Source organism: Pipra filicauda, unplaced genomic scaffold (genome assembly GCF_003945595.2).
Source record: "Pipra filicauda isolate LSUMZ 115617 unplaced genomic scaffold, ASM394559v2 scaffold448_size536912_pilon, whole genome shotgun sequence".
NCBI classification, from domain to species: Eukaryota; Metazoa; Chordata; class Aves; order Passeriformes; family Pipridae; genus Pipra; species Pipra filicauda.
In genome coordinates, this window is record NW_024104585.1 from 1 (window position 1) to 72,089 (window position 72,089).

A 72,089-nucleotide genomic window follows, 5' to 3' on the forward strand; every position below is an offset into this window, starting at 1 on the left:
CCTCTGTATTGACTATAATGAAGACAAGGAAGACAGTGGTGTTATTGACTTGTTGTTTTATTGTAGGTTTGAAATCAGTTGTTTTCCTTTCCTACAGCTCTACTGTGAGCTAGCAGCATATGATGGTTTGTGATTTGACAACTATCTTGCATTTGTCATTTCAGAATACCTGACGGTGTTTTCCCAGATGATTGCATTCCATGATCCAGAGCTGAGTAACCACCTTAATGAAATTGGTTTTATTCCAGATGTAAGTGCTAAGGGTCCTTATAAGTATTATTCAGAGGAATTAAAAAATGGGAAATGAGGGCAACTGGGATGAAATGCCTTTGCACATTGTTCAGTAGCACTTCAACAAAAGTGAAACTTCCACATTAATGGACCTTTCTGAATAGGCTGATAAAATGATAAAGTTTGACTCTTATTTTACATGTTTCAGTCTTTCCTGTTCTGTTGGGATGATAAATACAAAAAAAAATACTATTAACCAGTTACTATAACTTACAAATTCATCTTAAAAGGTGTGTATATTTTTGCAATGTAGATTAATATACAAAAATTAATGTGTCCCTAAATTACTAGCAGCAAAATTACTGCAAACTAATTAAGTGCTGTTGATTAACACAATAGACATATCATTTTACAAGTAATTGAAAAAATATGTGCAAGTGTGGTTAATCTTGTAGATATGTCAGACCTTGGAAAATGCTTAGCAGTCGTTTGCTGGAGTCTATCAGAAACATGGGACAAGTGTATAACTTAGACACAAGTTTTATGCTTTCCTTGGAAAGAAGTCTGTAAGATGGAGGAAAATGAAAATTGAGAACACAGACAAAACGTAGAAGAGAGGGTAGACTATGCTGGAAAAAGTAAAACAGGACCTTCTTTAGAGGCTCACTTCTAGCTATGAGTGTAAATAGTAAAGCTTTCCTCCTCCTTTTTAGAGAGGTGCATGTAGTCCAAAAAGCCAAGATAAAAGTAAAAATGTTTGTCTGCCTACTATAGCATTATTGAAGTTTATGACTGATGTTTCTGAAATGTACATTTAGACAAGGCCATAGAGATAACGTTGTTATTTGTTGTGGTCTATATCATTCTATATTTGGCATTTAGAAATTTTGTAATTACAAGTTAGTCATAAGAACATGATGACAGAGGAGGGAAGAGGGAAACTGAAGTCAGGAGATGTTCATGTAGAAAAAAATTTCTTAAATAAGAAATTTATATGCATTGTTTCTATATGCAATATAAAGATTACTTTATCGGAAAAGTCTTATGCTTATTAGGAAATATTTTAAGTTGGACTACCAAGGCCAAGCCTCTGAAAGTCCTTTGTTGTGCACAGTTCCTGAATGAATTTATGGGTCTTTGGGACTGGCAGATATTCATTATCGCTGTTAACAAAGATTGTAATGGAAAAGCAAGTATATATTTTCATTTGTGGAGGTGTTTTAATGTAATAATGTTGTTTGATTGATACAAACGTAAAAGATATTGCAGTGTTAAAATGAGCAGAAGAGAAAGCCAGTGTATTGCATTATAAAGTGAGAAGTTTGACAAGGCCGTGTATTGCAGATGACCCATGTCTGAAGAGGGCAGGTGGGAGGAAGATGAAAAGAAGGTAATGAGAAGTGAGAACATTGATCTGTAGAAAGCCTAGATATTTGAGTAGACGAAGGGCAGCAACATTTAAGTTCCTGAGGGAGAATCAATTTTGCAGCATCACTGTGTAAATGTACTCGATGCTTATTTGTTAAAGGCCACAGATGACCAAAGCAATTCCTCTGTGTATTTTGTCCAGGAAACTAGTTCCCACTGAAGTGGTAAAGATGTAATTTTCTTGACCACCTTACGGATCCTCATTTAGACTACTAATCTTTATGTGAGAGCTCAAGTTATATTTCAGTGCTCTTCACTGAAAACTTCCAAAGTATGAGTCAGATGGAATAGTTTAAAATCACATTTTGTCATATTTTAGTTTGTGTTTTGTTAATCATTGGACAGCATATAGTCACACATGAGCCTTGTCTCTAAGAATTACAGTCTAGAAATTGTTAGGTAATGTAGTAAATAATTGCAAAACAGAGGTATATTTTTGGAAAAAACCTCTTGCATTGACAAATGCTTGTTCTAAAATTAACACTAACCTCTGAAGAGAAGTTGTCCTTCTAAATTGTCTGTCTCATTTTTGGGGTTTTTTGAACAGCTAAAAGTTGTTCTGACTTTCAGATGAGTGAGCTAGTGATTTTTTTTTGTACCCGTAACAAGGCGGCACAGGATCCATCAAGGTGAAGTATGTGCGCTGTAGTAATGAGATCTGAACTAGAGTTTTGTGCTTGAGTACTAATCCTATCAAAGTAAATCCTGATTAATCTTTCATCATTGAAACGCAGGCTCCGCTGCAGGGAAGATTGCGTTTCCTGGCACCCTTCTCATTTGCTTCAGGTCACGTAGCTCTCGGAATATTGAATACTGCTGAAGCTTGAATTGTTCTGAATATTATTAGCTGATGTGGTGCCTGGATTAGGTACATTGCTGTGGCTGTGTGATTTACATGTAAATACAGGGGTGATATATATAGTGAACCTTACACTTCTTCTTTGCTTACTCTCCCAAAGTTTATAATCTTCCCCACCCTATATAATGCTTTATAATATTTTCCTTAATTTGTTGAATAATTCTGACCCTAAACAGCAGACCATTTTGAACTGAAGAAAAAAAAGGAAGTGTACTATGTTACTAAAAGTGTAACTATAGCCATAAATTATTCTAAAGCACTTTCAGCTGCAAATTTTGGAAGCTAGAAACAGTTGTCATATAGTCCTTAACAGATGTCAAAGTCTGGCTGCAGTTACTTTTATCATTGTGCTGGAGCTGCTAGCACAGGTGGATAGATACCTTTGCTTGATTTGGGTGATATGCAGGAGCTGTCAGTAATAGAGGCCTCATCTAAATGAAAATAAAAATCCTGCCCTTGAAGTACTTTATCTCTGTTCTGCTGCACAATTACTTGGTAATGAATCTGAAGGAGAAGTTTCTTGCTGGTACTTTTTATCTTGTGAAGAAAGCAATAATTCCTTGAATTTTGTTTGTGTAGGTGCATATGGATGGGTAGAATTTAATGTTAAAAATTTGACTAGACTTGTATTATCTTTTGCACCTTTCTGTAGCCTGTAAATATATGATTAATTTTCTAGGCACCATATAGGATTGAACCTAAGTATGTGTATGTGTGTATTTAAAAGATGGAACGTGAAGGTGAAAGATCCTGAGTTTATAGAATAAGCTATTTCATTTGGAAGGGGCCTACAACAGTCATCTAGTCCAACTGCCTGACCATTTCAGGGCTGACTTAAAGCGTGCTGTTAAGGGCATTGTCCAAATGCCTCCTAAACACTGACAGCCTTGGGGCATCAAGCACCTTCCAGGAAGCTTTTTCTGGTGTTTGATCACCCTCTCAATCTTCTGTAGGTACAAGTGTGTAAAGCTCTCATCTTCTGGAGGATCAGTCAAATAATGAAACAATCCCGACAGTTATAACAGACAATAAAAAAATCCTTGTGGAAAAGGCTTTCATTAAGATTTGAGCCAATATCTCCGAGAGTTTTGAATGTTTAATGGAAGATGCACTTTTCTCAAAATATGGCCACCTAGCTATGGACAGGTAAACATCTTCACCCTGCTGAAAAGCAACACAAACTGCATCTCCAAGCTCAGGTACTGAGCAGAATTTGTCATAGCAGAGCACCATTGGAAAGGAGGCTTTAGATAGGGATGATGGAAAGATGGAGAATGAAACCTAGTCTGAGGTCAACAGATTTCAATTGTAACAAAAAAAAAAAAAAAAACCTGTGGATTTATTGTTTGAATGGGAATTGATTTTAAGGGGTTGCTGTGTGCTTCATATATAAGAAATGTCCAAATCCTTACTTCAAAGCACAAAAGATCTTGTATTTTACTAGCAAAGCAAAATGATAATTATGGAACTGCTCATCTAAAAGTAACTCTAAAGAAAACGAAGCATTGAGTTTACAGTCTCTTAATGTGACTTATTCTCAGGCCGTCCCAGTGGTTCAGATGCTACTTTGATTATACATTAGGTATACTTCCCGGCTACGGAGAGTTAAGTGTCGTTAGAAACCACAACCCCGCAATGTTTCAAGGTTCAGCAGTAAAGGGTTGAAAACCTCTCTTCCCGGAGCGGGTTATTCCGGGGGCAGGGCACGGCGCTGCTGCGGCGGGCGGTCGCTAGAGGGCAGCGTTTACCAAGGCTGCGGTCGGTGCGGTGCCCCGGAGCAGCCGGGGGGTGACGGCGGGGCTGGGGGGCTGCGGCTCGGTGCGGCATCCTCAGTCCGCCTGCTGCTCTTCGACTGGCCGAGTGGATAATGCCACCAGTGTTGTGGCTTTCCTGTGGTTGCTTGTTAAGAGTAATCATAACATTTTCAGGGTTACCAAGGCCTCCTTGTCTTAAAACATTTATTAAAAACAGAGGGGAAACTCCCTTCAATACAAGCTCGCCTGATAACCTCCTACTGAAGGTGTTAGAGCTACTTTTCATGTCACTGTTAATAGTTTTGGTGAGGGTGGTTTAGAGTAAAGCAGTGCTTTTTCTTATGGTTACCTTTTAATAATCTTTAAAGTTTCTCATTTTGTGTATATTCTTGTGTATTTTTTTGTAAGTGCATATACAATAGAGATGTTTGTGAAATTAGGAGAAAGTTCGGATCTGCTTTGGTAAAACATTTTAGTCAAATATATGAAAAGGAGGAAATAACTTCTTTTAAATACCAAGGAATTAATGTAGTTCAAAATGACATCCACATAATATGTACCTCCAAGCAAAGAGGAGCCTCAGGCTACTAAGCTTGTTTTCCTACTGCATTGGAAGTAAGATATTGCATACAAACAAGCAGGTAAACAGGTATTAGCTGATAACAACCACAGTAGGGGATATTTCAGGGAACAGGGCATGTTATTATTCACTAGAATGCCATCTATTTAAGGCATGACATAGATATACTTGGGGAAATAGTATGAATGTATTGCAAGATTAAAATGGTGATAGAAATTGATTCTGGTTTAGATTTTGAACCCTTAAAATCAATTGGCAGGTTGGAGGCCAAGCTTCATAAAAGTCTCCTGAATATTAAAAGTGGTGAACAGTCTGGTCATTGCAGCTTTTTTAGTTTATGAACAGTATGGTTCCAATATTATCAGATGCTGAGATGAAGCCATAAGAATGAAATTTAGAGAGAGAGATACTAAGAAGATTTTCAGCAAATGTGTGCATCATTTAGTCAGAGCCATAACACAGTTAAGAGTTTATGGAATAAGTAGTAATTTATTAACATAATATCAATTATGCTTTCTGCTCCTCATTTGTTTACTTCCAGGAGAAGCTTAATAGGAGGACTAATTTGCACTTTTTATGAGCTAAAAAGTAATATGTTAAGTTTTATGCCTAACTGTAAATCTTCAGAAGTATAAAACAGCACATGAGCTATGCAGCTGAATAAAATTTGACAATGATCATCTCACTCTTGCGTTCCTAATTTATGGGGACTTTTCTGTGCAGTTTGTTTCAAGAAAATGGATTCTGTTGCCTGCAACATGCTGAATACTTCATTGAAAAATAAGTAACTCTCAGTGTATTATAAATGCTTAGCTCTTCACACTCTATATGATGTCATGAGGATGAAAGTTTGCAGAAATTAAAGGTTCTCTGTAGCTGTTGCAGCAGCACAAGTTCTTAGACAGTCTTGTAGTGATGTAAGTGCTGAACCAGGACATCATCAGATGGCACCTGCCTTTAAAGGTCACAGTAGAACTACATAAATGCTTAACTGATACTATGTTTGAGAATAAAATTGTTAGTTCCTTCACTGAGAAGTATACATTTTAGTAAATACCAACAGAGGAGAAAAAGGCAGATGTAGTTATTTTTTACCTTGGAAATTGCAATTTGCACTTTTAGTTCTTTATATAAAGCCATTTTTTTCCATAGTCAAAAGGATATATTGAATCAAGTTGGTTTATCCTTTTTCAGGCATCCTTGGCTAATTTTTGCTTAGCTTAGTGAGAATTGTGACAGTTTAATGGAGCAGGTTTTTTAGTTATTTAAGACTTTTGGTGTTATTTTTTGCAAACGAGCCTAGTGAGGGTGGTGGTTGGTTTTGTTACTGGTTTTGATACAGTATTACAAACTAGTAATTTGAAAGACATTAGAACTGGGGATGGGGGATGGAAAAAGCTCAGGGGGGCTAAGAGTTGTATGGTAGTGGATCTACCACTGCATTTATTTTCCATTTTAAATACATTCATATGAAATAGCCAATTATTAATGTAGTTGATGGACAACATTAGTTCTCAAAGCATTTTTTTGTTTTCTTCCCTTCATCACCACCTTTTGCAGCTTTATGCAATTCCTTGGTTTCTTACAATGTTTACACGTGAGTATGCTTTTCCTTATTCTCTGATTAAATGTTCTTTTATTTCTTAAGTATGTTTTTTCTCACTTTTTCAGCTAAAGCTTTCCGATTTGGTATAATATGTAATTTAATAGGATGCTTGTAATTTGCAAGGATGTGTTCTGGTTTGAAACTCAACACTGCCTGTCACTTACTGTCTGTCCTGGTTTGGCAATAGATAGCATTTCTATTTTTTTTTTAATTATTATGTTGAATTTGAACTGGATTATTTTACACATGAAGTATTTAGGATGTATGCAAAGGAAGCTGTTATCTACTGGAAAGAGACATAATAATAGTTAAAAAACCAAACCAAACCTCACCACCATCCCCTGCCCTCACCCAAATAATGGAAGAAACTGTAACTTTGTTTTTGAAGATCATCAGAAAAAGCTTTTCTTTTATTGCACTTATACACACTTACTCTAGTAGCACTATGTTATTTGTGCATATATGTTAGGAACAAAGAGAACTTTATAATTTGGTGAGCTTTTAATTAAAGAGGACAAAGCTAATAAAACAAGTCTAGAAAGCAATTTAAAAACTTCTTTCCTCAAAGATCTCTGTGATTTTTTTCATGTCATGTCGACATTGGCAGACTTGGAATTCAAACTTTTTAAAAAGTGGCAGAATTAAAAGAGTTGATGGATTATTTCTCTGATGAAATATCAAAGAATTTAATGTGAGATTCTTGATTGCAATTTCTAAAGATCTTGACTGTTAAGAACTGGTTCCTGCAGCTGCCTGTTTTTCTATAACTTTCATGAGAATCACCAAATTTGGAAAACCAAGATGATTTCCTTGGCAATCAATTGCAATAAAATCTTAGAACTATTTAGTTGGAGGATATCTTATTTTAAGAGAGCCACCTTCAGCTTTATATGCTATTTTTACTAGGCCTTTCTTCTTGTCTTTCCTTTATTCTGCCAGTATTTGCTTTATTCTGCTCATTCTTTTGTCTAATTGTAACTAATTGATCTTATTGATTAACTCATTAATGTCTTCATACTGTGAAAAACTGATATGGGTGTCCTAGTGCATAATTACACTGTACCAAAATAAAAAAAATTGCCTAATTTTGCATAAGTTTGAGATGTGAAAACCCACACACTTCCAAGTATTCATTCATGAAAGAGGACAGTGATGATTTCCAGAATAATCAAACTGTGTATGAAGACAAATACGATCCTAAAGAGTTTGAGTCCTCTTTGCTCCCAAATAAAAAAAGAACTAAAAAAGGGGAGATGAAAAAAGTGCATAGGCAACTCATTAACTCTCTGAACTTGTGTATATGCTTATGGGGTTTTTTTTATTGTGCTTATTTATCATACAGATGTCTTTCCTTTGCACAAAATTTTTCACTTGTGGGATACATTACTGCTTGGAAATTCCTCCTTCCCATTCTGTATTGGAGTTGCCATACTTCAACAGCTGAGGGATCGTCTTCTGGCTAATGGATTCAATGAGTGCATTCTTCTTTTTTCAGATTTGCCAGGTACAGAAAAAAGTATTTCTTCCTGCTTTCTCTGTCTTCCCCATTGTGTTGCTGAATAAAGTATGTGCCTGCATGTAAATATGTGTTTTGAAATCATGGTAGATTTAGGCAAACTCACTGCCAGAGTGTGTGTGGGTCTTAACTACAGTTTGTTGTAGTTGGTTGAAGTCTTTTTACTGTCATCAGAAAGAATTCAGTAAGCCTGTTGTTATTTCAGGTGAGGGTTGGAATATTTTGTTGTGAAATTTAGAACAATTTAAAGTAATTCATAAGTGACTATTTTTAGACATACCACATATAGAAACAATCCAGTTGATAAGAATTTCTTTTAGAAATAAGTTTAGTACTGTTCTGAACAGTGCTTTTCCACTTTGATGCTGGTGCTAGCCTGTTTTCCTCTCAAACATAATTAAACTTTTACTGTGGAAGCAATCAATGTAAAAGGATTATGGAAAGCAGTATTAGAAGCCATTGAAATTGCTCTGTGTTAAATCAGTTTCCATTTGAAATTTAAAGCTTTCAGAAGAACTTTGAAAATTGTACTGGAGGCTCATGACCATTGTGCAGAAGCTCTGTCTCCTTGTTCAGTGGGAGGTGGTTAACCTGTCCATACAAACAAGTGTTACATCTTATAAAAAACATTACCATTAACCGTGAAGCTTAGATCTTCTTTCAGAGCAAGTATCTAGTGAGACAGTAGAATGCATTTGAACTGAGTAAGCCATGTCAACTGGAAGATGTGTTTTTAATTTGTAATAACATGAATAGGAAGGCTACCACGCTCCGAACATACTTATGTTCTTGTCTCCAACCCAGGATTTTACTAACATAATAGACATGTTGGTTAAGAGGTGGCACTGTTTTAATTGTGTGACTTTTCTTTAGATAACTTTAACTTCTGGGTAGTTCCTGGGCTATTTATAGATTTATTGGGCTCTGTTTGAACACCATGTGTGCAATTCAGTAATTCATAATTTGTTTAAACAGAAGTTGTTCTTCTTCAGAAGAGCTGAAGGAGAGAATGAAGTTTGGAGGAACATTGAAGCTAAAAAGTCTTAAGTGTTGTAGTCTTCACTACTGAATAGTTTACAGAGGTCTAGAATATGGCAGCAAGCAGGCTGAGCTTGAGTGCATGATTGCATAAATCGGTCTCTCAGAAGTTCAATGAGTTGTCATAAATGAAGCTCTGTGATTTCTTTTAATACTGTTGTTACAAATTCTGTTTCTCACTGTATACCCTTCCACATGGGCTCAGATTTCAAAATTTCACTTGTCTCCTACTTATTAGTTTAGTACTATGCATTTGCTACTGTATTTTTCAATTTATTTAATTAGGCCATTCCTTATGATGTGGGTTTTTCATATTCAGTCTATATGCTTAGTCACTTCAAATGCTCGTATTAAATTTAACTGGATATCTTCACATGGCTGAAATGTGAGTGCTAAACTAAAAGATAGTCTCTCTTTGCCTCCTCATCTCCCTCATTTATTAGCTATATGTCTTAGTTAAATATAGATTCATTAATATTTAACTTATTTTCTCACCTAAGGTCATTTTTCCATACTCTTTTTCCTTGGAGGGTGCTAAATTATAGATTCCAATTTATCATGAACCAGCTGAATTACTGGCAGTTGAAGTACTTTATGCTGAGATCATGTGTAAGAACACATAAGCATATCTGTTTATATAATAAAATTAATTCACTAAAATTTATAGTGTTGTAATGTATATGTGTTCTGCTGGTTATAGTTGATGACAACTTTGCTGAAACTCTGATAGGAAATACCAGTTTCCAAAAAGATGTGCATTTTTTTAACACTGGTGATGTCTGTAACATTTTGGATGTCAGCAGTGGCACACTGAATATTGTAAGGTTACTCTAAAGCATATCATAAAATAATACTAGTAAGACGACTAATGGAAAAAAGTGTGAGGGTGGAAGATAATCCTAATGTGACTTAAATGTTATTGGTCTAGCTTAATCAGTAACTTTTTGAACATATAATTATCGTAACCTTGTCCCTTCTCTTTCTGACCTGAGTCTTTTTCTCATTAAGAAGTATTGACTGATTATGCTTCTTGTCAGCTGTGGCTTTCAAACAAAACTTCTATTATTTTTGTTACAATAAATTGGGTGCCGAAGATGAGAACTTCCTGAAAGTAATTTACAAGCAACCTTCACCTGAAACTGGGTCATCCCCAGGAAGAGATTATTTTGTTCAAAACATCTGCAATAATTTTAATCTAAAATCAGTTGTTGCTCAACAGTCTGAAACTCCTGTAATTTTCAAGCTTTTGTGCACTGGAATTTCAGGCTGCTGATGAAAGCAACTTGTTTTCCAAACTGATAAAAGTATTCTACTGCAATCTTGAAACTTTGTGGAACACTTTTTAAAGTTTTTTTTGTTTTTACGAAACAAACAAAATCCTCGGTACTTTATTTCCAGTTCACTGTATATAACACAGTTTCAATTTCTGGTTAAAAAAGTTAATGATGTGAGGAAAAAGAAGCAACCTCATGCCATTATTGATTACTTGATGCTGAAAACCCTTTCCAATGCTTGTCTCAAAGCTTTGGCCATATTTTGTCTACGAAGTCAATACAATTGGACATTACTCGCTATTTTTGGAAGCTCTATTTGAAATTTTAATTTATTTTCATATAGTTTAAACAATGTCCTAGCATATTAGGAAATTTATGTGAAGAATTTGGCAAAATATTTGGTTAATTAAGAATACTAGAAAGTTCCTTTGCTGCAGCCACAAATGTCCTAGTTTGTTCCCTGTGGAGGCTGTATGAAAGGGACGTATATCAACTGCTAAAACTTAAATAGAATTAGATTGTTTAGGAAATAACTACCCAAGGTGTTTGTTTTTCTTTAAATTCTCTTTCATTTGTTCTTTCATATTTTTTCCTTGTGTTTAAGGAGCTCTGTTAACTATGAACTTTATTGAAACAATATAACTACCGGAGAAGATTTAGGAGGTACTATTTGAGACACACAAACAAAACCAACCCTGAAGTCACTGCTAATTTTTATGTGTAGTTTAGAGATATAGTAAATTTTGTCCTATTCAGGTGATGCAGAGAGAGCAAAGACAGTATGCATTACCTTTTTTTTTTCCTAAAAGTCTGACATGTAGCAGAATGTGGTAGGAACATACAGTGCCACCCCTCCACCTCTTCTGCCCTGCCTGTTTCTCCTGAAAAGCCTGTAACCATCCAACAGGGCACTCCAGTTAACAGGTCTCATCCCACCAGGTTTCACTTGCACCAATGATGTCAAATCTCTGGGACTGGGCCAAAGCTTAGAGCTCTTATTATTTTTCCACATGCCAAGTTGATTAGTGGAGAAACATTTCAGGTGTGGTATATTGTAGCCAACACCTCCTGAGACAGATTGAGAGATCCCATGTGTGCTGTTTTTCTCAAGTTTTGGCACACCATCCCATCGCTCATCACTGGCAAGCCTGGTTTTGTCCCTTTCCACCATCCAAGTTAGTTTAAAGCTCCTGCACTAAAACTCTTTTTCCCTTCTGAGATAGATGCATCCTGTCAGGTGTCAGTAGACTAGGTATTGAGTAGATCATCCCATGGTCAAAAAACCGATTACACCAACCTCGGAGCCACTCGTTGACCTGGTCTATTTGCCTATTCCTATCAATATTATTCATTGTTACTGGAAGAAGCAAGGAAATCACTACCGGTGCTCCTGATCCCTCTACCAATTGTCCCAGTACCCTGAAGTCTGTTTTGATTGGCCTCGGACTTCTCTTTGTTTTTTCATTGCTGCCAGTTTGAACAATTAATAGCAAATAGTAGTCGGAGAGTCTTTTTAACTGGAAAGTTTTCCAGTAATAAAAAAAATTATTAGTAAAAATTATTAGTAAAACTAGTAGTCGTAAAAAAAAAATTCTGAACATGTTCCTCATCTTTGCTGTGTTAAATTGGCTTTTTGTAGATGCAGGCGTATTTCATAATGCAGTTCCTCAAGATTATTGACTTTGGTACAGGAGCAAAGAGATTCATTAGGGCACACCTGCTCACCAAGGCTGTTTAATAGTGTCAGACTCTGTAAGATTGATGTTGTTTTACCTGAAGCTGTGAGTTCTTTAATTATTCACCTTTTCCACTTGTAGTGACACAAACAAGACGCAGTTCTAGATTATAGATTCTACCCTCTTGAGACTAAAGACAAATGCTGGAGTGAGTGACAGAGTAAGGAAAAAAGTAACCAAATCCTTTATTTTATTCTGTAGTTGTCACTGGCAGAAGAAAATCAAATATATATCCTTTAGCAAAGGACTGTCTATCACAAGAGGTGGTGTTTCATAAAAAGGGTGAAAAGCGAGTTCATCAGTAGAACTTTCCTAGCACATGTCTTAAAACACACAGTCTGACACGCGGCTTATGCCTTCTGTTTCTTGACAGAAGCTTGATAGTGTTGCCCGTAACCAAAAGAAACACAAACCAACAGAGTGCCGGTTTATGCGGTGCTTTATTCGGGGCCCCGGGAACCTGAGGACTAGCGTCCAAAGTCAGGATTCCGAAGACCCTCATTTTCAGTTCAGCTTTTATACACAAACAAGTTTATGTGCAGTTTCCACGGCAAACCAGTTACAGTTTCCACAGCAAACCAGGTGCAGTTACAAACAAGCTCATACTTCATACTGATAACAATTAATAATCATCTGCTCCAATCATAAATCTGCTTAAGTTGTCTTATCCCTAGAAACTGTTTAACAGACCTTAACCACATCCTAGGTAACAAATCGTTGCATACATGCCTGACTAGATCCTTTGATTATGGTTTCCACTTCACACACAAACAAAGTTGCTACTTTGGAGTGTTGCTTTCTAGGCCTACTCTTCTACTAAGCCTTAGCCATTCTACTACTAATTTAAATTGCTGTGCAACATGTCCCCCCTTTTGAGCATTCTTCAGGCTTTGCTTGCAAGGATGCTCAAATACAGCAATCTTCAGGCTGTAGTTTCTTGGTAGGTAGGAGGTGATTCATTTTGCGGTGAGATTATTTCTTTTCTTGTTATAGCTTTCATGATGCGTCTCGTATGTTGACCTTCTTTTACAATCATTCCTAAAAGACACTTGTAAACAGTTATGGCTATGACAATAATTATTACAATTAATATTCCGTACTGGATAACAGAAGATATCCATCCTGACACATGAAGACCTAGGGAGCTGAATAATTGTCTTATCCAATTATGTTCTGCTTCTTTTTGCAGTTCATGAACATTCTCGTCAATTTGTTCTAATTGACTAATATCTTTTTCTACTTCTTGAGTGACATTTGGGATGTGTACACAACAATGCTCGTCCTTTGCATGCAGGTAGCCGCAAACTCCATGTTCCTTAAGTAATATTAGGTCTAATGCCATGCGGTTTTGTATGGTCATTCTAGAGGTGGCTTGTAATTGTAAATTTAGATCTTTAAATCCCTTCTTAGTGACTGCTGCTAATCTTTCAGTTTGTCCCATTAATTTAAACAACATTTCTCTGTTCCGGTATGTTGAGATTGGTGCAAATAGAGACTCTAATGCCCATCCAAATTTAACTCCTGCTGATGGTTCATGCCAATCTCCCAACCCCAGGTCATCAATATCTTTACTAACTTCTCTTTTCCTTCGTGGTTGTATTTCTACTGATGTTAACTTATCTTGCTTCCAGAATGGACAGAGAGTAGGTATCCCTAGTGTGACAGGTACAACCGGACCATCTATGGGTATGTGGGTGGTCCACTGGCCATGTCCCATTACCCATACCAAATTTCCTGGGCTCCTAACTGTAGTGGTACGGCAATCAATGTTTTTCACAGATCCTTTAATCGTATGATTATATCCCCGACATTCACATCCCAACTGCAAGAGCGTTTTGACTGGCATTAAACCTATCTCATCGTCCAGGGTATCACATGTGTATATTCGAGTACAATTCCAATCCTCTTTTGTACGTGTTTCTGTCCTCCAATTATGATTCCCTCTATTTCCTATAGAATAAGTTTGATTCTTTTTCCCTTTCCAGTGAATGCACCACTGTACTTTTCCAATGTAACTATATGTCTCTAGTAAGCTGGGTCCCCAAATTGTTTGCCATTCCTCCATGGTTGTAGAACTTGTAGTATTTTGACACACTTCTTCTTGCTTTTCTCGTTTTATTCGAACTTGTACTTTAAAACATGGGTATGTTACTGAACCTGAGATCAAACAATTTCCTTCTAACTTTCCAATTTTCTCACTTTCTACCCAGCGAAAATATCCAGGCATCTGTTCACATTGTTTTTTAGTCACTTTGTCTCTCAATAAACATGCATCTGTCATTTCATTCCATGTTCTAGTTACAAATCTGCAATTCCATGTAGTATTCTTAAACATTCTAGGGATTTCCGGTACTGGAATTATTCCCCATGGGATTGGGTCTCCTGCAGCATGAGGCATAGGGAGACATGCAGTGATTTTTGTGACATTCTGTACTTTCCCAAAATCACGAATTAGCCTACAACTAGGTTTTCTTGTTCTACTTCTCTATCTGGAATCTGCAGGTTACTTACTTGTCGGGTTATTCTTTCAGTCCTTACGTGGACGACAGTAATTCCAGTCTCCCACCAGTCATCTCTACTTATCCAGCAAGTATACTGGCCCTCATCTTCTCTTCTTTGAATTTCTTTGATTTTCAAAACTATTGTATCTGCTCTCTTCTCAATCTGATGTCTTTTTCCAACTTTCAAGTTCTGTCCCTTAAACCACCACCCATATTCAAAATACTGTCCTTCTGGAATTTTGCAGCTTAGAATCAGATCTCTTCCTTCCTGGGCCGAATAAACACTATGTTCTGGTCTAACTCTTATTCCTTGATGTGGTACGGCTACTGCTGTCCTTATCCCGTGATCTTTTTCTTCTCCACATGAGACTACACAAAGAAATGTACCTTCTGTCTTTCCTACTCTGGGATTAGAAATATTCAGCCACCCTTTGCCTCCCTTACTATTTGACCACCAGCTAACTCCTTGACTTTGTGATTCCCAAGATTGATTTGCCACATTTAATTTCCACCACTTTACTTTAACTGATTTTCGACAATCATCAAATTGGAAGGTACAATTGATTTTTAAAGGAGGACCATCCCACATGTCTGATTGTTTCCTAGTGGGTAAAACTCGCACTTTGGTCACCGTCTTCTGAGTCGTGTTTATTGTCTGTATTTCTATATGTCCATAATCAAAACTTTCCCAAATCCAAACTACACACATATATGTCTCTTCCATAGCTTTGTACACTTTGGGTACCTGCAGAACGGTGTAACCTTTTTGTTGTGTAGCATCCCAAACTGTTGTCACTCCTTCTGTCATAATTTGGTCTTGATCTCTCCATCTCCACTTGACATGGACATCTCTTAATTCAGCTCCCTGGTCATCTGAAAATAGACAAGTTAAGTTTACATCAGTGTGTTCTGGTACAAATAAATAAGGATCTGGGGTCTCAATTCTCACGGTGGTTTCTGCTAAACTTATCAACCCCAGGAACACTATGATCCTCAATGGTTGGCTCGAAATACCATTCTTGTGGGTGAGAGAGGTTCTACCGACCACGAAACTGGAACCTTCTTGACCCGAGTATAATGGATCCAGCTGTCGATTCCTTCGACCTTTACTGCCGTGTAGGTCGTCATTATCACCTGGCGAGGACCGTCCCATGTTTCTTTCAGCGGCTCCACCGACCAGTTTCTCACGTAGACATGATCTCCCGGAGAAATGTCGTGCACTGGATTCTCCAGGGGCAAAGGTCGATTCCACTGCAACGCTCCTCTGAGGGCTGTGAGAGTCTTATTTAAAGATAACACATAATTAAACACTGCTTGATCACCTACTATATGAGGATCCCCTTGGTAAGTAGCTGCATGATAAGGTTTGCCATATAATATTTCATATGGACTTACTCCTATTCTCTCCCTTGGTTTGATCCTAATTCTCAACAAGGCAATGGATACTGCTTGGGGCCACGGAATCTTTGCCTCCTGACAAATTTTCTTCAATTGACCTTTCAATGTCTGATTCATCCTTTCAACTTGTCCACTAGACTGTGGTCTCCATGGTGTATGGAGATTCCATGTTATCCCTAATACAACTGACACATCTTGTACTATTCCTGCTATAAAGTGCGGTCCTCGATCAGAGGACAACCCTAGGGGAACTCCAAATCTTGGGATAATTTCCCTCAAGAGAGTTTTTACCACTTCCTTTGCTTGATTAGTCCTACAGGGAAAAGCCTCAGGCCATCCTGAAAAGGTGCAGACATATACTAACAAATACTTATAGGATTGGGCTTTAGGCAACTCAGAAAAATCTACTTGCCAGTAATCTCCCGGTAACTGACCTATCTGTAATTTTCCCATCTGCACCTGCTTCCTGACTACTGGGTTATTCTTTATGCACATAGGACACATTGCATTTACCCTTTTTGCCAATGTTAACATCTGGTTTGAGAGAACCTCATTTTTCAAAAATTTTACCAATGCTTCTGCACCCCAGTGGCACTTATTGTGTTCTGTTTCAAGCACTGCTTTCATTATTCTGACAGGTAGAATCACTTGTCCTATGGGGGAAATGTACCACCCTTTAACATTTTTCTTTGCATTTGTCATTTGAGCTAATTTCTCATCTTCCTGTGAATAATGTGGTTTTTCTTCCATATATGGTATTGCTGGATTATTTCGAACAGGCAAAAGAACCATCTGAGTCCATACTTCTCTTGCGGCCTGCTTAGCCGCTTGATCAGCCTGTCGATTACCTCGAAATTCTCGTCCGGGATCTCTCTGATGTCCTTTTACATGCATTATTGCCACTGCTGAGGGCTTGTGTATTGCCTCTAGCAATTGTAAAATTTCTTCCCGATGTTTAATCGTTGTCCCTTGAGAAGTAAGAAGTCCTCTCTCTTTCCAGAGTGCTCCGTGAACATGAACTACCCCAAAAGCATATTTGGAGTCAGTCCATATGTTAACTCTCTTTCCTTGGCTTAATATTAAAGCTCTCACCAATGCCCATATTTCGGCCTTTTGTGCAGACGTACCTGGGGGTAGTGCATTTGCTTCTATCACTTCTTGTTCAGTGACCACTGCATACCCAGCATACCTGGTGCCGTTCTCCACAAAGCTAGATCCATCAGTGAACAATTCCCAGTCAGGATCTGCCAATGGCTCGTCCTTCAAGTCTCTTCTGCTCGCGTAGACTTGTTCAATGGTCTCTACACAGTCATGCTCCAGAATACCTTCTTCCTGTGTAGACCTAAGGAATTCTGCTGGGTTGAGATGGTTAGTGATTTTCAGTTCAACATCATCTTGTTCTCTCAACAAAGCTTGATACTGTAACATACGGCTAGATGAAAGCCAATGCCCCCCTTTTTGTTCCAAAACTGCTATGACCATGTGGGGTACGTACACTACCATGTGTTTTCCCAGAGTCAATTTTCGTGCTTCTTGTATTAAAATAACCGTTGCTGCCACAGCTCTGAGACACCCTGGCCATCCCCCACTTACTGCGTCTAGCCGTTTGGAGAAATATCCAACAGGTCTTTTCCAGGATCCTAGACGCTGAGTGAGGACTCCTAAAGCCATTCGTTGTCTCTCGCAGACATAGAGCTGAAACTCCTTGGTTGGGTCCGGCAGTCCCAGGGCAGGTGCTTCCTGGAGGGCTCTCTTCAATTCCTGGAACGCTTTCTCTTGCTTCGTCCCCCAGGTCAGCTTGGGCTCCTTTACTGCTTCATATAAGGGTCTGGCAATTAGTCCAAAGTTGGGAATCCACAGTCTGCACCATCCGACCATTCCTAAAAAAGATCTCAGTTCCTGATTATTTCGGGGCACAGGAATAGCACATATTGCTTGAACCCTATTTGTTCCTAAGCGTCGGGTTCCTTGGGAGATTTCACATCCTAGATAAATAACTTTCTGTTTTACTAGTTGTGCTTTTTCTCTTGAGACTCGGTAGCCTGCTTGTCCCAGCATGTTTAACAGTTCAATGGTTAATTGACGACAGAGTCCCTCGTTCTCAGTTCCCAAAAAGATGTCGTCTACATACTGAAGTATTATATATGAAAAAGGAGATTCTTTTACCTGTGTAGTCTTCCATTCCTCAAGTTCCTTTGCTAGCTGATTACCAAATATCGTAGGTGAGCATTTGAATCCTTGTGGTAACCGAGTCCAAGTAAGTTGTCGCTTCCGTCCAGTCTCTGGGTTCTCCCATTCAAAGGCAAAGATTTTCCAGCTTTCCCGTGCCAGTGGTATGCAGAAGAAGGCATCCTTTAGATCAATCACTGTAAACCACTGAAATTTCTCAGAAACAGATGTTAACAAGGTGTAAGGGTTAGCTACAACCGGGTGGATATCTTTTGTGATACGGTTTACTGCTCTCAAGTCTTGCACTAACCTATACTTACCATTTGGTTTTTTAATCGGAAATATGGGGGTATTGAATTCTGACTCACATTCTTTTAGTATCCCTAAAATTAAAAACTGTGTGATCATTGGAGCTATTCCTTTTCTAGCTTCTAAACTAATTGGGTATTGTTTTACTCTAACGGGTTGTGCTCCTTCTTTTAATTCTATTCTAACTGGGGTAGCAGCTTTGGATTTTCCAGGGACCCCTGTTTCCCATACCCAAGGCACTACTGCTTGTTCTATTTCCTGAGGTACCTCTTCTTTTTCTACTTCATTCACAACAAAAATTTTTGCTAAGTTCTCCTCCGGAATTTCCAATTTAACTCTCTCTTCTTCAAATATAATTTTAGCTTGCAAGGCTGAAAGCAAATCTCTTCCTAGTAAACATTCAGGACTGTTAGGCATATACAAAAACTGATGGTCTAGTTCTTTTCCTCTAAATTTGATATCTAAGGGTCGCAGAAACGCTTTTTCTTCTACCTGTCCAGAAACTCCTACCACCCACGCAGTTGAATCGCTTAGAGGCCCCATCAATTTATTCATTGCTGAAAAACTAGCTCCAGTGTCGATCCTAAATTCCGTCGGCTTCCCCTCTATTTCCAAAACAACCTTTAAGTCTGAATCTAGCCGACTCTGTCTTCCATAATTCCCTAACATAAATGCTTGGGCGACACCTTGTGGCGTGCCCATACCAACAGGGTTTTGCGGATTTGCAAGGCTCTGAGGATTCCATGGGTTCAATCCATTTCCAGCATTCAAAGGGCATTCATTTTTCCAATGTCCTTGTCCTTTACAAAGAGCACACTGATTTGGTCCTATTCTACCACGTCCTCCCCCATATTGATTTCCAAATCCCAACTGATTATTAAATCCTCTACCCATTCCTCCCCTTCCCCTATTACCACGACCTCTTCCTCTATGGCTACTGGCCCCATTGTTCTCTCTTGGAGCTTGCAGGAGTGCTAACAAGCTTGTCTGCTGCTTCTTAGTAGCTTCCCTTTCTCTATTATTGTACACCTTCCATGCCACTTCTAATAATTTTTCCAAATTCCTCGTCTCCGCACCCTCCAACTTCTGAAATTTCTTCCTAATGTCTTCTTGTGCTTGTCCCATAAAAATCAATGCTAATTGCAATTTCCCTGATTCAGCTTCAACATCCAAATCTGTATATTTCCGAGCTGTCTCTTTTAACCTCTCCAAAAAGGCTGAAGGGGATTCCCCCTTATCTTGCCTTACTGAATATAATTTTGACCAGTTCAGTGTTTTCGGTATCCCCTTTTGTACTCCCTCCACCAATAATTCTTGATAAATTTTTAACCTTCTATAATCTTTGTCCACCTCCGGATCCCATTCGGGATCCTCCCGCGGTACAAAATCATTCACATTTCCCTGCACTCCCTTGGGCAAAGTTTTTATTCTTTCTTTCGCTTTTTCTACCATCACCTTTAATACCATTTCTTTTTCTGTCGAGTCTAGAATTGTATCTAACAATACTTGTAAGTCATTCCAGTCTGGATTTTGAGTTTTTATAACCATTTTTATAATACGAGCCACCCGCTCCAGGTTTTCTCTGTATGTTCCAGCAGACTGTTTCCAAATTAATAAATCACTAGGTGAAAAAGGAACTTTTACCATGACTTTCTTTCCGTCTGCTCCAATTGCCTCCCGCAAAGGGGCCATCAATCTAGGGGGTGAGAGCGACCTGTCTGCCTCCCTTCCCCCTCCCCGTCTCCTTTCTCTAGTCCTTCCCCTTTCTTTTCGCCCCTTTCGAGTCCGTTCTGCTAGCGGAGTTCTATCAACATAATATCCTCGTTCTTTCATTTCTTCCTCATCCGAGGACGATTCTAACGGGGGCATGGAGGGTGACCGTGCCTTCTCACGTGAAGGGAGACTATCTCTCGAGGGCGCACTTGGAGTTCTACCGGGGGAGACTAACAAAGACACATCCTCCTCTGGTTCTGAAAACCGTATTTTCCGCTCATATTTATCATCCAATCCTTTCAATATCATTATACTCCGCTCTTGACATTCTTTACATTTATCATCCTCCAGTTTCAGTTCTTTCAACACTAAAATACCACATTCCTTTTGCCACTCAGTGTTATGTTCTAAATAATAAAACAAGTCCAGATACGGTATTTCATCCCACTTCTCATTCTCTCGTAAATATCGCATCAAGGGGGTTATAATTTCCAAAGTCAATGAACCATTTCTAGGCCACTGCATTCCTTCTGTCTCATATTGAGGCCATACATTATTACAGTAATCAATCAATTGTTTCTTGTTTAACTCTTGTCCAAAATTTCCCTCCTTCCAATGTTTTAACAAGCAACCAAGCGGAGAATCGCTAGGGATATCTTTTTCTACACAAGATAGTGCTCTAAAAGTTTTAAACGGCATCATACTGACTCACACATACACCACAATGTGAATTCCTCAAATTCACAATACCACAACCATACAAAACAATACGTTTAACGACCAGCACGACAACACAACAACATAAACCAAGTACATATTCCAAAACCAAAACCAAAACCAAAACCAACTCGCCAATTCTCCCTCTGAGTGGCGAGTGCTGGTACAGCGCGGCTTTCGCTACGTCTTACGACCAGTGCCTAGGCTTCCCAACCGAGGTACCTTTAGCCCAACCTAGCGGGTAACTCACGGTCCCGTCTTATAGGCAGGCTCCCAACCAACAAACCTAAAAGAATAAAGCACCTCCGGGCTTACCTGGATGGGTTGTCCGGCAGGTGCGGGGTCGGGCACGGGTCGATGTCTCCCCAGAAATCACCTGGTTGCCGGCGTGGAGTAGATCAGCGCGTGAGCCGCCCCAGCTACCCCCGGAGTCCCCAGTCTGGGTCGCCAGAAAACTGTTGCCCGTAACCAAAAGAAACACAAACCAACAGAGTGCCGGTTTATGCGGTGCTTTATTCGGGGCCCCGGGAACCTGAGGACTAGCGTCCAAAGTCAGGATTCCAAAGACCCTCATTTTCAGTTCAGCTTTTATACACAAACAAGTTTACGTGCAGTTTCCACGGCAAAACAGTTACAGTTTCCACAGCAAACCAGGTGCAGTTGCAAACAAGCTCATACTTCATACTGATAACAATTAATAATCATCTACTCCAATCATAAATCTGCTTAAGTTGTCTTATCCCTAGAAACTGTTTAACAGACCTTAACCACATCCTAGGTAACAAATCGTTGCATACATGCCTGACTAGATCCTTTGATTATGGTTTCCACTTCACACACAAACAAAGTTGCTACTTTGGAGTGTTGCTTTCTAGGCCTACTCTTCTACTAAGCCTTAGCCATTCTACTACTAATTTAAATTGCTGTGCAACATTTGGAGAGGAGAGAAATCCATGGGGAGCCATGGTGGGTAGTTGAGTTGGCAGCTGTAGCAGAGAGATGAATACCTTCCTATTTTTTGTACCTTCAGAATAAAGTACTGAAGGATACTGAATAATAGAAATGGGCTATTTCTATTATAAGGGAAGGAGACAAAGTGTAAATTAGTAACTACTTGTCTTTGGGTTTCTACCCAAAGATCTTCTCCTTTCAAAATAACCTGGAATTTCTGTTTAATTTCTTAATGTGAAGATCACTGTTAAAATACTATTTTCAGGCTTTGAGTTTCAAACTGAGATAGGTAGTTAGAGAGACAGTTACAGATAGCTATGTAGATCTGTATGATCTTCACCTACTATTCTGCAGTTACAGTTTAAGAACCTAATATTTATTAGATTCTTTGTCATGTCACACATAATTAAGAACAAAATATGGTGATTATAGCTGAATGAAAAATTGGTTTCCTGTTGAGGAAGGGTTTTGGGGCAGGGGGTAAAAAAGCAAGAGAAATTTAGAAAGATGTCTCCATCCACTATCAAGTTACGTCCAAGCCTCAGAAAGTAAGTTCTCAGTTCTCTTTGCTCAGAGGCAAAAATTTTTGTGGATTGAGTTTTGATTTTCATGTTAGTTTAAACTTTTAAAAAAAATATTTGTCAATTCAAGCTGTATATTTTCATCCAGAAAATATTAGATTTATCAATTTATTTTTATTAGACAAAAATGAAGTGATATAATCTTTTGGCATCAATTAGTATTATATCAATGAATCAACATTTTCAGCCAAAAAGGCATAGCCAGAAAATTCCTACCTCATCTTGTAGATACCCCAAATCACATATTTCCCAGACTGAAAGTATTAGTTTTCTGAAGCAGACAGTTGAACTATGCTTTTCTGTGACTCCTATTTATCCCGGCATTTATTTACACATTTTTAATGTCAAAAAGAGCAAACTTCAGTATGATTAAAAAACCCAGCTTGGGCTTTGCTGTAAAAGATACCTAAATAGCATGACAAATTGCGAGATCCCCTTTTAGCCCATGGGTAAAAATTGATGTAGAGATCAGCAGATGGACTGATACGTATGAAGAATACAACTGTACCTGGCAAGTATTATAACCTTCAAGAACACTTGGCACATCTTATGATATCCATTGCTGTAAAATGATGCAGATTAAAAGGTTAACAAACTTATACATGCCTCTCATTCTCATTTCTAGCATGGATCTTTCCAAACATGTCACATGTACTCACCCTTATTGAAGATTAACTACTCTAAACTTTGAAATGTTAAAAAAAGATGTGTTTGATTTCTGGAAAACAAAGCCGGGCTACATTACTTTCATCAAAGCAAAAATAGCTCAGTGCTTCATAGCTCAAGTAAACTGTGTGATTTTTTAAAAACCTTTCTCGGAAACTCACCTTTGTTCTGTGACCTGGTATTAAAAGTGTTACATCAGTAAAACTTCAATAGGAAAGGTTTTTGGGATGAAAAAACTAAATTAAATTCTGCAGAAGTTGCTTCATTTTCATTACGTATTTGAGTCTGCAGCAGCCTAAGTACTAGCCCCGTCTGTTGTTGCTCTTTATTTCAGTGCTTTACTTTGCATTGCATACATACTTCCAGCAGAGAATAAAGACGTTGCCTTCTAAAAGTTGTTTACCAGTTTCAATAATTGCATAGTTCTACAAACATACCTCTAAATTCAGTTGTTATGCCCATAAAGCCATCATATGCTGCAGAGTCCAGTAACTTTCATAATAACTTCACGAAATTCACTTCCACAGATGTATTCTTAACAGTTACCTGGCTAGAAATGACTGAAGCATTTTTGGAGGTAACTGAATACTTGTTTCTCCTGATGGCTGTCCTAACTATTTCCCTGTAATGTATTCCTATTGTCTGTGTGCTCCTTAACAAGAGATGCTGTATTTCTCAAACAATAAAGGCAATCCTTCAAGTGCTGCTGATTCTGTTATTGCCTTTACAGGTGGGTAAGTAGTTGCTGGGGTTTGATTTGTTCCGCTAAATTGCTTTTATGTCTTCTAACTGCAGTACACTTAAAAGTGTTTTTGCTTTCCTTCTGCTGTTTAGTGGAAAGTGTATTTTTTATTTGACTCGTTTGCTAACCCTGTACTTTGCCTTACTTTCCTCACCTTTACTTTTCTTTCAAACTTTTTCTATTCTCTCTGTCTCTTGGAGAAGTCCAGCCTGTGACTGAGAAAGTGGAACTGAAACTGAGGAGAAGGGCAGAACCCCTGCCAAGCACTGAACATGCTCCTGTGTTGCTGAGCCAGTGGGCAACTAACCCATGCAGACAGGCATTGGTTGATCTGCTCTCTCACACTGTTCCCTGGGGAATGAGGGTCTGAAGCCTTCCACTTCTGGCACCGGGGGCAGCTAGTGCTGAGATAATGTAAGGGGGATACCCTGGCTAACCTTGGGCACCGGTCACCAGTGAATTACTATTGCTTTTGCTAGAGGAGAGGAATAGAGAGGGATTTCTGGATAACAGGTTTGTACTTCTCAAGGCAGACTTCATACAGAGCCTGGTTTGGTAGTCTGATGAGATCTAAAATTTAGTTCTAAAGCTGCAGTTTTTCTCACTAAAGAAATCAAACTTTCCTTAAGGAAACATAAAGGAAAAGATGAAAGATATTTTCTTTTCTGGGGGATATTTCCAAAGGGGGAAAAATGAAGTAACTTCTGAAGCTGGCTTTAAAATCTGGTTTTCAAACTCTGATTGGTCTATTCATAAATTGTCCCACAAGCCAAATAAAAAGTCATATAACTTTGCCTAAATATAATTTACTTTTTATTTTACTTATTTTTTAGCCTGTCTTCATATTCTACCTCATTCCTAAGGAAATGACTAACCTTCCTCCTATTTATCCTTTCCACCTCCAGGCTAAATGTAATTTGGTTTGCTTTAGTACTACACATGCTTTAAAACACGGAGAAAACATGCATTTTCACGGAAAAACTATGTAGCAAGGTGTCACCAGGAAGACTTGAAAAGAGAATGAATTAAGGCACATATAGTAAAGGACATCTCAAAAAAAAACCCCAAAACAACCGACCAACAAAAAGCCCAAATCAAGATGTGATGCAAATGTATATTGGAACAAAGGAAGTTAGCTTGGTTTTATGTAGCACCTTTCAGGCTAAGAGTACCCTCCAACACCTAACAGCAGCATGCACTGGATGCTCCCAGTTGTCCTTAATCAATATTTTAAAGGCATGTGTCTTAGCTTCAGGAGAAGATTTGGCAATCCTGGATAGTCAGAGGCACTTCCCTCTGACCTTGAGAAAGAAAATTTCAAACTAAAATGGGCCTGAACTTCAGAGATGTTTGGCTTGTTCTTCAGCAACATTACTTGGTCCCTCTTAAGGAAAACCTTTTCTATAAGACTCATCACAATCAGACAGGGAAAGGGTGCTGCTCTTGCTTTTGCAGTTCCTTAAAAAGTTATGACAGAACATGTAAGGATGTTGTTGCTACAATGTGTTCAAATGCCACAATTGGTAATCTTGGTCTTAAAGCAGTAGGTGGTGTGCTCTCACATAACAAGTGAATGCAAACACATTATACAATAATGTTCAAAAAAGTAATTAGTGCTATATAATAGCACTATATTGTGCTTTCCAGCCTTCTCCACCTAGATTTGACCAAAAGCCTTTTGCCATAACAACCTAGCTGTATATTTGAGACAATCTAATAAGTAATAAAAGAAAATATCTACCTTAATGAATTTCTTAGAGCTTTAGTATTTTATTATGAGAACTTCTTGTTCAGTTTTCCAAGCAGTTTCTGAGAGAAAGGCTTATTTTCAGACAGTTGATGTCTGGGTTTACCCCAGTTCCTGTTGTCTACAGCTTTTAGAGTGGTCAAAATCCTAGAAGAAAAGGAGGGATAGAATCAACCATAACCTGAAATGATAAGAGAAGAAAGAAGAGAGTGAGGTTCAGCATTTACACAACTCTTACTTCATTGTGTGACCCGTGGTAAACAGGTACACAGGGAAGTGGTAATGGAAAGGCTAAATCCCCTATTACCCTTACCTCTGTCTCTCCCCTGAGGCAAAATCTCCTCCTACAACACATTTCGTTTCTCTAATGGCCATTTTTTAATGTGTATAAAGCATTCTCTATTTATATCACTGCAGTTAGTATTTGTGGTAAAAGAAAGCTTAATTGGGACCTCCAATGTAATTAATGCATAGATATAATTCCAGTGAGAAAGGACTATAAGGCAGGACTGACAGGGAGTCCTGTGTGGCTGTGAATGATGAAAGAAGAATGCTACTTGTAATATGCTGACACTGTACAGAATTAGGCTTTGTGTTCCCTAGTCATAAAAAGTCTTTTGGGATGAAAGGCAGACATTTTGGGTTAGTTAGCTCCCATTTAATTATGTGACTTCCAATCTAAAAGGGTTTATTGAAAGTATTCAAAAAGGGAGAAGAATGGAAAAGACTCACACATATTTTCAGTTTATTCCAAAGTTTTTCATTATGTAAGTATTCAGGCATCTCACCAAAATAAATTCTCAGTAAAAACTAGAAAGGCTTTCATATTTCAAGTAGTATTAGACAATGTTACAGAGTCCACAACATCCCTTGGAAGTCTCCCTCACTTGATTTTTTCTTGTAGTAACTGGATAAAATCCAAAGAAACTATTGCATATTATTCAGGATTTAGTCTATATATTTCTCCTTATTTTTAAACATAAACTTTTACTTTTTACATGTAATCTCTCTTTTTTTTATTTTTTTCTGATTGTTATTCTCTGTGGAACTACTTTGCCAGTGGCTTTAATGAATCCAATTTAATTGATTTCAGGCCATTTCTTCAATCTATGGTGACGAAACTATATTTTATTTTCTTTCTTCCATGAATTTACTATCCCTTCCTGCTTTGTGTCATCAAAAATATGATTTGCGTTCTCTGTATTTCATCCTTCATTTCATTCTCAGGTTCATTCGAACACATACGGCATGCCCTGAAGTGAAGAAAAATGGACCATGAGATGCAGACATTCTGGGAAAGAATTTGTCAGCGAGATATAAAATGAGAAAGCTAGAAAATTGGTCTGATTTCTGAACCATTATCCTGAGGCTCTGGATGGATTTCATTAATGAAATCCATAACAGGAGAGTCATGTTCACAACTTCTTGCTTATAATCCATGTAGTTTTTATTGGAAGAATTTACGTCCTTGGGAAGACTTCACATCGCAATCTGGATCCAAGCTTCATATTGGGTTGATATCAAATGTACACATATATTAATTTGGTCTAATAAAGTAGGACAGATGAATACAGTGTTAACAATACAGTAAAAAAAATTAAACAGAGAGAGTTTCAGCTACCTGGGCATAAGTGAAGAACAATGTGAGACAGTAACGTATCAATACTCGTACCAATTTCAAAATATATAAGAAATAAAAATGAAATCCATAAAACTTAAAATAACTAGTTAAATATGTTGATCCCTTTTCTCCGTATGGCTGTGATTTACAGATAAACCATTACATGCAGATAAAAGTTACTATTTTTTAAATGCCATTAAATTGTCCAGTGATTGCTATGGTAACAGAGAATCTATCTATCATAAATGCTGAACAGTTAAAAATATATTATAAAGGAAATTTATTCTTTTTTTCTGAGCTCATAAGTAACATGGTAGAAAAAAAAAGTACCTCACGGCATTCTTTTTTTTCATTAAATTCTTCTTTATTGAGTCATAGCCTCTTAGGGATTAGTACTGAGGTATTTGGTAGCTGTTGGCTGAGATTAAATTTCACTTAACACAGTGCAGTCTGGATCTAGCACAGTCACCATTCATTTTTTAACCACGAGTTTGCTAAACACAAGTTTAGATGTGTGTCATTAGATACAAACACTTACACAGCAAGGGAACATAGTTAATCCAAGGTCAAGAAAACATATATTTACCTGTCTTGTAACAGACTTACAGTAAGTAAAATATTAAATTGTATGGATTATGCTGTAACTATTGGGCAGGGAAAAGAAGACAATAGGATGTTGTTTTTTCTCTATGGCTGCTGAAAAGTAGATTGTCCTTTAAGACCATACTGCTATTTTGTTCCATCCCAAAATTTTTCAGCTATTTTTTTTCTAGATATAACCAGAAGATTGAAACTACATCTATAAAATACTTTTTTCATTGAGTTCCTCTAAAGCCTGGTAATATTGTGATTGACTGTCACTAATAAGAGGTGAAAAACATCTAGTTATAGGATGTCTACATAATCTTTAGGTCAGCCTGTTCATCCCTTTGAGCTGAGTTAATGGCACAACCCAAGATTCACCAGATCCAGCTGCAGAGCCTCATGTTAAGAATATATTGGACTCGTGTAAGGACAGGACTATTTTACAGTCTGAGATTGCTTTGGTTTTGACACATTTAAATTACTTACGCACGACTTCTGAGAGTTTAAACAGAAAGGCTGCTAAGTTCTGATATAAAATTGCTTGATTCATCATTTGCCATAAAGATGAATGAAGACTCACTCTGAATGTTTTAAGGTGCAGGGAAAGAAAGCACTGGAGTCTGCCACAAAATCTATCATGATGGTCACTGTTGCAAGAAGAATTTTTCTTGTACTGACAAAAGCTCTGAATGACAATGAACATAATAAACAGGGCCAATCCAGCAACGTTGTCGGGCCTGAAGTCTCAGTGGCCCCTCAGATATGGACTAATGATAGTCTGATGTTTATGGCTCATGCTTCAGTGCTGTGAATATAATCCAGCTTCTTCCTGTGAAAGAACTCTGCAGCAATGACAGTTCAAGCCTCCAAGTGCTCCTTCCTGGTTTTTGGAGTTGTTTGAGGATCACTAGAGAACATAAGTTGAGCTTGGTGAAACAAAGGTCTCCAGTGGCTCATCAGCTCATCTCTAACAAACACCAGCAGTGGTGGCCTGGGAAAGATCATAAGAGCAGAGTAAGCACATAGTGCTAATTCCCTATGGTGACCATATAGCTCTTCATCATACCCCCACTTCAGGAGAACAATGCAGTTTCCCTATGTTCTGTCTGGGAAGCAAAATTACCTCCATTCTTTTCAGGTCCATATAAATGACAGCCCTTCCCTTCACTTATGGCTTCATTCCTCTGAGAATTTCCTTTGATTTCTTCAGCTTCAAATAGCCTCAGGCAACTGATAGAAATTTTTGTGGACCTCAGATGTTTACATGACAACAATTTTTCTTGGCTAAATTTTACAAATGTGGAGGATGGTTTCATTCACACACATCTAACTTTTTAAGAACACACTTAGAGGTTTAACTACCATACCCTGTTTCAAGTTAAGTCATACTCTATTTTTGAGGCTAGCGTGGACATACATTTCTGAAACAGACATGCAATTCTTGGCTGCCAAACTGAATTTTTCCATCTTTTATATGCTGTGACAATTCAATTTATGTAAGGCACTGTGCTTACTCCATATGTACTAATACCTGGATAACATTCTTATAAAAACAGGAAGCCCAATCCCCAAGTGCTATCAAGGGTCTGGTTCCCTCAGTAGGATGTATAGTTTACTATATTGGCTGTATAGTAAACTGCTGGATATTACAGAATGTATGTTGTCTTACATAAGCTTGTGTATACCAAGACCAAATAATTCTAGTTTCACGAGCCTTGTTGAGATTGATCTATTTTTTAAAGCAGAGGACTCTAAGTTTCTGAGCTTACCCATGCATTTAAATGGAGCAGAGTGACTATATCATGGCCTAAAATTTAACCAATTTTGAAAAGAAGATTTTGATACCTTTCTGTTTCTCTCTCAAAGAATACCCACAGAGATACTGTGTGATATTTTGAAGTGATTCTATGATCTAGTCTCATGTCTTTTTTTTCATTTTTTTTAATTGCAAGCCTGGATTATGAATTCGAATGTTTTGAAAAGTGTCCTTTACGACACAATTTTTGGGTAAGTAAGAGTAATGACTGTTCTTTATCTGTGCAAATGCCCAGGAATCCTATATAACTCTGAAGAGAATAAATTAGTTTGTTAAATGTAACGTAGTATTAAAAATCTGATTGATTTTAGGCGTACTTTCAAATTTTCTGCTGTGGGGTATACAGATATCATTTCCACAATGAAAAGGAAAAGACAATCTGGTGAGCAGCATTTAGCACCAAATTAGGAAGTCACAAATAAACAAACAGCAAGTAAGAAGTGGGTAATAGGTTGCATATCAAAAAAGTCTGCATACACAAACCATGTCATACTATCTTCATCCTGCGAAGCAGAAGTGATACAGAATGAACACTAAAGGATTGACAAGCAACTGAGAAGGTTTATCTGTGTAATTCATCAGGCAAGATTAACAAAAACAGTCAGAACATGAAAATTTCGAAATCCTGTTGTATAAGATTGTGTAGATCCTCTGTGCACATTATGTATACATGTAATTAAATAAATAAATGTTATAAAACTAAGTCACAGGAAGGGTAACTGAAGACACACACCTAAATTTCTTTCATCTGGTATTTTAAAAGGGTAACATATTCCTCTAACTCTCAGATATACAGTCAGCCTGTCTAATTTTAATGGGAAAAAATCTTGAAAATATAAAATACTTAATTAATTTTTACTCCAAGATCTTTTTTGGAATGACCCTTTTTGAAATCACATTTAAAATGTGGGATTCATGTACAGAAGAATGCTAATAGGAAAGGATGCCACATTAACCATTACCCAGTCACAAAACCTATGTAAAACCCAGAAAAAAGACTGAAATTATCAAGTTATTATATACATGATAATTATCTTTAAAATACCATGATACAAAACAAGGACTTTTCTATTAAAAACTCATTCATTTAATGAATTTGCACTACCGATAAGCAGCTCTGTGAGTGTGTGTGTGTGCATTTGTGCATGCAGACACGTGTCTGTAAGTACCTTGTAGCTTAAACTTTTGCAGCAGAAAAGACTGAATTTTTTAAGAAGTAACAACATCATAAAAAGGTAAGAAGGGTCATGGGTCTCATTATGAACAAATAATGGGTAAAATTACTGAAAAGTATGCTGCAATAGATATAGAGTTAGCTGTCTCTCAGGTAGACACCAAAAGGCAGACTACTGTTACCGTGGCTAACATCTGTAATATTTCATTAAAATAACAGGAAAACAGCCTCTCACATAAAACTGATGAAAAAAGTCTGTTTCCACCACCTCCTTGTAAGTAGGAAAAGGATGTCATCACATGAAAACACACCTACTCCATGAAGACATGGAGTCTCTCGTCCGGAACCTATTCAGGTTCAAGGTAGAGAATCTATTTCTTACTTTCAAAACCTTCTTCTATATACATTTGCACATGTCTTTACATCCACAAAAGCATGAAACAACCAGAAGTTTTCAAGAAGGATAAAAATAAAAAAATAAGGAAGCACAGCAAAAGAATTTACGTTTATAACATATTCATACTCTCTTTTGGGGTATCACATTCAGACAATGCAGATGGCTCCATCCCTTCAATTTAGCAACATAGTTTTTTCCTTGTAGTTTCCACTAGATTTACCAGATGTAATTTGTATTTTTTACTGGGGGAACAAATCATCCCCAATTTCAACTGTCTTAAAAAAAGTGTGAAGAAATCATGACTAGTGGAGATGGCTCAAAACTTATCTTGGAGAACACTGAGCTATTTCATCAATAATGTTGTGGCTTTGGTTACTAGGATGATACCATCCACATTTAACCTGCTTTGTTCATACAAAGTGTCTGGAGCTGGGTGGTCCATAGACAACACAGTGGTGCATGGTGATAAACACTCTGCTGTTTTGTTTCTCCAATGGATGAAAATTTGATTGGACATTAACAGCACTTTAAAAAAAATAACGGAAGATGAAACTGTGTGAAGACATTTCCATTTTCCTAACATTTAATTCTTATAAGTCTCCACCTTTACCTTCAAAGGATCATATTCTCACTTCTAAATGTTTCAGTTCTCATTTGAGAGGCACATATTTAAGAAAAGAAAGCAAAACAAAACTCATAGGGATATAGTTGCGTGACAGAAGGATATGAAGAGGCTCATCCAAGACTGATATGGGCTGGAAATGTGAATTTTCATGGAGGTGCTGGAACAACTCGTTTCAGTGATTGCAGGACTGTATGAACTTGCACATGTCTAACAGAGAAAACTGCCTTTAATACCACTCCTTTCTTCTCTTTCCCTGTTCTTCAGGGTCACACATTTCAGCATAGCCATATGTTACTTAACTGCAATAAACTCAGGGGTTTATGTGTTCTGGGTACTTTGGGATTCCTCAGACACTCTTAAAGTCAAGGCACCCACAGCAAAGACTGAAGAAAAGCAAGCTTTAAATAGCACTGTACAGCCCATATCTATCATAAAGCTTTCACAGTCTCCAGGCCATTAATTTAGTGTGGACAAGTGGGATATTAATATACTAAACTTGCTCCATTTAACTATAAAACCATTTAGCTGAGTCCTGATGTCCTAACAAGCTAATAAAAATAAAATGCTTGTAGTCTATCAGTAAAAGACAAGGTCAGTTGCATGTGCCTCCTTTCTTTTCCAGTATTTTACAGAAGATCCTGATATCCAATAAACTCATAATCCTTCACACATATCCACGCAAGCATCTTCTGAGGAGTTCAGCTATCCAATGTCAAAGCCATGTTGCATCTGCACTATATATTTTGTCTGCTAGATTCAGGTTATTTCAAAGGAGAAAATATTTATACAATTGCTGCTGAATATTTGTGCATTATTTCTCCCCAATAGTGCAACCGTGCATGATTCGTGGAGACATTATCAGCAATTAAGATTGTAAAGAAAAATCTAATAATAAGGAACAACTGCAGGATATGAAATATTACTGAAAAAGGAAAGTCAAAACTGTGTTATAATAGCAGAAGTGTGCTTGATACATTTAAAAGCAGGGACTTAAGACACGGTTCATACTCAGGCAGGAAACCTTCTCATGCCTTGATTCCTAGACCTTCGCAGAACTGATGAAGATTCAGAGGTAGAAGAACATCAGCACTGAAAAAAGTTAAGCTAAACAGGAGGATTATAAACTTTCCAGATCACAACATTAGTCATTATGGGTTCTGTTAGATTCCCCATAGGTAGGCTGTCCTTTCATCATTGAGAATATGTTAACCAGCTCTGGAAGATTTGATACTGATCGGTATCAGACACTAGAGAGAACAGCCTTAGGTCCCGTGACATAAACCTGTGTCCCAGTACTGATGATGGCTCCCTAATGGATGTATTGTTATTGCTCAACAGATGTTGTGGCCCACAACCATTTTTTGCTGGCTGGATCCAGCACCAAATCCTCAACCATGAGAAAAACAGTAATTCAGCTCCTCTACTTCAGTGTGAAAAGCTTCATAACGCACACATGGAAGGGTAAAAATTTAAAAAAAAAAAAAGAACAAGAAATGAAAGAGGAAAAAACTGAGGAAAACAGAACATGTCAAACTGTAGAAACGGCAATTGTCAATAAATCAATCCTCCTTGAATTATTACTTCCTTTTTTTTCTTCCCTCCAGGTCACCAGACCTCATCACTACAGTAACTGCTGTTTTGTGTTTTATTAATTTATTTTGTTTCTTTTCATGTGGTGCCCAAGTACATTACTTCTTTCTAAGCCTTCTAAAGCTTTCACCTGTGCTTAACTTTATAATAAATGAAGAGTCCTAGTCCCTTCAGTGATACAGGCTCATGGAAAGTCCGCCATAGACCCAGGTGAATCACCGTTCGTGTTTTCATTGTGAAAACTCTATTGACATGAATTAAGCTTATTTTTTTTCCAAATGTTGCATAATCAGTTTAGATTATATTCATTATATCTTATTTTGTTGACAAATACACTGTGAAGATGAATTTTAGGCTGTGATTATCCAAATAATTTCCACACAAGCATGCTTACGGGTACAATGTCTATTTTGTGTTAATAGCAAAAAAAGTGGTTTCTACCCTAACCATGAGTGCACTTCACAACATTATCCATGCAGAGCCTGTTTGTTCAAAGTAAGCTCTCCTGTGACTACAGTGCTCCTGCAAAAAGGAACTGTAAACACCAGAGAAGCAGTTTTATGGCTCACCAGAAAAATATTTGTTCTCATTGGGAAACAGTGCTGCATCATCATTTGTACACAAGAAGCTGGGAGCAAAGAGAGGATTTCCTTTCAGGAGAGCAGACAGAGCTGCCCAGGACCCCTTCCCCGGCCCTGGAATGGGGCTTACCACTGCAATAGTTGTGCGCAGGGACTGGAATGGGCAGGAGTAGGTGACAGGAACAGGATCTGGGGAATGACCCCACACAACTTTCCCCCGCCTCCTTCCTGGACAGGCACAGCTTGTAGATTTGCCAGACTGACCCCCAGGACTCCTGGCATAATTTCTATCACTGCAGTCATTTTGTTGGAGCCATAAACACAGTCATAACCCAGTCAGTCTGTGCAAACCCTTTATACATTGTTGCTACACGTTTTTCAGTGGTGTCAGGGCGCTTACATGTCTCACTGGCCCTAACAACATCTTCCCATCTGTCCATGGCCCATCTCTTCCCCTCTCAACTATGTCACGGCATGGCTGATCCTGAGCTCCCTACAGACCTGCCCTGCCCAGCCATGGACCCCGCTGAGTCAGACCCATCTGTGGGCCCACATTCTGGCCCATCCCAATCCCAGGTGCAAAGGGCTGGGGCTGTCCCTGGTGTTTCCTGTCTGTCATGTTCCTAACTGGGCAGTGGGGCAGGCACAGACTCCATCACTGTGGTCCCAGGGTCCCGCCACAGAGGGGATGTTAATGGTATAAATTCGGTTGCTTGTTGTAAGGCCACAGAAAAAGAGTCATTTGGGAGCAGAGTGCAGGTTTTGCTAGTGTTCATTTCCATATTTAAACAACAAGTTTAAATGCCAAATTTGACAGGAAAAACTAAAAAAGAAGAGAATAAAAACCAAGGAAGCGTGAAAGAACTAATGTGTACACCAGAAATATCAGTAGCGCTGTGAAACACATGCTCGTTCCCAGATGAAGGCAGTGCAGTGCCATCTAAGTCGGTGACTTCCAACAGGGATCTGGAAGATCCCGCTGCCCTTGTACTGCCACCCTCTGATCTGTTCAGTGGGCTGCCCGCAGCCATTCACATCTGAACAGTGGTCTGAAATTGTTCACAGTCATGTAACCAGAAGGCAAATTTCACTGCTTGGACTGACCAGGTATTTCACTGTGTCTCCTTCTGCCTTCCCTTCCCCTCTAGGGAATGTAATTCAGTAGGAAAATCCAAGTCTTCCTTCCGTAGACTCCCTTAAGAGAAGAAAATAAAAGTATTTCTAACCTCTGGCTGAGACAGATGTGGAGAGAAGAAAAACACCTCTAGAAATTGGAGATGAAGCAAATACTTTGTACACACATGCATGACAAATGACCAAAAAAGTCATCTGAGACTCAACCTGATTTTGAGATAGCTTATTGGTAATCTGTGAGTAGATGAAGGACAATTGTATTATTTCTTTATAATTCATATTGAACCTGCAGAAAGTACACTCTCACATTATGCTTTTCTGAATAAAACCATCATTAACACTGTACCTAAAAAATAGTATAAGAACAAGAAGGGCTCCTCACAAATCAGTCCTGAAACTAGTTGCTCCCACACTTGAAATGGCAGATGCTGGTAATAACTAATGTGTATCTATATTCTAAGGACACTTATAAACCAGGACAGCTGGCCTGTCCTGACATTTAGAAACAGATGCTTAAACAACAAGTTTAAGATAGAGAGACTTCCAGTGCTCTGTGAATCATTAACTTCCTCAGTAAGGTCTATATCATAAAGACCATTCAGGATCATTTTCTTCCGTTACCATAAAAGAGTGTTATTATGATCCCGAACGGTCTTTATCATATAGACATTAAGATTAGAGTACTGCGTTCCTAATAAAAGTGTTGTTAGGGACTCAGCACTCCATTCTTAATACTTTACCTACATCAGATCACTGTCTTTTGTATGAAGCAGCATGGATAAGGTCCTCTTCCATCTTTTTCCTTCTGCTATTTGCACTTATTAACCCTCAGACTGTGATATGCCAAATAGCTCACTTTGTAATCATGGAGGGGATGATGTTTCATTGCAGCTTTACTCTTAAAAAGCCTAGTATAACCAAAAAATATGACCCATGCTCATCTGCAGTTGTGCCTTATATTGAACAAAATGTTGATACAGTTTTCTGAGGAAGACCTCTTTATATAATGGTCTGTTCCAAAAGCTGGTTTATACTCACCTCTGTATGCCTACTTTAGGAAATAGGAAAATACTGTTCATTTTTAGTTTTGCCTGCCTTAATTTCCTATCCAATGAAGATAATGGGAAAAAAAGCATTAATAAAAGAAGTTGAAGATACCATAGCAGATCAGGGCATGGCACAGAGAGCAGCCTTATCATCCTTTCATCAGATACATTACATTGTGAGAGAAAAGTGCCCAAGAGCAAGATAAATTCCATTAAAAACAGTTCCATCTCACCAACTGGACAGAGATTTGTTCCCTGATTTACAGGTCTCCAACACTGCAAACTCTTCTGCTCTCAAACTCGCAGAACTTTCAAAACTACTTGAGTTGCAGCCTGCCTAAGACCCTTTTGGGTTTCAGTGTCAATGTCAAGGACTAGGTTAGAGGAAGAAGAAAAATTTCAAGGGCACAGACTGAAAGGAAAATCCAGAAAAGCCGGAGGGATGTGACAGCAAAGCAGAAGCCACCAACAACACTGACACTTGGTATAGTTACTGAGGTAAATACCTACATGAATAAGGTTAGCTAGCAATAAACAGACATCACATGTTGTTTCATGTCTCATATTAGACCAATATGCCAAAGTTTTGAGTGCAGATATTTGCAAAGGATGAATGTCTCATTCTCTATCCAGTAACTTGCTCAACTCTGACTAGTAACATGCAAATTTGAACCTCCCCTACCTTCAAAACCCACTCCAGTTTGGACCATCTTCATGAGATAAGTATATGGGGGATGTAAACATGCCAAGATATTAGCTAAACAAAGAAAAACTGAAAATTTACTAAATCAAACACAGTAATTGAAAGGCCTTTTTACCCTGCCATATTTCTTTGCCTTACATTGTTAAGCAACAGAAATATAAGAAAGATGGAAAGCATAGTTTCAGACTTTTGTGTAGTCATCCAAAGTAAAACTCTGATCTGAGGAAGAGAGACAGGCTGGTATCAGTCTTGGAGCTGAAAACTCCTTGTCTGGTTTCACCTATTTACTTTCACGCTTTCAGAGTGTCCATCTGTAGAAATGGAGTTAGTAAGAAAATGTGATCTTTGCAAAGGCATACACCGTTATGGAAACTGGTGTGCTTCTTTTCAGAGATATTCTCATACCACTGTTACAATGTCCTAGTTAGTATTTTGCTATATATTTTTTCATTAACATATCCATGATTCCTGTGAAAGAGCAAGGCAAGGGTTGTAAATACTATTATCCACATTTTACAGAGCGGAAATGAAGACTAAGGGGTAAAATAATTTGTTCCTAGCTATTTACTGAGTTGGTTCTAAAGCCAAGATTTAGAACTCAGTCTTATAATATACCAAGATCCTTTCTTCAACCCCATTGATTCACAGGACCTCTCCTGAAGGTACAAGAAATGCAACAACAAGAGAGCACACTAAATATTTTCTTCCCTCAGCTCCTTACAACTCAACTATCTTCTAATATGTAAAAAAAACATACACTCTTTGAAGACAATATACCTGCCAGCTATGAAAGGAATTTGAGTGGTCTAATCACAAAATTTGAAATTATTTGGTTATTTCTCTGAAAGCAATGAAGCATGATTTGATTAATTCTGTTTGAGGATAGATCAAAAATGGCTAAGAGATTTTTGACAGAATTATTCAATCCAATTATGTCATAGACAGAGGTAAAGCTGAAGCAATGCCAGATTCAAAGAGATTTATTCTGAGTTATACTTAATTGAGAAATGAAACTTGGAATAAAAAGGCAGAACTATGATGTTATAATAGGGTGCTACATGCTCTTTAATTACTGCCTTTTTAAGGATACTATACAACGACGTAGCGTAAAACAACGTAAATGTGTTATAATAGTTGTATCACTTGGCAGCCATATAGACTAATGAATTTTAGTGTGTGCTATGTGCCTGTGTATCATATCAGGAAACAAGAGTCAGGAAGAAAGAGGGTAGAACATAGTGAGATGGTAGGTGAGTGGAGCTCCTTTGTGTTTCTGTTGCTGCCTGTGGGAATGCTGGAGCATGCAGAAGGCCCCTCGAGGTTCAGGTCAACTTCTCCATAGTCACCAACAAACACATCATATAAATGAGACTGCAAAGAAGCAGGTATAAGCATTGTTTCAGGTGCCCTTTTTCAGTTCAGGTTCCAGTCCTATAATAACGCATTTTAGTCTTTACAATGCTACATGTTAGATCCGTAGTGTTTAGTAGTGCAATCCCACCGATTGCCTTGTGCTTTTGCCTAAGTGATCATTTCTTCTCCTTTATTTAGCATTGATATTCTTTTTCCTTTTTTGGTGCAGAAGGAGGAATATGACTAAGTATGCAGCTTATCATATCTTCTATGCTGTTCAGGTGCTAGTACTGCTCTCATCAACAGAGTACTTGAACTTCTTCCAGAAGTGCCCCCTGTCCTTCTTCTGAGTCACTCAACAGTCGTTAATGTTTAATGGCCAGAGGAATGGGTGAGAGATAAAAGACAGAGAAGCATTCACAGCAGATTTTACTCTGCAGGAAAACCTGGTGACCCTTACAGTGTCTGCTTTTTTTCCCAGTGCAACCAGGAAGCCTGCTAAATCCTACTTAATGCAAGTGATGATGACTTAGGATAAAGCAAAATAAAACCAAGTAACGATACATAATTCCCTAATGGTATTTGCTCCCAAATGTATCATCGTTTAGGCAATAAAGTTTTCATTAAAGAAGATTAAACTTATTTGAGTTCATTTTCAACACAGTGATATAGTGCAGCAGTCCAAATTTTAAGCAAATGTATTTCATTAGGTTTCCCCCATCATGGCCATAATAACATGCGTTCAGGACTTTAATACTGACTTTCAGGTTGCCCTTGTCTGCTAGGGAAACCTTTAAAATTTAAAGGGAAAAAAATCATTTGTACATTCTGCGAGCTGAGGAAAGAAATCCTACTCTGTATGATTTGCTATAATGATAAATTTATCAGAGGCTGTTCATTTTATCTCCTGCAGAACTGCTCTTTGATGGTATTAATCTGCAGTAATGATTACAGGAAAGTAATTCAAAGCTGTTCAAAGGGAAAGGTGACACGATGCTTTCCATTTCTTTTCTGAATGCTGCCTCAGATTGTTCAATAAATTGCAGGTGTAGAAAGAGAAAAGATGGGCCATATGCAGCTGAATATTTTAGGAAATTTAGAAACATGGAGCAATAAAAACAAGACTACATTTGCAATAACATATGTGTTGCAGATTCCTCATAGACATTTTATAGAGAGAGACCCCGAGTCCAAAGTTTTGCAGATGTTCAACATTATACGTTTTTCATTAGCTGTCAGTGAAAATGAACCACAAATTAACGGTAAATTAATGCTTCATAATATTTCAGATTAAGTGGATTCATGGTACCCTTTTGCATGGCCTTTTCAAAATAAGAAGGGATTCTACGACTTTTAAGAGACCACTGGAGCTCATCTAGTTGGACCTTTGAACAGGATTTCTAGGCTCTCAAGAGCCTCAGTCACACAAGTTTTGTCTAGCTGCGCGTGAAAACACCCATTGATGGAGAATCTATGACTTTCCTGGTGACCTGGCCCAAAGCAGTACTACATGTTTACAAGAATGCTTTCTCTTCTACTCAGACTGTCTTCCAAGCCGCAACCTGTGGTCGTTGCCTTTACCTTTACTGTTTCTCCTTGTTTTACCAAATGAATTCTCAAGTTATTAGAAATCAATTCAGTATCACCCCCTGAGTCCCAACACCATCTTCTTGAGGATGACTCCTAAATTGTGCAGGATCATAAGATTACTCAGAAGTTTATCAGATACTCAATATGCCACTATTTTATGGTCTGCTTCAGGTGCAGTATTCTGGAAGGAGACAAGATATCACCACTGTGAAATTCACAATTGGAATAAATGTTACACCCATGTAAAGATCCTTTTGCACAGCTTTAGCAGAGTCAGGATGTATGTGGAGTACCTTGCCTAATTACACAGTGATATAGGGGCACCCTTTCACAGGCACAAGGCTGCTACTGTCATACATGGAAGCTTAGTAAAAATGATTCTGAGTATGTCACCTTGGACTTATTATTTGCACTGTGTTAGTAGCTTCTTGGTGTTGGGACACGGCAGGAGGGTGTGCTAACAGCAATTATCTTGAATGTCCTTCTAAAATAAGTGTAAGTAGACATGGCACCTTCTGGTACAGGTAAACATGGACCATCCTTGGAAGGGTGATTCCCAAGTGAGCATCATTTCTATTTGGCTATGTGCAAGCAATCTGTGTGTTGTAATATAGCTGTGACTGACATTTGCTTGTATGACACACCAGCTGAAATAACAGCACCTCACTCCTGAAGACATTCATGGAGTTCAACTTTGCAAGTAACCGGTACATTTTGCTTTGAGTATGTTGGAGCATCTTTATCCATATAGACACAACAAATGAGAATATAGGATTTGATTATTTCATTACTGTGTGTTTTTCTTTGTTTCAGGTTATGTAGTCTGGAAACAGAAAAAAAATTGCAAGGTAGTAGTACTGAACAAGCACAGTTCAAAATGAATCCAAGGGGAGAAATATTTACCAGTGTTTGTCAATGGTAAAAATGTTCTCTGCTATAAACATCAGAGGAGGCAGACTTAAGTAAATGCCAGATGTTTTTGAAAATCATATCCTAAAGATTTTCTTTCAGTGCATAAGAATATATATCCTTTCAATAACTAAAATGCTGCAGATAGGATTGCAAAGCAGAAAAGACCTGGGGGGGGGAAGGATTTTCCTAATTAAACCACAAAAAAATCAAAAGATAAAATACCCACTTTTATACATGTCATGGTTTAAACCCAGCCGATAACTAAGTACCACATAACTGTTCTTTCACTCCCCTCCACAGTGGGACTGGGGAGAGAATCAGAAGATTAAAAGTGAGAAAACTCATGGGTAGAGATAAAGATACTTTAATAGGTAAAGCAAAAGCTTCACACACAAGCAATGGAAAACAAGGAATTCCTTCACTGCTTTCCATTAACAGACAGATGTCCATCCTTCTTCAGAAAAGCAGCTCTCCATCATGCTTAGCAGTGACTTAGAAAGACAAACGCCATTACTGCAAATGTCCCCTTTTTCCTCTTTCTTCCCCTAGCTTTATATGCTGAACATGATGTCATATGGTATGGGATGTCCATTTGGTCAGCTTGGGTCAGCTGTCCTGGCTGTGTTCCCTCTCATCTCCTTGTGCAACCCCAGTCCACTCGCTGCTGGCATGGTGTGAGAAGCAGAAAAGGCCTTGGCTCTGTGTAAGCACTGCTCAGCAGTAACAAAAACATCCCTATGTTATCAATACTGTCTTCAGCATAAATCCAAAACACAGCTCCATACCAGCTACTATGATGAAAATTAACTCTATCCTGACCAAAACCAACACAATACAATAGACACATGAACTGTTTCCAGTAATGACTAGAAGGGAAAATGTGAAGTCTATATTTAGAGGTCAGAATAATTTAGCTAGGAAAATGCTCTTAAAGAGAGTAGCAAAATAAAAATGTAGTCCTTTTTTTCCCCTGATTCATGTTTAGAATTTACACTACTTGAAAAACAGTGTGTTTTGCTACACAGCTTCCTACGAGCATGCCAGAAAACTGTAGAAAGAAGGAAACAAAGGCATTTGGAGGATGTGTGTGTTGACTGGAGCAAGTGTTTGAATTACAGAACAATTACAATCACACCATCACAGTTTGACAGTGCACATTTCTTCACAGAGCTAAACTAGTAATAATGTCTAGCTCTTCTGTAGTATTTCTCATCATAAGATCTCAAAGTCTCATTGATAGCAGCTATTACAGCTCAGCCACAGACATCCTTGACAGCACATCTCTGACTGTCCATACTCTCCGGGCCCAGGAGAAGTCCTGAGACACTGTGTAGCCCTACATGCAGATGCTACTCACATTTCTGGCAAATCACACGCCAAAGAATCAGAGAAGGTTCTTTTCTAGAGAAGCAGTAGAAAGTTAGAGAGAAGCCAGTAAACAAGACAGTCGAGACTTCAGGAATGCAGGACTCTTAGTATTTACTTTGTTATTAATACTAAATATAGACATAATATTTGATGTTAGTAAATGGTACAAAAATGGAGTTATACCTGTTTCCTTCTATATTTTCCTCTTACGTCTGCTCTTTATAACACAGGACATAAAATTTCCTCAAGTAGTTCTTCTACTGAGCTCATATGATTTGGATGAACAAAAGAAGTGCTTTTTTTGAGAAGATATCCTGTCTTGATTTAAGGGTACTGAGGGAATTAGATCCAATTTTTCACTTAACCTTGTCCATATTAAGCTAAATAATAGAACTTCTTTAGCATCCAGACACATCTTCCAAAACAGAAAACTACTTGTAAACACTCTCCTATGTTGTATCTATACATGCCCCTGTTTATTAATTTGTTTTCAAAAGTGTAGACTCCAGAGGGTACATAGTATACCTCAGACTGCAATGGTGTCATTGCTACAATAATGGTGACTTTTCCACTTTTACTCACAGTCCCCCTTTTGAGCATCCACAGACACATTTTCTGCTCTGAAACACAGTGAATCCATGTTCAGCTCCAACCCTCTAACACCACTAGGTTCTTCTCTAACTCATCCTTTCCAAAACACTACATCAAACCCTGTAAGCTATTGATTACAAACAGTAGGACTCTATGCTAGCTGCTATGATTTAGCTATGATATGGTTAATCACTAAAAATAATTAAAAGCTTGCTTTGTGGAACTGGTTTGATATGCTCAAGTTTTCTACTCAAAGCAAGAGTTTTCACTCTCTCTCCAAGCATAAATCAGGAAAAGCTCTTTTGATGGAGTTAGTTGATATGGAACTAGACCAGGTGAATCAGAATTTAGTATCCTGGAGTCAGGCATCTTGAACCAAGTTACAACACATATATACATAAATTTATTATGAGAAATAATTTTATCTCATGAATTACCATTCTGATATTGTTTTTTATATTTGAATCACACTTTTTTTTCCCTTGTGCAATAATAGACTTTTTTATCTATATTAATGCCTGCTCTGTGGATGCCTCCACATGACAACAGCTTTTCTTCAATTTACTTTCATACTTAAAATCAGCACCAAACCAGATATCCATGTGTTTTCCCAGGACCTCATTAGTCATTCTGAAATTGAGTGGGAAATAAAAGAAAATGTTTTCCTTGAGTGTTTCCATGTTTTCTTGGCTATTTAAGAGTGGGCCTTTTCAAAGAAAAAAAAATTTAAATAATTATAATAAGATATTTAGAAACGGTGATCTTTGCCAACATGTTATAAATGAAAGAACAATATTAATGTTCTGCTAAAAAGCTATTGACTCTTTGGGAAAATACTGGTTCAGTGGAACTTCAGCTTCTCGCCTCTATCAGCCATATTTATCAGTCTAGAAAATAATTAGGAAATAAAAATCGAACCCACTTTTCCTGAAAAGGTTTGTAGCTGGAGAATCTTGTAAAATTATCATTACAATAAATTAAAGTTGTCAAGAAAAAGGACATGGACTAAGAGTAAAAAGAGACTGAATTCTAAAAGGCAATGAGTGGTTTAACAGTCCCATCACATTAATGTCTCATTTCTTTGTTCATTGAGTAATCAAACTAAAAATAAATACTATTCAGGACTATCTTCTTTTCATTATGCTTTGCAATTTCAGAAAGTAGAGAAAACTGTGAATTTCAAATCTGCACAGAAGGTTAAATGTTAACAAGCACATTTATATTTGCAAAAAAAATACAGGTTTTGTTTCAGATAAAATAAACTTGTATTGCGATAACTGAAAGGATGACCTGAAAAGCATATGCATCACTTAGAGCTGTATACATAATGTATTGTGAAAAGGTTACTGAGATTTCATAATTTGGATCAGTACCAGGGAAAAAAGGAAACCTTTTCTGTTTTAAAATTTCTAAATTAAAATTGCAGTGAAATTGAAGTAGGTTACTCAACACTGTAAAATTTTGAAAGGGTGTTTGACTTCAGTTTTCTAAACACTACATTGCAGTAAAGAATTAAAAAATAGAAAGGGTAATAATTTCTAAATGAGACCTTTTTATAGTTTTGTCCTTTTTTCTTTCTTTTTTTTTTAATTTTTTTAAGATGGTGAATTTATTTTAAATAAAACCAATTTCACAAAGAGTTTTGTTTTATTTAGAATCTGTCAGACCTTCAAGTTTCCTAACTTTAAAATTTATCTACTATTTTTTAAAAATATTACAAAGTGGGAAGATTACAAACTTTATTTAATTTTTCCTCTGGGTAACTTTTAAAACGTAAAGGCATTTTACAAAATTGTACAGAGGTTGGAGAAAGAGGGATAAACTTGATTACTCCCTTATTTACATTCAGAAACAAAAGAAAATACAAACAATTTTAAAAAGAGGGACAGGAAAAATATAATTACTTTCAATTTTCTACTTTATTGCAAAAGGAAAAGCTCCTTGTTTTGCAGCCTGAGTGCATTGGGGTATTTTAACAGGTTTAAAATTCATTATGTCTGGTAATTAGCTTTTGCTTTACTTTTCTGTATAATATTGCTAGAGTTTCATGTGCTTTTATTGACTTCTTATATTATCCTCCAGCTTTTCTGCTTTGTAAAAATGCTCTTTCAATACAGGCTTAATAATTAAGCTGTATTGTACAGTTCCTTCTGGTCACATTGCAAACTTTCCAACTTGTGGATTTGTGACAAGAACAAGTATCAAAAAAACATGTTCAAAATGTAATTACAAGCATGATTTATGTTATTGCATTATCTTTATATATGATGCTGACGAATAATGGGATGATAAAAGGAGGAGAAAGACTGCTTTGGGGGGCAAAATGGTAGTCAAGAGTGTGATGTGGTATGGGTAGTCAAAGGGACAAAATACAATGACAGTTTGAATGGCAAATGACATGAAGGTAAGTATGGGAAAGGAAGTACAAAGGAGAAGGGAAAAAGAGAGTAATAGAAAGGAAAATTGCTACAGAGATAATGATGAAAGAGCAAATATACAGGGTCATGAGTTTACGGGGTCGGACTCAAGGAGTCAAGAGCCTAGTTTAGCAGCTGACAAAAGGAACTAAAAGATTAAATGAAATTATTAGCTGAGGAAGCAGAGTCATCAACCATGTCTGTTTAAAAGGAAGGGAATCAGTCACCATCTAAATCAGCTACTTAGAACAACAGTAAAGCAAGCAGCAGTGAATTGATTCAGTAGATAAGTGGCAGACTAGCATATCAGTTAAAGAGTCAGCTGAGCTATTTAATCCATCAAGTATCAATGGGAAGAGAAAGGAGTCAGCAAATGAACAAATAAATAGATCGAGCAGTAGATTATCAGTGAGGCATAATGCAATTGGTGAGAATTAGTTGTCAGAAGCCAGGTACCGGGAAGTAGTTTCCCAAACAGGTTTGGTAATTGCAGCCGGACAGCCAGAGATGCCAGCAGGGTTATTGATCCCTTAGCTGGGTGCCTGGCTAGTGCTGCTTGGGAACTGAGTGCAGAAGTGGGATGGGACAATAGCAGTGAGTGTTTGCTTGCTCATCCAGGTCTTCTGGTGAGAGAGGGGGAAGAAAGGGGCAGCAAAAGTTCTCATTAGAGGAATGAATGGTCCTGCATTTTGAGTCTCTTAGCTTGATGCCTAAAGCTTGGTTTAAAGATATGTGACAAGTCAGAGCAACCACAGTGTGGTGAAAGGGTGACAAATGGGAAATAGATGAATCTTATTTGCACACTTTTATGCTTACTACACAAAGAAAGGACCCCTCATTTTTCAGCTTTGTATCCTCTGATGTTTTATCGAGCAAAATGGAGAGCTATGATTCAAACTTCACTTCCTTTTTACCCACCAATCCTTCCTTCCCATGGCCTTTGCAGAGAGGCTGAGCTCATTGCTGAACTATTTGCACTAGTGGGTAGATGTACAAATAGTGTGAACTAGGACGCCTCTTTGGTGCATAGGGAATCAGAAAAGAGAAACAAAGCTTTTACCCAGCAAAGATGAAATAAATGAAGATTTTAACTAATTCCACACACAGCTAATATATATATATACATACATATGACTTTTGAGATGATATATTGTTAATTTGAATTTTTACATAGGAAAAGGGTGATTATAATTATTGAAGGGCTGTTTTTTAAGGCCGTTGTATAGTTTGACGTAAAGGATCACATGTTGTACCCTTGCTTCTTTGTCTTGGGCAAAAGATGGAGGTTTGGAGGACAGGAGAAAGTAAGTTTTTGTTGATATATTGTTATTGTGAAAGCAGATAGACCTGATGAAGGACAGCTGAGATGTGAGGCTATTTCAAACAAAGACAGGGAAACTAGAGGATATGTTTGGAGAGAATGAAAGGAGATAGTAAGGCCAGTGGTACCCTGGGGTACATTAAGAAAAGTATTGTCAGCAGGTCGAGGGACGTGATCCTGCCCCTCTATTCAGCACTGGTGAGGTCGCACCTGGAGCGCTGTGTCCAGTTCTGGGCTCCTCAGTACAGGAGAGGCATGGAGCTCGTGGAGCAGGTCCAGCAGAGGGCTACAAAGATGATTAAGGGACTGGAGCATCTCTTTCATGAGGAAAGGCTGAGGCAGCTGGACCTGTTAAGCCTTGAGAAGAGACAACTGAGAGGGGACCTCATTAATGTCTCTAAGTATTTGAAAGAAAGGTGTCAAGCAGATGGAGCCAGGCTCTTCTTGGTGGTGCCAAGCAATAGGGCAAGAGGCAATGGGAAGAAAGTGATGCACAGGAAGTGCATCATGAGGAAGAACTTCTTTCCTGTGGGGCAACCGCGCACTGGAACAGATTGCCCAGAGAGGCTGTAGAGTTTCCCTCACTGGAGATATTCAAGAACTGTCTGGAGACAATACTGTGCCATGTGCTCTAGGATGACCCTTCTTGAGCAGGAGGTTGAACCATATGGCCCACTGAGGTTCCTTCTACCCTCACCCATTCTGTATGCGATTTTGTATGTTTCTAAGAGATCCATTTTATGTATATATATACAAACACTGGTTACATTCCTTTATTCATAAATAAGACTACACCTCCTATTAGAATGAAATATACAACAGGTCCAACAGTCCAGTTTCTCTGACATTTTAAACACATTCATTTTAAATACATTCATTTTAAAGCCTTGAAATTCTTTTCATCATATCTTGGAGAAGGACAAGGTAGAGGGAAGCTTTGTATGTTCCCTAGAAATTAGTGTCACACTTCTTACTTATTTTCCACTTGGACAGACTGAATCTTCAAAGCCCTCTCAGGCCAGGCTTCTGAGGACTTGTTAATAGAAATGGTAAATGACAGATGACAGTGCTTGTTTTGCGCACTTGCATGCTTGTATGTGTGTGCAAGGCCCTCTAGCTTTGCATACACAAATTGATGCACACTCAGAATCTGCAGGTCTTAGAAAGAAAGCTTTTGCCTTTTGAGTCTCATAAATTCATTTGGTCATTGTTTCAATATTCAAAAGAAACTTAAATGAATGAATGGACAAATAGATGAATCTTTCATCGGTTCTACTTCTGATAATTAATTTATTTTCCTTAGTTTAAAATTTTTTAGGATCAATGCCTTTTTTCTTGGAATATTTTTCCACTCTCCTTTAACTATATGTTTAACTATAGTTCCTCAAATTTTAGTAGAGAACTTTTAGAGTAAGGCAGTAGTCTTGGTATGGGAAGCCAATACAAATAAGTTCATTATTTTGCAAAAGATAAAGTCCACTTCATTTACTAATATCATCTCTCCCTTTTTTTTTTAAATCTGGAAGGAGATTGGTATTTTTTATTGCTTTGGAAATGTCCTGTTCTTTTAAATTGCCTGCAGAACTACCATTAACTGTCCAGAGAGGCCATTTGGTGCTGCTAAAGTGATGCATAGACTAATGAAGACATTAAAAATGGGGAATTTTTTTTTTTAATTCTCAAATTTTAGAATTTTTCTGTTCTATCTGCAGTCAGTAGGTACTTTCTCTTCCTTCACAGAATCAAAAAGGACTGCATGAATAACTATGAAGGAGAGGAGGCTGGCATCTCCCTGTCTGTCTGACCATTAAAAGGAGTCCCTGATCAAGCAGGAGCAGCGATTGAACTAGATGGTTTTGATGAGCTTCAGCAGTAATTGACAAATTAAGTATAATAAGATTTAATATAGAGTAACAATAAAATAACCACAACACTGAAAACTACCGCTAAATATAAAAACTATAAATTTGAAGTCAGCTGCAATTTACAGAACAGAGCACAATGAAGTAAGACAGTAAAGAATTTTAGTAGAGCTATGAGAGAGTAGCAATATTATTCATAAGCGTCTCCAGGAGCATGACTCACACAGTCTACAAGAACTACATTGTCATGAATTCCCATAAATTACTAAATTTGTATTGTTTAAAGATGAAAAATAAAGCTTTCCAAAGTTATGTTGGTAAATGTAGACTTATTTCACAACATTGCTAGCTATATGTACAATGTTCCCAAAGATTTAAAGAACCCCAAAGTCTAGGAAACAAATAAAGATGAAAAACCTGCTTCTGTAATTTACTGCAGAAATAAACTACAATAGGGTCAGAGTCATTATTCTTCATCACAACTGCAACCACATGAAAACTGTATTCACTTACTAATGCATTCCTTGAATGTAAATTTTTTGTTGTTGCAGCATGGTTACATTTAGCTTACTTTCATTTAGCTTCAGAAAAACAAAAGAAAACTGGTGTTTTATATTTATGTGCCACACTTCTATGAGGAAAAGTTCTTATCAAAATAAAGGAATTTATATATATTTACATCTGTAATTTTTGAAAAATGCGTCTATGCATACACACATACATTAAGTCTGTGAACTTTCTGAATGTCTTCTCTCTTTCGCTGTCTGTGTCCCAGACCGTTGTGTTTCTCCTGTTGCAGTAAGGAAGGATAATCTAAGAGTAACATAGCCTGGATATCCTGGGAGATCCCAGCTCTATTCCTTCTCCATCTACAGCTCCCCCAAGTGTTTGGGCAAGTACAGTGGCCTTTCTTGTTTTGCCTGCTCTGCCTGACTATTCTAAGCCTGCTCCCAAGCCTGGACTCACCACCTACCAATGTTCCAGACACAGACACCGTAGCAGGGTATACTGTCCCTCACGTGGTCTGAATGAAGAAGGTCATCTTGAAAATGCCTCTGCCACCCACATACACTTTTGACATCCAAAGAACAATATGAACATTTGAAGCATAAAGAAAAGTCAGATTCCCATGGAGAAAAAGATAGGAAAAGATAGAAAATAATAGCTATGGATCTACAAGTGTTTACCTGCACTGCAGCCTCCTTTGAAAACTGCAAGGAATCCTTCCTAGAATAGTGTAAGAAGTTCAGGTACTTGAGCAGTAATGACCCTATCTGTGTACCTAAGCTGGATAATATCTATGTCCTAACTTTTCAAGCTTATTTGAATATAAAAAGTGTTGCTCTTTCAGAATTTAGGCATCAAAGCTATTGTGCATACACTTAGTTTCAACAGTCATGGAAAAAGCCTCTGAAAACACAAGGGATATTATCAGGACTACAATTCAATGTGTTTCTAATGGATGAGTAACCTATTTACACTATGGAGAATATGTTGAAGGTGGTCAGAGGACCAGACATGGTTTCTTGTAAAGCAGCTATGCCAACTTGCAACTGCCTTTGTTTGTTTCAGGTCCTTCTCTTTTATCTCCTTTATTTTCACTTCTATTTGCCCACTAATCTTTCCCTCAAGGTCTTGACCGTCCCATGAGTTGCATTTCTTTTTCTTCCCATATCTTTTTTCTTCATCTGCTGATTTATATAACTGGTTTATACAACAGATTGCTCCACTTGCTTTTCAGTAATCAAGTGTAATCTCTGAAGCAATGGGAGACCAAAAATTCCAGTAAACTCTGTGCATTAAAAAAAAAAACAAACTCCCTTCATTGCATATACTTACAAGGTGAAAAATAAAATAACATATAGCCCTACAATAGACAAAGCTAAAAGTTGAATAGTATTGCCCTCTCAAAAAGGGCCCGTTAATGAAATGAAACCCAAAGACTTGAATACACTGAGGGGCAGTAGAACTACTGAATGTGAATATGAAAAATATGAAGTGTTGTAAAAGCAAAGCAGCAAGAGGCCTAGCAGGCAAAATACAAGTGGTAGGATTAATACTAAAATAGGTGTTGGAGTAACTGCAAGAAGACAAGAAGAGCTTAAGGGACACAGGACTAAGTGGTAAAATAATATATACAAATTTCCCTACTTAAGGGAACAAGAAATCCCTTTCCAATACTGGATGAAAATAAGCCCTTTTGACTCAGTGTTTTGTAAAGATCTTTTTCACCCTTAGAGAAATGCAAACAGGGAGATTTAAACGTAAAACATTGCTCAGCCTAAGAGAATTGAGTTCTGGATGAATGGATGGATGGGTACAGATAATGTATTATTCAGAATATTATCAGCTTGATTTTTTGCTAAGGAGGAAATAAATACTTTTGGTTGAGCTGGAATGCTGATGTATTTGCCGAGACTGTTTCTGACTTAGAAATAAATCAAGCGAAATAATTTGGCCATGGTAAATATGCTAATAACTGTCTGTAAAAATTTGATAAAATTCTTCTATGCTGCCAGTGTTTTAATTTATTAACTAATGTGACTGTGATGATCGGAAAATGAGTATGTGAACTAGGTAAACAAGAGGTGTAGAAAACATGCTCAAGGAGGTGGCTCTTCAGAGTACTTTCCTCAGGGATGCTTCCAGATGCTGCACTACCCTGCTTTTGCCAGGAGGCTGTGTAAGAGTAAATAGCAGATTTAACAACAAAAATATTCACTGCACTTCTTGATTTCCTTCAAAGAAGGCTTATGATTTTCAATAATTGTTTCAATGTTACTAAGACACAAACCTAGCACAAAAAGCAAGCTTTGTGTTTGATACAGGGCTCCTGGGACAGAGCAATTCAGGGCATTTCATCTTTGTTCCTGGAGATCAAATTTAGCCCAGAGTGACTTTATGTGAACTGGTGCAGACAAAAGGTATGCCTTGTTTATCTGAACTAACCTTACCCTGGATAGCCTCACTGCCAAGGGCAGAAATCCTGCCCAGATCTCACTGTGAACACTTGGGTTGTTGGCCTTTGTTGGCATTGGCTCTGTGACGGTTGCATCATTGGAGCATTACCTGAGCTAATTTCAGGTAAAATGGACTGCATTTAATATTTTTCACTACACAGTAGTCAAGATATAAATATTTACTAGGAAAAAACTTGCAAGTATTAAAAAAGTCATCTGATATATTTGACTTAACTCCTGTTTAGTGATGCCAGGTGTAATCCATAATACTATTTTTTTACTGATACACAGAGCAAGAATTATTTATGTAAACTCTTGAAATGTGCAAATAGTCTTAAATCATCAGTGCTTTTTAGAATTCCTTTATTTGTAGTAAACCATGGACAGCAGAGAAAGACTGCAAAAATTCATTTAATACATTACTCATTGAGGATTATTTGACCTTCTACTTCCAAATATGAATAAAGAAATAAACAGGTTTTCATTAACAACATGAAACAAAACAGGGTAAACAGACGAACTATTTCTGCTTGCAAGCATATTTCTGTCTTAAAATATCACCTCATTTGTAATTAATATATAATATAATTTCAATTGGAAGTCTATATCTGTGTACATAGCACAACACACAGATCTATCTTCAATAAACATCAGTAAAGTCCTAGTTGCAGTTACACTGCATGTACAGTTTTGTTCGATGACAAGCAGTAGGGTACAAAGTCTGGCTGAGATGCAGATGGCAGAGCTTGATTACAGATTTAACTTCCATTTCTTTCCTTCCTTTTCTTTTTTACCCTGCATATTACAAATCTCTGACTAATAGGAATTACAGTGGTAGCCTTACCTTTTAGGCTTGGCAGAATATTTAAGCAACAAACACTACAAATGGCATTTTAACAGGAGATTTTGCTTTCATTGCAAGACAGGATTTAATAAAGAACTAATAATGTATTTTCTCATTCCGAAAATCATGCCTTTGATCATAGCTGTCTATTACTTCTGATGCATTTTCCCTGGTCTTAGCCTTCAAAATCTGTCTATCTGTTACTCCACCAAGATATCATTAAGGTCTTTGAAAATGGTGTCCTCCCTGCCATTCTTCTTTATCAATTTCCACCTTCTCTCTTTTCTATCCACACGTCTCTCATATGCTGAGATTTCTGGAATTTACTTTAATAATTTCTCTATGGTGGAAACTTCTTGAGTCTCTCATATGTATGCGTGTTTCCATGAATAACTAAATACAGTAATCATAGAATGGTTTGGTTTGGAAGGCACTTTAAAGATCAACAAGTTCCAACTCCCCTGCCATGGGCAGGGACATCTCCCTCTAAACCAGATTGGTTAAAGGCCTATCCAATGAATAAATTAAAGGGATAAAAAAAAAGATGGCCTGATGAAGTCATATGTATTGTTAAATGGTTTAGATAGTTCAAATAAGCCAGGAATACTGAAATTGCAAAGAACAAAATCAATGTATAGATTAGAAGATCTCTAACTATAAGGATAAGGACTGTTAATGAAAGGGTGGCTTGAACTATTGCTAATAAAGAAAATGGCCATGCTAATACAGGTCATAAACCTGCTATAGAGTTTGTTGTGCTGCCTGTCATGTTTTCCTTCATGTAGTCTAATGGGCATGATGTCACAAATTTGTGTTGACACTGGAGAACAGAGTGGAGAACCATCAGAAGTGGATGGACAGAGGACTCAGGAAATGGAAACATATGGTTGATTTTCTTGCTCTGAAAATACCATCAAGGTAAACTGTGGTGCTGCTATGCTGCCACTTTTTCTTGTTTGCAGATATAAGATGTAAAGATGATTGTTCTGAATTCACAGAAGGCTGCCTGCATGAGACAGGTGCAATGTCCTATCAGTTATCACAGTATAATTATGTCTTGTAAAAACAGATAAGTAAAATGTCTACTTTAAAATGCTCTTAAAAAGGTCATATAACACCCCTCAATAGTAACTGAGGGACAGGCACCTAAGAAATACAATTATATCCAGGAAACTTTACATAAAACATGATCAAAACTAAATAAAGCAGATATAACTATGAAAAGTACATTCAATGCACAATTTCACCACCTCATGCTGGAAAATTTCTGAAATGGAAAGTTTTTAAAATCTAATTCACACTTGTCAAATTTCAAGGACCTTCCAAAGCTGTAAGGAAAGCCCCAAAATGAAATTAATGAAACTTCTATGTGAAATTCAACATAAACTAGAATATGAATTTAGTCTTATTTTAACTTCTAATTAATGTATTTCTCCATTTCTCTTCCTTTCTGATAGCTGAGGCTATTCTCTGACTCCTGTTTCCATCATTCTTGCACCATTAATTAACTGTCTTTCAGCATTGTTCATTCACTTAGACCTGAGGACTTAAAGCTGAAAAAACTTTATATTAAGAAAATAGAATCAGTCTTCAGTACTTCTGACTCTTTATTTACAATGAGCACGTTCCTTGGCCACGCTTAAAACCTTCCTGGAGGTCTTCAAAGAGCCTTGCAGCTGTTATTTTTCAAAATGTAAAAAAAACCAAAAAGTGACAACCTGAATAGCCAAGCTACAAGCATGCTTACTGTATTATGAGGACCACATCTCAGCTGCGAGGATTTGTCTGAGATTTACTAGGTTGCAGTTCTTGGTTTTTTTCTTTTCTTAGAATACTTCATTGCTATGAGGGTTTAAACAACAAGGTTGCTGCAGCCCCACAGTTTTATTTACATAAAGTGATATAGAGGAGTAAGATCTTGAGTTTGCTTCTCATTTTGGAAATTAGGATACTTCGTTCTTTCCTCTGTACCTTCTCAGCATTGCACAACTGTTTGACTGATCACAAGAGAACTAGTTATGCACTGGCTTGTCTCCGTGGCCACAGGAAAAGAGGAAGGAATAAGCAGTCTTCCCCTGCAGCATATGGGTCAGATAGACTCATAACCCAGATGCCTGGGGTAACTCAAGCACCGCATCTAATTGCTCTTCTGGAAAGCCACAATGGTTGACAAGGGAGGGTTCAGCCAGAGGCGTGATGTAGCAGCCTTTGTAACAAGTTCCCTGTAACTGTGCATGCCGAGTATCAGAGTACATCCAATTCATGCCATGAAGACTCCTCCAAATACAATTCTATGCCTTGGGGGCATGATCTAGCTCTATATATTTATTTCTTTATAGTTATATTATCAACATGCAAGTTTCCTTATCCTGACTGGCCACTCTGATTCAGCCCTGAATGGTTCCTGTGCTCTGAGTTCTCATGTGAAAGATAACTGGAAAATGCAAACTGTGCTTAGAGAAAGAGCCAAAAGAAGGTAAAATTAAACCCTTTTCCAAGAGCCTCCATGAAGTGACTTGAATACAGAGACATTCATCATCTTCCACAAAGAGAGAGAGAGGGAGTGCTTGCCTAGTGCAGTACAGTCTCATGTGGATTGCCCCAAGCTAGCCCTAGGCTAACAATGTATCTACATAGTACAGAAATACTGTGAACCCAAAATCAGCCTTGTCAGAGTGATGCTCAGGCTTATAAGCACAGCCAGTTTGTGAAGTTAGTTTGATAAGATCCTGTACTGTGTCTTGATTGCTTCTGGTACTGAGACTGGCCTGTTCAGAATGGGTAAGTGATGAATTTGACTTTATTTCACGGTATAAACTCCCCCTTGTCATTCACACCTAGTTTTGATGAGGACTCATATTGCCTGAACACTATCCATTTATTTCAAATACTACCAAGACCTCTTGATGATGATGAGAAGGAAATTAATAATCAGTGCATCTCTATGCTTCAGGATTTGCAGGAGGAGAGAAATTAGCAAGCAAGCTGTAAACAGTTTAGCTTAAGTACCAGAAAGAGGCTTGTCAAGCACTGCAGATCACTGCATGGGCTCACTTAGAGGTCAGGTGCCCTGCAGTCTGTAGAGCAAAGGCAAATGAGGTTCACGCACATGAGCTACTTGGTCTCCCTCAGCGTGTCTCTGTACTCTCCAGTTGAGGTAATGCCCCAAGGATGAAAATCCTGAGAGCAGGAAGCCACTCAGCACTGCCTCTCCACCATGAGAACTGCATACACAAATCACAACCTACTCTTAAAATCTCTGCCAGTTTGTTCCCACTGAGTATCTGGGAAGGTAACAGAAAATATTGTAGTGGATTAAGGAGATGGGGATTAAATGACCATAAACTCACAACATCCTGTTTCGTGCCACAGTTAGTGAAGCATTCATTGATCTTGGTATTTTTTCTTGACATGTAGAATATAATCAGTTTTCTGTGTTGTGATAGGATAGGAAATACCAGTCTCTGAGAGCAACAGCTTGTAATGGCCTGGTTTTGATCTCATTTTTGATCGTCTTTTCTTTTTCTATCCTCTCGTACAAACTTGACCTGGAAAAAAATATGAACTCTTCTATAACACAGACATCTGATACCATCATTCACTTTTAAAAATTTCTGCCTTGAAGAATTCTAATTTCTTTGTAGAGTAAGTGCAGTTTGTCCATGATTTTTACTGTACAGATTCTGTATGCATTAGTTTAGGATTAAATCCACAAAGGAGCCTACATCCCAGCTGACTCTCCATTCTGCATGTTATATTGATCCCCTCTTTCCCCTTATGCAAAATCTCAATGTTTAGCAAACACATTGAGGTTTGGTTCTTCATGGCCTCTGGTTGCAGTGTTATTTAACCTGCAGGTTATAGCTCACCCTCAAGCTGCAGTATGAAATGGTGTCTAACGGTACATCCTGCTGCATTATTTCACTCCTCATGACATGGTGAAATTGTGCCAAGGACAGTCTCTGAGCTCCACTCTTCTCAGCTGTAAAAGTCTGTGCTGGTTTAAAGGTAAACCGGCAGGGGAAATGAACTCAACTCAAAAGAGAGATTATAAATCAGAATAACAATTTAATAAAATAATACAATAAGTACAATTATACAGACAAACAATTGGTTTTAACCCACAAAACCCAAAATATATAACCCAGTACCTTTGGGCATAAACAGAGTGGTGTTCTTTGGGCCCCCTGAGTCCAAAGGAAAAAGTGAGGGGAAAACCTGTTGGTGAGAGTGTTGTTGCAGTCTGGTCAAAAGTGGTGATTGCAGTCCAGTTGAGGGTGGTGGTCTCAGTCTGGTTGAGAGCAGTGAGCTGTAGTCTTCCTCTGGATCCCATGAGTGGTAAAAAGGTTCCAAAACTCCAAGTTTATATATTCTCCAGTTCAGGCAGGAATGCTCAGTCCTGCCCTCAGAGCGGGGAATTCCATAAAAGGGTATGAGGACAGGAACATCTTCCTATCTCGCAGGCCTCTACTGCTAACAATTTCTGGGAAATGGCATGGAAGGCTATAGAATACACAGTTTTGGGTTACACCCATACCATGATGAACTGGTCTCAGCTGTCCTAACTAGGACAAAGTCACACAGGAAAATGAAGGCCAGTTCCTTCCTAATCCAGGGGCCACTGGACCTTCAATGAGGGTTTGCCACTCAAGGGACCCTGACACTTAGGGTGGAGCTGGATCAGGTCCAGCAAAGAAAAAATGCAGAGGCATATGGGTCTTTACAGAGAGAAAGGGCTTACAGGTACTTCCTTGATGGCTTCCTTCTTCTAGAGATACAGAAAACTCAACATGAGTCTCATCCCTCCCAGACTATTGCCAGCCCAAGCGTGAGGAAAATCTATAGAAGTGTGGCTGCCATTACAGCATGATGGTCATGGTCAGTGGCAGCTAATCTTAGCCTGACAAACAGCTGCAATTCTTATAACTTTCATCTGGCTTTCTGAATAATTGTAGAGATTTTTCTTAAAGTAATTAAAATAATAATTATATTATAAAAACACTTCACAAGATAATCTCCTCTTCAATTTCCTTTAATATTTTCTGGGGAATTACTATGGGTAACATAGAAAATAGGTAATTAAATTTCATTTCTATTACCATTTTGACAGCCTGAACTCTTTCACAGGGTGACAGATTTAATTTCTCACACATGGCTTATATTGTTTTAAAATGGAATAATAAGTGGCATGATATTGTTTCTTGCTGTGGCACCTAAACCATTATTTAGCAATATATCTGAAGTATTTCTTCTGAACTGATAGCCATTAAAATTTTTAAAGCAGAACCTCAGCAGGGGTAGATTGATACAGCATCACTGGAATCAGTTGTGCCGTGCTTATTCACACAAGCTCAGGATTTAACCTGTAGTATTGTTATCACTTTTTTCCTCTTACCAAATTTTAGCATATTTTTCTTATTGATGGTCTGGAACAAGGCATGGAAAAAACCCTGCAACCCAGTGGGCTACACAAGGTGTGATGTGTCATTGCCAATTTGTGCTGAAGACAATGGCAGCAGAAGGTGCTCTGCCTCTTTCCAGCAGCACTCAGCAACTCATACGATTTAGGTTGCAAGAGCAAGCTTTGTTTACATAGCTGCCAAGGACATACTAACAGCTAATTCCAGAGACATCAATGTTAGAATAAGCCAGAGCAAAGAAAAGGGGGATAACTCTCATGAATTCCTCTTTCCAATACTAATTCAAAGGCTAATAAGTGTTACATAATACTTCTGCTTTCTGTTCAAAATCAAGTAGTTTAATTCACCTCTGAAATAACAGGCCTGTATTAAAATCCTCAACTATGGATATAAATACTTGCTTTCTGTACAAGTTAATAGCTTTTCTGCATGCAAGGGTAGAGGAAGTTTAAGAAGGTCATAATTTCCTACAAGTTATATTAAGAGAGGGTCACTTGGAGGTGCCACGCATCCCAAAATGAGTTGCAAAAGTTCATAGGAATCCCTTGATAATGGCATTGCCTTTTGTGCTTCCATGATGCTGAATTTTAGTTCTGTTTCCAGAAAGGAAGTTTCTGTCCTATTTGTTATAAAATAGATGTGAAAATACAGGTTAACACAGAGCAGAATATCTGATAGCTAATCTGAAAGGGAGCAACCTGCTACAGCAGAAAACAGGCAAATTCTAAAATAATTATATAGACTTAGTAAATGAGTAAATCTAGCCCTTTACACTTGCTTTGCATTCTTTGGAACCATTCTACCAAAATCTTTTTGCCTCAGTTCCTGAAAAGAATTTTGTGGTAACACAATATGGACTTCAGCTTTTTGTTTACTGGACAGACAAGTTTATTTGCATACTAACCCAAGCCTGCTAAGGTGAAGTAAAAGATCTATAATTTCTAACCCCTCAATTATTTCAGACACAGTGCCTGCAGCACTGGGAACTGTATTTCTGTACCCTGCATCCATTCCTCTGGCAGCCTTTAAGACACACCTCAAAAGGACCATATAGCAGTGCTAAGTAAAAGCAGAAATGAGGGCCAGCTGATGTTCTGCTGAAGCTGTTGCAATCTTTTTTCAACCTGGTAAAGCAAAAGGTAGTAGGTAAAGAGGTTACAGATAGGGAAGCAGCTGAAAGGATGATATATCAAATGGAAGAATAACACTGTGTGGTTGGTTACAAAATTAAGGTATTTATCTCCTCTATAAAATAGTAATAATATCCATTGTCTCTGCTTAAATGTATCGTTGAGAATTTGCCTTATGCGAGAAACTGCCTGTTCCTTCCTCAATAGAAGGTAAGAAAATTATTTAATATTTGACCAGAATTAGTGCAGCATTTTGGAAAATTTTGCATAGTCAGTGTGGACAAGGTGAGAAACATTTTGGGTAATGCTGGCAGAAATTCAGGAAGCAAATACTAAAGGATATAGAGTGAACGTAGAAATATTCCAGAACGCGTAATTGCAACACTGGACCTCTGGCATTTTAAAGATCCCTGACACACTTGCATAAAATCTACTGGAAGAGAATGAAAATTTGTACAAATTAATAGTTAGCTTCATTTTGGAGATCAAATCAATCTCCAGCAGCATTGGTATCAGTGCTATCTCACTAAAACTAAACCAGTTCTTGACAGCAAGTGGCCTCTTCTGCCCACACTGGGGCTCAACCTTTACTGTGACAAATTGGACATGGAGCTAATCAGGTTTTTTAGCTCATAGTAGCATATTTACTTTGGCCGCTTTGGCCTGAGGTTGTGCAGATGTCAAGTAAAAACAGCCATTTCCAAAACAGAAGAACTGCAACAGAACTTCTTGACTACCTCAGCTGGTCTCAGACAGCAGTGCTGCCTAGCTGGCCTCAGCAATTTACCACTACTGAGTTTGGGTGGATTTGTAGAAATCTTGTAACTGGCAGAGCATGTCACATTTATAATAAGCGTCTAGTACTAGAGGAGTTGGTGCTGAATGGCAAAAAAAAAAATCTGAAAGAAAAATGGGGATGAAATGCACAAATGATGAAATAGATATCTTTGTCCTTTTATATTTGCTGGGTTATAAGAATGTATCTAGCCTAAACTATGATGAAGTTCCACTCTGAACCATTATTAAGAAGTCCAGAATATAAAAAAGTATGCTAATTATAAGCTACATTTTATAAAACAAATAAAAGTAGACATTTACCTTGAAAAGTCTGTAGTCAGAGACCAGAGTACCTACCAGAAGTTTATGACTTCCTTTCTTCAGAGCATTCAAACCCCAGGTACACATCTACAGGAAAGCAGAGTGAAAAATTCAAGCACACAGTGAATCAATAGGAAGTAGGCAAGAAATTGCTGTGAAGTAACTAGGAGATAAGTGGATTAATCTCTCACAAAAGTTGGCAAGGTTTTTTCTGCTTGAGCTTTACTAGCTGAAATTTGAACTGAACATGGAGCCTCCTGTGGGGTGTTTAACCTCCTGCAATCCCATTTATCTCAGGGACTAAAACATTCAGTTTCTTCTAAAGGAAAATCAGTAGTCCCAAAGATTAGCTACATGCTTCCATAATTCATTAATTGTGGAGGAAACTATGTCAGTCTGATATTTAACTGATTTTTAAACATTATTATTATTTTTAAATACCGTCAAAGTAAACCTCAAAACAAAAAGGTCATTTGAACAGAGCAAGTAAAATCTAGGAAATATCAGAATGAAACATGGATTTTTAATATGATTTTGTTGTTGTGTTTTGTGATTTTGTTTTATTCCTGAAGGAAGAATGTGATAAAATCAAAGCAAAATCACAAAGGATTACAACACCCATGAATCTATGTTTTGAATGTAAACTTTGACCCCATGTTAGAAACCACAGTAGCTGTAACAGTAACTAATGTACAAAGAGTTATCATCACAGTTAAGAGCAAGTCTCTCTGACCAGTGTGACTGAGGAAGTTCACATACACATTCATACATGGAAGCCTGCCACACACTGTATCCAGAGTCCTTGCTTCGAGGTGTCTGTTCACCTCCTCTGGTTAACTGGTTGGAGCATGGATAGCAACCAGAGATTGCTCTTTTTTTCATCCCTTGCAGATGTCCCAGTCCATTGAGGAGAAAAGTATTATACTCTTCTGAGTAACAAGTGCCTTTTGCTGAACAGAGTGCTTTTCTTCCTTCCAAGCTCATAGGACAATAAATCTACAAAGCACAATCTGGATTTCTTTCTGAAAGCAGTGCAAGATACAGAGGAAAGAATTTACAGTGATTTTACACTCAGACCTTCTTTGTTTCTTTTTCTTTTTTTTTCCTTAAATTTGATGTGAAGTTCCTAGGAAATTATGTGCTTATGTTAATGTAACATTAAGCTTGATAAATCAAGTTCTCAAATGTCGTGAAATGCAGAAGTCAGGCTGTAGGCTCAACCTTTACTCTGGCTCTTTGCCTCTTCCTTAAAATACAGTCTGTCTCTACGTTGTTATAAATTATTACTCAGACTACGTAGGAGTCAGTATAACACAAACTGGAATTTCCTACAAGGCTTTATAAATAGTAAACTCATGACAGAAAATGCTGTGCAGCTGGACTATATAAGGAAAGAAGCATTTTATTCACAAATGCTTCCGTATGTTCTTTCTTGTGTTTCAGTTTGGCATGATCATCTCTCTGCCATTATTCATGCAAGATTTTGGTTATCATAGGTATTGTGGAGGTGCTGTTCCTCACAGTGACACTGATATTCATGTGCAAATGAAAGTATTCATATGTGAACACAAGTATTCATTTTTTCCTGCCAATGCTGCTGGATACTGAAGATAAGCCTTCCTGGCCTCAAAGGATAGAAGGTGAACACCCTGGAAGTAAAAAATTCTTTAAGGCCTCCTGCTTTCTAGACAGTCCCGACTGAACAGCTATCAGCAGTAGCAGGTCAGGAGTCTGTGCAAGGTTGGATTTGTCTAGGATCCCCCCTACAGCCACAGTAAACACCGATTGTGTGATGGCAACCATCCTCAAGTGTGGGCAAGGAAGACAAGACTGATCAATATTCGCCTCATGGCCCCTTCTTTAGGCACCAGTCACTTCACATGTATCTGTCTTAGTCCTTTGCTGAGTAAAGCCCTTTAAGATCACCAGAGGAGGTATATGTTAAGGTAACTTCCCTGTCCGATCATCCAGGAACCACTGTGACAGTCACACTCACAGCACCTGAGCTGGGACAGAAGCCCCTTCGCAGCTACACCATGCTGGGCATCATCGGCTCCTGCTGTGTCTGTAATTGTCCAGCCACCTGGCTGGTGCCACAGGTCCCTGTGCCCTTTGTTATGCAAAAGGTCCCAAGCAGAGCTCAATCTGGCACTGCGCACTGAGCTACCTGCACTGCATGTCTTCCCCAATGTATTTTATAAATAGGATGTTTCTTAGGCACACGTACAGCAGTTTCATAAAAGGGTGGCATGTAGGGTTCCATCTTCTGTCAGAACCCCAGCCCAACATCCACACTGTTTTAACGATAAACAGCATTGATCCACTGATATGAAGCCTCATTATAGACAGGGTGAGCTATAATCCTTAACTTCTCTCTCCTATCGGGAGCTCCCTGGGTCCAAGAAGTCCCATTCCTACCCTGCACTCAGGTGAGCCCATTCACAGCAACTGTTACGCCTTGGTGGAAAATTTGCCTTGTGTCTGAAACACAGACAGAAAGAAGAAAGAGAGGAGAGGCTCAGATGTTTGTAGCAATCTGGTCTGTTTTGAACATAAAGCTATCAGAAGATAAAGAGAATTTGAGAAGACTGTACTTTTATTTCTCAGCATGTGAAAGAATATAGTACAAATGCTATTCTGGATATACCACATCTAAATATGAATGCGCCATGTTAGAAAGAAGTCAACTGGTCAAGTTTTTTACCCTGGATAACATCTAATGAGATTTATCAGACTTCCAACAGCAATTTTCATCACACAACTAAGCATGGTATTATTATATCTGTGATTGAGAACTCTAGAAATTTTGATAGCTTTCAGTCAGATACTTATCTCTGGACACAAAGAGAAATTTTACAATTGTACCACTGCAAAGTTGTCCAGTTTTAAATAAATTATTTCAACTTTAGTCAAAGATGTGTCTTGTACTGCTTTAAAACGAGTACCTGCTTCATGCACATTTTTGACTGGTCTCAGATTACTCTTCGGGAATTATTCTTACATACTGTGTATAAAGATGTGTACTTCCCTTGAGGACATATTCAAGGTAAAATCTTACTCTAAGTGACATGCTTGCATTTATATTGGAGAGTAGGAGAGGTAAAGGCACCTTCAGGTGTTTGGTGGAGGTCACAAAGGCTGTTCCAGAATGGAAGCAGGGTATCCCTCTGGACCAGCCAGGGTGAGACCCAGTGAAGAACTGGTAGATCCTACTCTACCACCATCACACACTGGTGAAAGGAATGAAAGCCTACGCATTGTGAGAGGAAAGGATGCTTCACTACAGAATTTATGTGTCACAAATTACTTTGTGCTCCTACTGTGTGCAGTGAGGACAAGCTCTCCACCAAGGTTCAATGTTTTGGGTACCTTTCACCATAGTCTTCATTTTGGGCATTACCAATGGCATGATTTAACCTAGTGTGAACAACTCCCTGGCAAATCAATTTTTTTACATATAATTTTTGACATGTGTTATGTTTAAGTTCCTTCCATTAAATGCTATTCTTTGCATCTTAAATTATTTCAGACAGTTTCCTTTAACATTAACTGGAATTAACATTTCCATTGTAATATATTGCAAGTGACATCTGTTGGACCAACTTTTCCCTCCAAGAATTATATGTCCTACCACTCAGACAACCTCATAATTTTGTGGAATTATTATATAATGTTGTTCCCAAGCAAAATAAATGTATTCAGTTTTCCTATAGGCAGTGGCATTAAATAACAGTTACACAGCTCAGTCTTCTTCCTGCTAAATTTGGTGGCTAAACTCCCACTGACTTCATGGGAGCAGGATTTTATTTACTGTAACATTCACAGAAATTAAGGGTTAGCCTCTAAAAGTAGGGAAAGTTTGGCCACATAAGCCTCCAAAGGCCTAGATATTTAAAATATATCTGTTGCTGCTACTTACATGTCCATACACTTTCAGTATCCCTTTCACATGCTTTCATTAATTGCACAAAAATGTTTGTGAATACAGTCAAAACAACTGAAATAATTAATGCTTATTTTTAGGGGCAATTGCTAATTCCTTCCAATAGGAAGTAGAAATTTACCTACTTCTCTTTCTCCAGACAAGAAAACCAATCTTTCAAAGGTTAGCTGCCAAAATAAAATCCAGAGAGGGGCTTTTGCACATTTAACCACACCTATACACAAACTTATAGCTCCCTTATCCAGCACCCTGCCCAGATCCAAAGGTGTCTAAATTCCCTAATCTCTTAAGCAATATTCTATGTTCTTGTGTTGGAAAAAAAATGTTTCCAGATGTATGATATCTGGTGTGCTTTTTTTTTTTTCTGAGATTATTGCCCGTTCCAGCCATGCCTCCAGCTTTCCCTGGTCAGGTCTGCCATTCCTCACTCCAAGAAATGAGCACTGCAAGAAGTTGCTTTACACAGAGGAGCACCTCACTAAGGAAATACTTAAGTCCTGACCCATGCTGAGAGTGTGAGGAAATTCTCACTCTCTAAATTACTTTAAACCCTTTTCAAGAAAGAGACTTCCATCAAAAGAGTGCCTCCAGGCTAATCCTTCCAGGTGGCCAGAGGACAGAGATACTGAACATAGGCAGAACATTTCAGGAGACTCTAACCTTTAAGACTGCATAAACTACTCCTTTCTGCAGAAATCCCAAGAGACAACACACCTCCACAGCATGAGGTACTCTCTATTTTTTCTGGCTTTGAGGAAAGGGATGGTCATTTATTGCAGGCTCAAATGAACAGTAAATATCAATATTTCCCGCCTGACTCAGCTGCCCTATTTAGTGTATTGATCTGCCTATCTTCCAATTCCTATTCCTGCACACCAAGGGAGGAAAAATAAGCAGTTATTTATGGCAGCTCACCCCAACCCTAGTCCCAGGGGCACAACAAGAATTCTTATTTCTTCCCCTTTCTTTGCATGGGTACAAAATGCAAGTCACATTGTCACTTGCTACAGTCCGCTCAATGTTTAATAAAATATGAATGTAGAAACCTGGAAATGTTACTGAAAAAGGCACATGTAACTGAAAAAGTTACCTGCATGTCCCAGTACTTCTACCAATACTGCCAAACGAGGAAGACCACACAACCTCTCTCCTTCATCATAGCTGTAGCCTGCCCTGGTTGGTAACAGTTACAAAAGAAGTGCAATCTCTTATCCCACCATGATTATCATTTACAGGAATAATGTCAGGAAAAGCATAAAAATCAACCAACCAAATGAACAAAAAAAAACAAGAACCCAATAGATAATTTCCTTTTTTAGATTAAGATTAGATAATAATATTAGTTTACTCTCTTAGAATCTGAATTCTTTGTTACAACTGAATAAACTGTAATACATGTTTTTAAATGTCTGAAATTCCTTCTGCATCCAAGCCAATATAGAATAATGCTAATAATTTTCTTGTAATACTAGAAGAAATACCCAAGGCAATAAAATGCTATGAAAGGATGCTTTCCTTATCAAATTTCATAAAAACTTGAAGGCTTAGTAGATTCCAGTTCTTTTTTCAATAGATATTTAGATAAAATGAGGAAAATAGTAATTTTTGGTACTTTCAGGTACAGCCTTTTCTTAGAATTCCAGGAATCTTTCACAGTACACCAGATAAGAATTCTTGCCCTAAAAAAATGCAGTGGCTTTGTAACTAAATAATGTTACCCCTCTGGTCAAAAAAATTCACTGCAGAAATTGTACTCAGTCATGAAAAGAAAAATTTGAGAGAAAAATTATCCCCTTTAACAATATTTTGTACTAGTTTTGTTCCAAATTTTTTAGCCAACACAAGAGAAGAAGCATAAAACAGACATGAAACAATAACAAAACCCTATGCATTATGATTAAAATAATAGGATCATGGAATGGACAGAGTTGGAAGCCAGAGGCTGACAGGTCAGTAGTTCCCAGAGTCCTCCTTTCTACCCTTTTTGAAGGGTATAATATTTCCCCTTCTTCACTTACCTTGGACTTAACCTCAGAGCCATGACTTTTCAAAGATTATAGAGAGAGACTTGGCAACTACATCAGCCAATTCACTCAGGACTCTGGGATGCATCTCATCAGATCCCATAGACTTATGTACATTAAGGTTCCTCAGGTAGTCATGAACCTGATCTTCACTTATAATGACTTTGTTCTCCTAGTCCCCATCCTGCTGTCCATCCACTCAAAAGGTGTGGGAAGAGAGGTTGCCCTTGAAGACTGAGGCAAAAAGTTGTTGAGTACCTCAGCCCTCTCCTCATCCATTGTTTATGAAGGAGGGCGCATACATCTTCTTTGACCTTCCTTTTCTCGTTAACGTAGCTGCAGAGACCATTCCAGTTATTCTTTACATCCCTTGCCAGCTTCAGTTCCAGCTTCGCCTTGGCCTTCCTCACCTCATCCCAACACAGTCATACTTCATCTTCCCAAGTCAGCTGCCCTGGTTTCAACTGTCTATGTATTTGTTCCTTTCCCTTTTGTTTGACCAGTAGGTTCCTACATATATCATAACAACTCAAAATTCAGACACAAAAATAAAATGAAGTCATTCAGCAGGAGAAAAAAAAAAAAAAGAAGAAAGAAACAGAATAACTCAAAACTTTTAAAGAGAATATATTTTGTTTTCTTTGATTTTATAGTAAAAAATCTATCTCCCTTTTGTTTACTCTTCCATAATATCCTAATAATGGTAAAATATACCAGGACACTTAGAACAGGAATCGGCTGTACTATGATAAGATCATTCAGGTTTTGCAAAAGGCCAGTTACTCATAATATCAGTGTGACTAGAACTGCTTTTAGACATCACTTTGGATTTACCTTTGTGATCTTCTTAATTTTAAATAACAAGAGAAAAACTTAATGTCTTAAAAATGCCAGCTACTACTACAGATTTAGAGACTTATCATAAATGAAAATACAATAACTAAAAGGGGGGGGCAGATATAATGGTGGTAATAAAGCAGATGCTTCAAAATACATTGTTTTCCTTCAATTCAGGATGCAGAAATTCATTGACAAAGAAGAACTAAAGAACCCATATTTCCCACTTTTCTCAATTATTGAAGCATCTCGAAAGTCAGGGGAGCTATGTGGATTTAAATTGTTGAGTCTTTAGCATTACTTTTTCTTCTCTTTTTTGTAACCATGCAAAAAACACTTCTAGGTTAATTGAATGTAAAAAGATTCTTTACTGTTTCTGAGTCAGAAAATAACCTGAAACAGAGATCCAAAAGAACTCTTCACTTAGTCTCAACATGCAGTACCTGTACAATACACATTTCAACAGCATTTATCGCATTTCAGTTAGTTTCTATGAGTGACAGCCAGTTATTCATTCATTTACTTTATCTTCTACATTCACCGTTAAAAAAAAGATAGAAATCAACACCTCCGTATTTGCAGTGGGACCTGGTAATTGATATCTCACACTGTGGCAGCTCTGCCCTTACTTAGAACTATTTTGTCCAAATAATAATTCTTCTATACAATTTGTGTACTTGGTATACCACCTTCAACTGTTTAAAAAAATGAGGAATGCAGCATTGATCCTAGCTTCTCTACTTTCAGGAAACTTCTCCTATAAATTTACTCAGAAACTGCAGGAAGATATTTCCCTGGAAGGCCACAGATTTTGGGAGCTGCAAACAGTTTGCGGGAAGGTGACCCACACAGGATCTTACACAGGACAATGTCACCATTTCTGTACTTAAAATGGTTTCGGGCCCTTCCCTCCAGTCTGCATTCCTTCAGATGAAAAGAAACAGAATGAGGTTTGACCAAGAAGGAGGAGTCCCAAAGCCTGCATCAATCAGCTAAGCTCTATTGAAGTCAATGAGCCAGTTTATCCTGGCTGAACTACGGGCCCCTAATCTCTATAAAAGATTTCATCTACACATTTGGTACAATAAAACCCAACAAAGCTGTGAAATTTCCATTTCCAAGTTGGATACGTCTGTGGAGGTTGGTCATGGATGGAAGCAGCCCTGATTTCAGTGCCAGCAGGGGAAGGAGGGATCCCCTCTGGTGCTGGAAGTATTAATCTAGAGTGCAGTGCCTCTTTTTTCCTCTGCTAGAGCCAGGCCTGGATGTGTATAAACAAACAAGCCAGCACAGTGCCAGGTATCAGCTAAGCTTTCCACCAAATACAAGCTTTCACATATTTATTTATGCAGCATCTGCAGTGCATTTAAAGGTCTGTGTGGATTACCTTGACTTGATATCACCTGGAAAGTTCTATTAACCACAAGTGCTTAACCTGCAAGTCATTCCTTCAGCTAATGAAAAATGTTAGCTTGCATAAAGGTGCCTCTCAACTCACTTTCCTGCATCCTCTGTTTAGAGGAACGTCTTGAGAGTTCTCGTATTTCCCTTTCCTAATATAAATTTTACAAGTGTGAAAGAACATCTGATGAAAGTGCTTTTGTTATGCTGACTCTAGAAAAGATACCACTGATTACAGGCCTATTTGCCTATTGCTAGTTCTGCTCACAGAGGTGACAAAGGAACAAAAAAAAACTACAAAAAAAACGAGACAAAAAAAGCTACATTTATTCTCCATTTGTCTGTGTTCTCATTTGCACCAGGCTAATTTCAAACCATATGTGTATTTCACATTGTGCCAGCATAAATGACTACACAGCTGCAGAGCAATACAAAGTCTGCCCTAAAACCAGGGATGTTCAGATCATCCGTGAGCACCGTTACCCAGGAGACCAGTTATGCAGTGAGGTTAGAGGAGATGACTGGAAGGGAAGTCTCACCTTGAGTTAATGATGCATCATGCAACAGATTTTAAAAGTGAAGATTGCAGAGCAATAAGTGACTATACAAGAGTCCCATTGTGCAGGCAACCAAACAGACAGAAGTGTGTATAAATGGGCATACTACTTCAAACATTAGGATCATAGGAGTGGGAATAACCTCAGATAATCCACCTCCTCTAGGGCAGAGTGCCAAAGGGTTTTTTTTAATTTATTTTCCAATAAAGCCACCCTTGTATAGCTTGTCACATCAGCACAGTCTCACTGAATGGACTACAGTGTGACATAAACAGCTGGATCACACGAGTTGCAAGGACTGAAAGCCTGTTGGAAAGGGAAAGGAAGGAGTAATAAGTGGTATAATCCTCTAAATGCTTTAAAATCCAGAAGCAAAGGGCCACTGGGAGCGAAAGGTGGAAAGGTACCTGCATTTGCTTGTGCCTGAGAGATGCTATGGAGGTGGTGAGCTGAGAAAAAGTGGTTCCTTGGGAGGAGGTGGGCAGTGATGGTTAAACCAGGTCCTTCCATGGGGATGGCACTGGGTTCAGGGGTGTTTAATGTGGATCACTCCACCAACATCCAACTCTGCATCAGACAGGAACATCAGAAGGATGGTGGACAGTGGGTGATGGTCAGACACCAGTCTGGCTGCTGGGGTTGCTGCTCTAGGCAAACCACATCCTGTCTGGGACCACACAGGCAAGTGGCATCTCGCTCCTTCACCAGTTTGACCTGTTTTGGTCATATAATTTAACACTTCAGCCCTCAATCCAAGTATGGACCAGTGAACAAGTCCTTCCTCTTCATGTTCCAGTTGAGAAGGTCTGTATTTTCTTGCCTCTTTTACAGTGAATATCTATTCTCAGAGACCATCTAGAAATACTCTAAAGAAAAATCACATTCTCTTTCTTGAATGCTTTCCCTTTGACTTATTTTGCTGTTCTTTGCTTTTATGACTGCTGCCTTCTTTCTCTTTATTTGCACTGCATACCATATCAGTATTTCAGCTCATTTTCTTCTACTTTCTTTGCACTTTCTTTTGCCCATTCCCTCAGTAAATGTCATTTCCAAGAACTGTGATTTTTGGGTCCTGAATCTCCTATCTTTTCCTTCAGTGTTCAGAGTTGCAATAGTTTTTATTTCTTTTTTCCAACTCTCTTTGCTTTTTGCTTAATTAGACTGTTCTTTTTCTCTTATGCTTTCATTGCCCTAACAGTTCCTTTACATGCCTCTCCTTTGCTCCACAGACTTTATTTTTTGTATCTGTGCTGAACTAAAACAGGGGATAAAGTCAAAGTTGCCTTCCACCACTTCAAGTCCTTCTTGACATGCTTTACTTTTAACCCCTTTTCATCTAATTATGCAGTCCTATCCTACGTTTCTTACTGAATCTAATAACTTTTTTTCACAAACTTTGCTTTACCCTCTTTCACCTCCATTCCCTCATTTCTTCAAAAGATATTGCCTTAATGTACCAGTTATCAAAGCCACAAGTTCTAAAACCAGTATCACCTCTTAAAATATTTTAATCAAGCAGTTGTGATGGGAAAAACCTTTTAATTTCTATTTAAATATAAATTGAATTCAAGTAATGGCATCTTGTGAATTAAATTCTAACAGGTGTGTTAATTCAATATAAGACAAAATAGTATTTTGAGATATCCTTTCATTTTGTTATAAAAAAGGTACTTCAGTCATTCAGGTTCACAGGATTATGAATTGACAATTGACACTGAGGAGAAGCATGTTTGTTCTACTTTGGGCTTTTTTAAGCAAAGCTCTAAAGATTCCCCTGGGATTGTTAGACTTGAGATTGAATGAGAAGTTAAAATTTATTTTACTTGTTCCTAAGACCCAGTAGAAGACAAACACTCTTCATATCTGTCGCTGTTTTTCAGAGGAACCTTTGTCTTGAGCCTGGCCTAACAAGTGGTCATTTCCCTTGCCCAGACAGTGCACTGTGACCTGAGACTGAGATTCCAAGTCTGGTAATGACTCCTCCTGAAGCACAGGCTCTTTTCACTGCAGTCCAAGCAGCAGTTACACACTTTAAGCACAGCAAACAACTTCAAAGGGGCAGCCTCACCATCAAATATCCCAAAGCCTAGTTTTTTGGAAAACCGATGATAAATCAGGTGGGATCTTCTGAACATCAACCTAGGCAGCCATTCCCTGGGGTTTTTGATAAAGCAGAAATGCTTGAACTTCATCTAGCTCCATCCATCCTGCCACATTTGTCTTCCCTCATGCTGGGTTAAATCCCATGGGCAAGCCAGTAGCAGAGCAGTGTGGCATTAGATATGGGCTTTGGAATCCCAGTCAGTGTGGGCTTGCCCACCAAACCTCTGGGCCAGGGCCTTCAAGAGTCTACGGAGTTGCACATGGACTGAAAAGGGTCTAGTGGTGCTTAAGCATTGTCTTTAGGAACCTAAGTTGGCATGTAGGTACAGGCATCCCATGTGTGGAATATTTCACAAAAATGGCCTGTTTTTCAGGATGATAAAGGGTACTTGACAAAGTATAACTTAAGTACCTTCAACTTTTGATGATATCCTCAACAAGACTCTCGAAGTAAAACATTTCTGGTCATCAGCACCTTTAAGTAGGACTTTTAATAATTAATATTTTGCCATGTTTCTAGAAGACAAACTGTTTGCTTTCTGTTTAACGAGTGCCAATTCTGATACTGCTGACGGTTTTTTTCCAAGTTATGAACACCCACCTAAAATCTGAGGATGCTGTTGTTTTCAGAAAGCAATGTTTCTGAGGGAAATGAGGTTTGTTTTTTTCTGCTGACCTACTTTGCTCAAAAGAAAATAAGTATTGTAAGTGTTTTAGTGCCATAAGTAAAGTTCTGGAAAATTAACATTGATACTGAACATTTCCATCCCTTGAAAGTTTAGATTTTTAACCACAAGGAAAAAAACTTGTTTTCAGGATAACAATGCAGGATGACAATTTTTTTTGCTGTAGATTCTCTGAGATAATTTCTCCTGAGAATAAGGCACACATAGGAAAACAGGACAGACAGATTAATTTTTCAGTATTTACCAAGTAATTGAGTGTTTTCTCAGTGTTTTGAAAAGTCAAGTAGTTTATGGTTGGATTTTGCTATTCATTGACTTTGGGATTAACTGATCTCTCATATGTGGTATTTCTCAGGTTCTTATGACTTTTGTATAGTTTGTATTGATTTACTATATATGTAATCAAAATTTCTCATGTCACATATTTTTGCTATCTGATAGTTTCAGCAAGAAGTAGACTCATTGTTAACCTCTCTCCTTAAAATGCAGCCCTCCCTTCCACTGGCAGTAGTAATGTTATAAAATAACAGTGATTAGTCTCTGTCACTGTAAAGCACTTTACCCATTTTTGCCAATCCAGCCTTGGTTTCCATGGAAACAGAAGACAGTAACACAGAAGACAGAACTTTTTTTTTTTACTTTTTTTTTGGATGTCAACTGCCTTCAGAGTTCATTCACAAAGCCATTCTTCCTCCATATTTTTTCCTTAAACCCATAGATTTTAGGATTCAGGAAGATTCAGTCATCCGGGGTTTTCATTTTGCTGCGTATGGCTTTAAAGAAAATTTGTGGCCAGCAAAGTTTGAGAGGATGATAGACTTGGACATTGGAGTCCTGGGTTAATTCACAAAGTTGTCTGAAGTCAGTTTCTCAGAGATAAAATG

The 72,089-nt window shown here is 38.0% G+C and overlaps 2 long non-coding RNA genes across 2 annotated transcripts; both read left to right on the forward strand.

Annotated features, from left to right (window-relative positions):
* The first annotated feature begins 34 nt into the window (after nucleotides 1-34).
* On the forward strand, nucleotides 35-7,956 carry LOC120324173. The gene is made up of 3 exons (XR_005565235.1): nucleotides 35-250; nucleotides 6,413-6,449; nucleotides 7,801-7,956. It is a non-coding gene; the product is annotated as an uncharacterized LOC120324173 (long non-coding RNA).
* A 44,881-nt stretch (nucleotides 7,957-52,837) lies between these two features.
* On the forward strand, nucleotides 52,838-60,728 carry LOC113995299. Its single transcript, XR_003543345.2, has 2 exons — nucleotides 52,838-52,924; nucleotides 60,546-60,728. It is a non-coding gene; the product is annotated as an uncharacterized LOC113995299 (long non-coding RNA).
* The last annotated feature ends 11,361 nt before the right edge of the window (nucleotides 60,729-72,089 follow it).